The sequence below is a fragment of the Alosa sapidissima genome, chromosome 3 (genome assembly GCF_018492685.1).
Source record: "Alosa sapidissima isolate fAloSap1 chromosome 3, fAloSap1.pri, whole genome shotgun sequence".
NCBI lineage: Eukaryota > Metazoa > Chordata > Actinopteri > Clupeiformes > Clupeidae > Alosa > Alosa sapidissima.
In genome coordinates, this window is record NC_055959.1 from 22,953,529 (window position 1) to 23,025,617 (window position 72,089).

Sequence of the window (72,089 nt, forward strand, 5' to 3'; positions counted from 1 at the left end):
ATACAGCGACCACTGCCACATCGTCTACCCACTCCGTAGGGCTGAATAGCCTTGGGTAGCGAAGTACAATATTGCAGAAAGAGATTTTGTTCAGGCCATAATAGATATCCTTTGTTTGAAAATAAATCGTTTATTCTTTCCTCTTAATTCCATGTGTTGTAACTCTCGCTGGTAACTTTGTTAACTTATCCAGCAAACTATTAAAAATTCACGACTGTAACAAAACACTGCAACTCTCGCTTGCCCTCGAACTAATCCATCTTCCTGTTTCCGCTTTGTCGCGCTCGTCTGAAAAAAATGAGTGGTGTGCTACCTGGCTAATATCCTGGCGCGCCAGCAAGATCTACGTCGTTTTGACGTCACGTTGTCGCGCTATTGGTCGGGTGCGTCGAGTATGTAGAACGCTTTACTGCTCCACAAAAACTTCACTGTAAAACTCAACATTTTAATTGCAAGGTCTCTGTCACTTGAGTTGATACATTTGTCTTGTGACATTTATCCATTGCTCATTATGTGAGCAGTGTTGGGCAAGTTACTTCAAAATTGTAATGTATTATGTATTACTTATTACTGTCATTTCAAAGTAATTTGTTACATTATAATATTACTGTCTCTGAATTGTAAGGCATTACACTACTATTGCATTACTTACATAATGACTGAGCTAGGCTTAAGGCTAACAACAGTAGAATGCAATAGGCGCAGTGCTCATGATTCAATACAAGGAACAATCATAGTCAGAATTTTGTTAAAAACCGAAAAAAAAAATAAAAAAAGTCTGGTAAATTGTGATAGAAATACTGTAACTTAGGCCTACTCATTAAAATCAATAGAGAGCCTACTATATTGTAAATCAAAGCTTAAAGGAACCGTATGTAAGATTGTGGCTAAAACTGGTACTACAATCACTTACAAATTACTGTAGAGCGGTAGCCTAGAAATCTAGACGCACCCTAGCGGCAGCTGCCAGGGCTAGTCTAGCAACTCTCAGTTGGCTTGTGAGCTGGAAAAATTAAACTTCTATCAGGCCAATCAAATCGTTAGGCGGGCTTAACATAATGATTGATGGCAGAGTTGCAGCGGTTTGGCTTGAATTCCCTGCTACTTGAAAACAAAGATGGATCTTGCTGTTGGTGAACAGCTTGACACGAGTTAAGCTTTTTTTAAGTTGGCAAAAGTTAGAACTAGCCAACTAGCTCCGCTGGTGGGAAAACGCATGGGACTCGTTCTAGCACTGTCCTATTGCGTGCAGAGGGAATTTTAAAGACAACCGATTATCCCGCCCCTCGGACTGAGCACTGCGAACGGTGAGTGCCCAGACCCTACATTTTAATGTGGGTCTGGCTCGTCAGGCTAGTAGAGCAGTGTATCCCCTTCCCCTCCCCACTGACTGGCAGTGTTGGCAACCAGATGCCGAAACACTACTGACTTTGTGATTAGTAAATAGGTGGAGGGTGGCGCATTAGGCCAAAACACAAAATGACAACATCATCAGTTGAGGGCTGCAACTCAGTCAAAAGTATTTGAAATGAACATGATTTCTTAATGTCTAGTGATATATCAGGGCAATTTTAGGATTAATTGAAATACATTTTTTACATACGGTTCCTTTAATAAAGACATGTCAAGATGGTGGCCTGCTGGCCATTTCGGTGCCTTAAGTGAGTGGCTTTGAGTGAGTGACATTTAAATGATAACTCAAACACCTAAAGTAAAATAAAAGGCCTATTATTTACAGACCATTCATTTCTAAAGAAATGCTTTTTTACTTATAAATGGTGCACTGTCACTTTAAGAGCAGTGATCTTTACGTTGTCATAATGCCCTTTTGCCAGCTCTTGTTTACAAGCCTTATTTGTTTGAGTTACATTGACAGCACAATATTAACAATAATATGCACAATGTTAAGTTGTTTTAAGCAGCCTTCATTGCTTTGGAAATGGAAGTATGCAATTATGTTGCTTCATATCAGGTATCAAACTTGCATGTAACATCGTGTTAGTGCATTTTGACATTGTAAACGTTATTGATGAAGAGTGAAACGCAGTTTGCAGTAAAGCTACTATTCATTGGTTACATTTGGGTGCCCCCTCTGTCCTTTGGTGCCCAACGCAAAGTGTGTGATGCGCGTGCGGTGGGAGCGGTGGCACTGCCAGGCTACACAATCTTTTTCTGCATTTCTGTCCCTTTATTCTCTTTAATTCAAGTTCACAGCACAAAGCTGACATGCACAACAGCATAGTTTGTGTTTTATCAAGAATCAAAAAGATTAGCGTGGCACTACTTTAGATGTTTCATTAATTTACTTGTGCTATTTCGCGAGGCATAGAAAGATCTTTCGGTTTCGCACACAAAGTGCACTAACTATTATGTTCTTCATAGCCTTGTCTCTGACAAGCTGAAAATAATGAGCGTAGGCTTATGTCCATCCCGCAAATAGAGTCCGCCTGCGAGTCTGCTGCAGCCACAGTCATCTTCAATCAGTATCAGATAACATTCTACTATTTTGCGCGGATTTTTTCTCCTCTGTTATACTTCTCGCGTGGTGTTTGCAAATATGTATCAAAACAAAACACCACTTAATTTCGGGTTAAATGCATTGTAACGCGCGTTACTGAAGTTTGTACCAAGTAAAATATTACCCAATTTTTTTTTGTAATGCCTTACATTACCACGTTACCGCAAACAGCAATATATTACAGTAATTACATTACTTTTGTAACGCGTTACACCCAACACTGTATGTGAGCAATAGAATTACATTATATGATCAGCATGTGTCAAAAAAGGTTCCTTGTATACCTGATATTGATGATCTACAATACATGTAAAAATCCCACAAATACTTATAAGTTGTAGAAATGTGAGGGGAAAATGGTGTACAAGAATATCACAAATATAAGGATGCCATAAATAGTGTTTAGAGATGGTGGCTTATTTTTTGTATGTGGGATGTCACATGCATTGTTTATATTATCTTATTTACATGGGGTGTACATGGAACCTCTGTGAGACTTTGATTATGAGGCCATTTTATTGTTTGAACGAGATGGTATGGATGACAAAATAGGTCAAAGCAGTCAACTTCCCTGATCAAGACCTTGTGATCAACATCATGTATGCATTACACAGAAAGATTCTGGTGTAGTATTAAGCTGTTTTTCTCCTATCATATAGCTCCATTTGACCAGCACCTACATACACTACTGTGCAAAATTGACTAATTTCACCATTGGTTCATCTTGACCAGCTTCATGAAAGTCACCTGACATGCTTTTGGTCAATATGACTGAACAAAAAACAGTCAGCAAGTGCACAGCATTTTTGAGAACTATTTTAGGACTGTTAGAAAACCACTCTCAGTATCTAACTTAAAGGAGAATTCCGGTGTGATATTGACCTAAAGTGTGTTGAAACATGATACCGAGTGTGAACGTATGTCTCATAGCTCACCTCGGCTTGTCCCCTGCACTCAGAAATCTGGCGCTAGTTAGCCAATGCTACCAACACAGTGTTTCGTTGTGGTGCCTCGGGAATCCGCCTAGCCATGCAAATAAATCACTGTTTTACACCATTTACGAGGCTCAAAGTAGCTCCATACTTCATTGGACGCCATCGACGCCATCTTGAATTTACCATTCGACGATAAGTTGAGCGACGAGTACGAACGAACAGGTATGATAAGGGATCAGATTCCAAAAATAATTCAGTGAAAATGCATGGATTCAGTTGCTTCCAGTAGCAGCAACTGGAATCCATGCATTTTCACGGAATTATTTTTGGAATCTTAGTTACTTAAAAAGTTACTTAAATTATCCTTTAAGTAGACTCTGGGAATGTTATTCCAACAGTCTTAAGGGATCTGCATACTTAGCACTTGTTAGCTGATTATCCGTCGCAGATTGTAATCTTAATGCATTTCAGGTAACTATTTCATGAAGTTGGTTGTAATGTAGCCCAATGGTGAAAGGAGTCATCCTAAACTGTTGCATGGTAGAGTAGATGTGTGTAACCTCTGTGAATTAGGTGACTTAATAATGTCTTTCTGATGACCTGTCTTTTTTTTGCAGACCACAGATCTAACTACTTATAGAAGGTCTGCTGTTCTTCGTGGTCTTCCCCTGTACTTGAGAGAGCCAGCTTCAATTTCAAAGACTATTAAAGGTAATTAATTTGAAAACTTTATGGTATTACTGTTTGAGATGCAGTAATGATTGCATAAGACACTATGCTTTCAGTCTGACACTGTCATGACAAGTGTCATTTATTGTGTTTCACAGGATACTGAGGCACTGGGGCCACACACAAAGGCCATGAACATGGGGATCCTGGAAGTAACTGACAGTTCTACCAACTCAGCCCGTCGCCCCACACCAGTTTATTTCTGAGTAATTTGAATTTCAGAGAATATCTAAGTTTTTTTTTAACCATATCTGAGTTTATGCTGATATTTGATTTCTAAAGCAGTCATCCCTGAGAAATATCAGAATAAAAGCAGACATGTTTTTCCAATGGAACTGTTTTGATTTAAATAGTGACCATTGTAACCTGAAAGTACAGTGGGTCCCCGTTAAGTTTGGACGGGTTCCTTCAGGAATCACGATCCCCATTTTCTCAGCAGAAATGGCACAAACGGCAGTTGACACAAACAACCACAAGGTGTCACTTTGGAGTTCTGCCACTACTATTTTTGATGCGACTTGACTTACTGCTTCCATGATGCAGTTTCCAAGTCAGTAGAACAATCAGAGAAAGCTGAGCCATTACCAAACATATATGATAATACAATAGCGTGAGTTTATATATCTTATACCCTATTTGTCACGGTTACTTATAGATTTGATAGTGTAACGATAAGAGCATAAGAGACTTTCAGCGGGGGCACGGAAACTTAATTTGATCACGGTAGTTTAAGCTTACACTTGACAAAACATTCTAATATGAAAATGTAGATGCAATTGTTGTAAGATGGTGCAGCTCCTTTAAGAAAGCACCGTGCAAAAAAGTAGACGTGCTGGAGCGAGTCATATTCAAAATGCAAAAAATAACACCGCAGATAAAACCAATTATCCTCATTCATTGCAACCGCAGCATGCCTGCTTGCCGACGTTTAAACAAAATATATCAAAGCACCTTTTGCGTTTGAATGTAACACGAAAAAATTTTTAAACAGCTGGACAAATGATTTAGCTAATTGATTATAGCCTGTACACCAGCAATTGTTGAACATTTGGAAAAAGATCGCTCAGCTGTTGTCACAGTCATAGGCAATGTAGAAACAACATGAGAGCAGTACACACTTCCCCGAATGTGGATGTTACACTGTCATAATCTACCACCAGCCTTTTGGCAAGTTGAAAAATAGATGACTTCTGTGAAATCTCTGCTTTAAAGCAAAACCTAAATGAGAGGAGTTGTGTTGGGAATGTCGGTGCAATGTCCATGCTATAATGGTCTGACAAACGTACTGCCTTTTCAAGCAGTTCATCATCACCGGCGAGTTGAAGGATCATAGGACGTAAAGACTCAAACACATAACAAGTTTCCCGCATGCTTGCACATCTTTGGGAGAGCTGACTGATTATGATGTCCAGAGTTGCATTAAATACCTGCACTTTTAAGTATCTCTCTGCATCGGTTAAGCGTTTATCTTCCGATAGTTCGTCAAAGTGACGCTTCACTCTTCACATTTTCAAATGTACTCTGAACCCCCATTTATTTGCGAGTGTCTGCGCTGTAGCCTTGGCCTGGTCAGAAAGGACCGGTATAGAATTTTCTAGCAATTGCATTGCGGGGGTAGCGACGGAGGTCATAGGCCCTGGTGCGACTGCACTTGCTGCACCTACTAGGCCTAGTTACGCCACTGCGTGGAGCGCTAATGTGTCTACTGTGAATCATTCATGTGTGAAAGTCATTAGGCTGGAAGCGCTAATGTGTCTAAGCTCATTAGTCTACTTTCAATAGGCCTACTGTACAGCCTGAGAGGGGGAACATAACCTATAGCCTAGGCTACTGTAGAGTAGGCCTACAGTAGGCTACTGTAGGCTAAACAATCAGTTGTGAAAGTCTGCAACGAAAGTTTCCTAATGGAAGCGCTAACGTGTCTATTGAGCTCATTAGCCTACTTTCAATAGGCCTACTGTACAGCCTGAGAGGGGGAACATAGCCTACTGTAGAGTAAACAATCAGTTTACTTAGTTACATTTGTTTAGTTAAATCCAGTTTTCTACTCTATCTCCATTATATGCTTAGCCTATAGAAAGACATTCAAAATGTGTGAAAGTCATTAGGCTGGAAGCGTGTCTACTGTCAGTGACTAATGCGAGAAGCGGGTTCTGTGTTGTAGGCTATGCATTTTTCCGACACTTGGCTGCAAGCTCCCCTCCCCCACCCCCTTCTTTCACAAGCAGTGCAGCTTTCTGAAGCGGTGCCTTTTGAAGCTAATGTAACAAATACCACCAATATTGTTGTGTGGCAATAAAAGTATCCAGGGTTTGCGCAAGTAGCCTAAATATATAAATAAATTAAGGACATACAATCCTTAACGTGAAAAAGCTTAACGTAGCTTAATGTCCCAAACAACAAGTCGTTTTATGCGCTCATTATAAAGAAAGTTTAACGTGTCCCAAAACAGCTGTCAATTAATCACCAAACGTCAAGAGGGTTGAGTCTGAATGACACCGAGTTTTAGACACTGAGTTTTTGAAGTTAAGAAATATTTTCTGCAGTACCCAGAAGTTCGCATCATATTGCGGGTGACTTTGTAGTTCTTTAGAGCCCTATTTCTACTAGCCCTGCTGTCTGTACCACATCCATTACGGACACTATTATCACGATTACCACTGCAACCTCCAAGCTATGTTGGGCAGAGGGTCGAAACAAGCATGGTATGCTTAGTGGACACCGTTGTATACACGCACCTCCATTCAGAGACGCACCGCGACTATCACTGTCATAGACGATCGATCATAATCTCCAAAAGGATATTCTTCTTCAGAATTAGAATAGGTGAATAACATAGCTTACCTAAGACTTCATCACACGTGAACGTTTTTCAACATTTGGTGTAGGCCTATTTCTGCTTAATTTCTGCTTCAATTTCTGCAACACTATGGCCTGCATCGCTTCCGCGTCATTACATATGCACGTCTTTGTGTTTCTCGCGTGTAATACAAGTATTTCCTGAAAACTTTGCGCAGCGATTTTGGGTTTGAAGAGTAGAGTAGGCCTACAAATGAGATTTGTCACCGTACCTGGATCTATCGTCTATTTTAAGCAGTATCGTTGTTTGTCGCAATTAATAGCCTCAAGGGCCGGATTACATTATTATTTTGTCATACGTCGCGGGCCGGAATTGGGCAGGACGCGGGCCGGATTTGGCCCGTGGGCCGGGTGTTTGAGACCCCTGCTGTAAATCATTCAAAATGTGTGAAAGTCATTAGGCTGGAAGCGTGTCTACTGTCAGTGACTAATGCGAGAAGCGGGTTCTGTGTTGTAGGCTATGCATTTTTCCGACACTTGGCTGCAAGCTCCCCTCCCCCACCCCCTTCTTTCACAAGCAGTGCAGCTTTCTGAAGCGGTGCCTTTTGAAGCGAATGTAACAAATACCACCAATATTGTTGTGTGGCAATAAAAGTATCCAGGGTTTGCGCAAGTAGCCTAAATAGGCCTATATAAATAAATTAAGGACATACAATCCTTAAAGCTTAACGTAGCCTACATGTAGATTAATGTCCCAAAACGTCAACAAGTCGTTTTATGCGCTCATTATATATGGATTTCTATGAAACGCCACGAAAACATGCGTGCGCAACCAAGAGGCAGAAAGCACCATAGAACAGCATAGAGCAATGCAAAAGAGCAAAAGAATAAAATGAGTTTTTGTGCTGACAACTGCACCAATTCGAAATCACGATGGTTAGAGAATGTTAAATATGTTCAATATCCCTAACGGAATGCATGACAAAATACGATGTTATGTTAATAATGCAAATGAACGGCACACTTTGAAATAGGCTATAGTCGGAAATGAGATGTTATCATCATTGAGACAACAGGGGTATACAATAAAATCCGATTGTAGCTTACAGCAGCCGACTATTTAGGTTAAGTTTATAACGTTGTGGACGGCCACCAAGCGTCTTCTGCCCCACGGCTGCGGCACAGTCTTGAGTGACCGGATTCGTTTTCCTTTGTCATATGAATGCTGTCATTTTGTTAACTTTACTGTTAAGGAGATGCTGTAGGCAAAGGCTATATTTCAACCTCGTTAGTGTCAGAACTATTCACAAGGTTTCTGGGCAGCATTTTTATGTTCTGTTAGCAAGCGAACTTCTCATGACTACCGACAAAGTAGCCTACTGCCAGCTGACGAAGCTCTCATTTTAAAACATTACTGAGAGACAGGCACTATACAATCAAGAAATCTTGCACTGAATCCAAAACTATGTTTAACATTATGTACAAAGCTTAGGCTACAGTGGATTAGCATGTTGCAGGGGCTGCTAAAAACAGAGAAACGCACTGAAAACTCGGCCAATCACAGCCCTTGCTGTCGAATGCGCCGTCCAGTTCGACCGTTGAACGCCACAGCGGACTATGCTGCCCCCAAGCGGCTGCAGTTGTACTTACATGTCACCCAGCTGCGTGAATCACCATTATCGTGAATGAAGTGTCAATTTTTAACGGGGACCCTCTGTAAAGGGCATTAATGTATATTTTTTATATGTAATGTTACTTTGCACTTAGTCTTTAACAGACTAAAATGTTCAGATGTTCACAGGCAAAGCTGTCATGTTTTACTGAGTTTCATTTTTGTAAAGCAGATATTTGTTTTTCCAGTACAACTATTGAGTGACATGCCATGCTTTCTTGAACTCTCAGATCTTGTTTCTAGGACACTGGTTGAATACTTGTGTAATATTGCACTTGAGCCTAACAGGCGAGTTAATATGGATTTAAATAAATAAATAAAATGTACTTTATCAGAACATAGTGTGTAATTTATTTGAAATAATGAAAAATAGACTTTTTGGCCAACATGAAATATTTAATTAATTCATATTTAATTAATACAACATTTTATTTCAAGTTCAGTCTGCTTGTTGGCCCAACAAGCTGTTAAGTCAACAAAGAATATTTAATTGACACAACGTTGTATTTTAAGTTCAGTCTACATGCAGGGGTAGTCAGCACAACAAAAAAAAGTTGGTTTGCGCAACTTAAATTGGGCTAACTAAAAATTTTTATAGTGAAGGACAAAAATAAACACAGCGACAAACAAAATACAACGCAAGAATATAACATATAACAACCAAGACATCATACAACAAGCAATACAAAAAGCCACAGACAGTAAAACAAGAGACAAGAACAGTAGCCTATATGCAATCACACTTATAGCTGAAGGTCTCTGAGACATATAATTAAAACTCATTAAGTGAGATAAAAGTGCCTAGCTTCAACTGTTTCTGCAGAGCATTCCAGGTTGAAGGGGCATTGCAATGGAAGGCAATTTTACCAAATTCAGACCGTACGGCAGGTGTAGTAAAAAGAATGCTATTATTAGACCTAAGATTGTACCTATTGTTTTCTATAAAACTGATAAATAAGAGGGCAACAATCTTATCACTGCCTTATAAAGAAAGACAAGCCAGTGATGCTGTCTACGAACTGAGAGTGGAGGCCAACCTGATAAACTGTATAAGCTGCAGTGGTGTGTAGAGTACTCGGCCTTAATGACAAAGCGCAAGGCAGATTGGTAAACAGTCTAGTGAACGTAATACAGACTTTGCTGCATGCATATAAAGAGTGTCTCCATAGTCCACAACAGACAAAAAGGTAGCAGCTACAAGTTCCTTCCTTATTTTTAAATTAAAACAAGCCTTATTTCTATAATAAAGACTTAACTAACTCTCAGCTTCTTTACCAAGTCTTCTACATGGGTTTAAATGCAAGCTTTTCATCTAGCAAAAGACCCTGATATTTATAATGTGCCACTTTTTAAACTTTTTGGCCATGTAGAGTGACAATTTGAGGCAAATCCTGTACAAGAGTGAGTGAACAACATTTAGTCTTTTTAGAATTTAGCACCAGTTTTAATTTAAGTAGATTCTTTTGTAAAATTGTGAAAGCATTCTGCATTTTCTTTAATGCCTCATATGGAGATCTGGCAGTACTGTATGATAGTATCATCTACATAATAATGTAAAAGCAAAGTTAGTTGATCATTAAGGGCTACCTACAAAGATGACATGTTTTTCATTATCTCTCTGTAAATGAGTAAATGAGAAGGACATCTCAATACTATTGAGATATTTCAAATATATCTCACAAGCAAAATAAACTTTTACATTCACCTCCAACCACATGTAGGCCTAAGATATATGCATACTATGATCTGGAAAGTCCTTTAATCTGCTTGTAAATAGTGCTTGATCAGTTTTGTATGATCACTACTTTTGTAATGAATGCAGTTTCATTGAAGCTCAGTGTACATTATTGGATATACCACATGGCATCTGGCGCAATGTTAGTCATAGAATGACAATGGCCTTCCATTATGTTATTTTCATCTTCATGGTCTATGTTATTGTTTTGCTTGTTTTGACAGTGTTGTTTGCAAATGACCTCAGTGGACATGGGTGTACCTCGTGTAAGTCTGAGGATGTAAGTGAGTAAAATCCTGACGTCAGACCAAACACCCGTGACAGTTTGACACCAACAGCATTTAGCTAGTGGGGCACGTTTCCAAGCTATTTAACCAGTGCAACAAGCGTGGTCTTTGTGGCAAGACTTTGTCCTCAGGAAACTCCTCTCTCCCTGCTCACATGGCTCCTTCACTTCCACCCTCATATTCAACAGAAACGCCATTGTCTGACTCAATAAGCTGTTATATGCAGCATAACCAACACAGCTGACATAACAATTGCATCAATGAATAACTGAGGTCAGCCAAAGACCTAAAATGAGCTTTCTTCGTACTGGTGGTTTAACCAGATTAAAAGATCTCCACAGTTTCTAGGAACCCTGCTTTTTTTCCAGAAACACTTTAAGCAAGTACAATCAATATTGTGAAGCAGAACCATAAACACAGTGGACATACTATACAATTCCTCAACATACTTCATATGCTGAGACAATTGTGGACCTACTACCCTACTGTCCTGTGCCATCCCTGCTATGTCTTCAAAGATCAAAGAAAATCTGCATTGTCTGGTGCTGGAGATAACATTGCTTAACAGAGCTGGATTTTATCACAAGCCATTTTACTTGGAAAAAGTGAATCGCATGTGGAAATATTACTCAGTAAGAGTTCCTGGCACTCAGTGGAAGATAGGGGCTATGGGTGGGTGGAAAAGTTATGCTAAAGAGTGGGGGTTGGGGTGGGGGGCGGTGCCTTGGTGAGATGTGGGCAGAGTGACATGATGTAAGTTCATGTCAGTATGCTGAGAGCAACAGGATCATTCTGGGACAGAGCCCACTCGCAGCCAATCAGTGTGCGCTCTGTGATTTGGCGCAGAACCGTGGCATCTGGTTGGCTGGTTGGAATGGCTCCAGGAGTCACTTTAGGTTAAACTCTAACAGTGGTTTCCTGTTCTGAACCTCCCTTTGCATACACACAACACTGAGCAACGCAGGGGGAGGCTAGGCATATGTGTGAGGATATTACACAAGAATAGCTCATAGTGTGTGACAAACAAACTTTTTAAAATGTATTCTATCTATAAATGTATACAATCTATACAGATTACAGAATACATGAGCCAAAATGTATTTTGTAACATATTCAGCAGAAATGGCAGAAGTACTCACTTCCCGTACTCAAGTAGAAGTACAAATACTTGTGTTAAAAATACTCTAGTAAAAGTAGAAGTACTGATTTAACTTCTTTACTCAAGTAAAAGTAACAAAATACAGGCTTGGAAATGTACTTAAAGTATAAAAGTAAAAGTAGTCTTGTGAATGACAACCATTTTTTATGCCAGTGGTTTTCAAAATGGGGGCCGGGACCCCCTGGGGGGCCGCGAGGGGGTGCCAGGGGGGCCTCAGCAAGTTGGAGGGGACTAATAAAAGCAAGAAATAAATACATTTGAAACATTTAAAATATACTATGAGGGTTGTTATACAATGCCATTATAATAATGTGACGCATATCTGAACATATTTCCCATGATAATGTATGGGAATAATAGTAGAGTGATGGCTCATATAGCAGAAAGCCCCAAATAAAATTTTTACACACTGTATGCTCCATCGTGATTTGGTTGTGGCTAAAATAATTATTAGATTAGCTTAATGTATTTTTATATTTGCCATAGTATTGTCAATGGGTTTAATTAATAAAACATCAAGGGGGTCCTTGGCCAGAACCTAGTGGTATTTGGGGAGCCTTGTCATGGAAAAGTTTGGGAACCCCTGTTTTATGCAACGGTTCCTGGACCACATAAATGTTATTAGAGTGCAAGTGTGCCAGTCTCTCTTTTTAAATCTTCCCATAACCTGTTGGGCCATTTCTAGGCTTTCCCCCCCAACATTGCACTACCTACTTCAGAGGGCAGTGTGTTCTTTTGGCCTACCATCAAATGCTTTAGAAAGCTAAGAAGCACTGGCACAGAGTTACAGAGCCTAGAATATTGTTTTTTCTTTCTGCCGGATAATAAGCATCTCTGAACTGACCACATTTCAGCCCTCTAGGTCACTTGATATGATTTTAGAAACACAACTGAGCCCTAGCACCAGGTCTGGTGGAGAATGAAATATGAGTACTTTAGACCAGTGTTCTTTAGAGTACTTTAGACCATTATTTGCCAAGGTATGCTCATGCGTTTTGTAATGCCTTAAGGAAGCTCCACATAGGACTTTTGGTTACCCAAAATGCATACTGACAATAAAAGTATGCATTTCTGAGGTTTCTTGTAGACTATTTGGATTGTATGTCAGGTTCTGATATAGAATGACTACATAAAATGGAATAATTACACAAAAGTCTCTATTTTTGCATTTTTTGTTGGCTTCATGGGTGTGTATAAGGTATACATCTGCACAACTAATACTGGATAAAACAACATGAATATTTAATTCCTATGGATTCCTGTGAATATTTCAAGACCAGGAATGTAGTGGTAAAATAAGAGGTAATCTATGAATTCTGTGATCACAGTAAGGTGGACTGTGCCATGCGGTATCAGGTATTTTTAGAAAAGGCATTCAGAACATGTTTGATGATGGTGGAGGTTATTGTACAATGCTTATAACAATACAAGTGGCATTAAGTGGTTCATAGAGTGTTGATGTGTACATATTGTTATTGTGGATAATACAGTTATTTTCTTTAAAATGTTAACAGTTGTAATTGGTGAATAAACTCTTTTGAGAGGTGGATAAACTCTAATAAGAGGTGTATAAACTATTTCTAGGTGGATATACTGCGTTTACTTGCGTTTAGCCTCCACTACATCCCTGTTCAAGACCGAATGCTGCATATTGCTAAGGATAGGCTTATAGGCTACACTGCAGCTAGAAGATAGGGAAGCACCAAAGGCGATGAGAGGAGGAGGGCATTTTTGACAAAATTTAATTGAGACTAAGATTTACCGACTGTTTCCCGAAACCATCGTATAAGTGCGTTGTGAAAACACTCGTAGATCTACGAGTGCTCCAGAGTTCTCGTTACTGGCACTTCTCACTGAGGTCACCAACAGGACATACAGAATTACAACTTAGAATACATTAACCAACTTACGTTCCCATTCTTTATTGTGTTTACTTGTGATGAATCAGATTTTAGCATGCAAAACAGTATACATTTAATGGTAGGCCTAATAATAATAATGTCATTAAAAGCGGATTAAAATGCAATCAAGGTATGAAATGAGACGTTGCCAAAATAGTTTGCCATTATCTTTGTGTAGGCCTAAGTGTAGGCTATCTTTTATTAGGCCTATTAGGTAAAAGCAGAGAAAGGAACATGTGGTTTAGTCTGTGCTGCGTCAAAATCTAAGCCTAGACTTATGTTATTTAAGCTTTCAGATTTCCTTCCCCACTTTCTTACCTCTTTCTTATCTTCAAATGTCTTCTTAAAGGAGAATTCCGGTGTGATATTGACCTAAAGTGTGTTGAAACATGATACCGAGTGTGAACGTGTCAATGTCTCGTTTTAAATGTCAGGGCCCTCGGAAGTCTTCCAATGAAGTGTGGAGCTACTTTGAGCCTCATAAATGGTGTAAAACAGTGATTTATTTGCATGGCTAGGCCGATGCCCGAGGTACCCCCTTTAAAAAGCTGTTGGTAGCATCGGCTAACTAGTGCCAGATTTTGGAGATAGGCTACCATGAATCCTCAAATTATGCCCGGGATTGATTCTATTTATAGCCGGACAAATAAAGGCCGGTCCCCAAATACAAGACGGGGTCTCCAACACTCGCTCTCTTTGCTTGCCGCCCCCTTAGGCTGAAGCATAGGCTACTATTTAAACACAATTGTTGCCGGGACTCAAGGCATTTCAGCCTACGAATTTAATAAAAAGTAAATCATGCATAATTAAACAATAACTCAATGTAGGCTACTTGGCTACGCAAAAAGGTTTCCATTAAAACACAGCCCCTGTTCAATGAACGGCTGCCTTGTCTCGCAATAAACAGCAGTGGAAATCCAGACACTTTTTCAACTGCATGACACGTAATAGTGAACCATCAACTACCCCCCAGGTTTCAGTGCCCATCAGTCCCAACATTTAGCAATATAATCAAACAGTCCAAAAGTAAATTAAATCCCAAATCAAACCGAAAGCATATAAGTATATATACTCCAGGGCTCTACAGTGCGCCCATTTCACTCGCACATGCGAGTAAAAATAATTGTGTGCGAGTGCAAAAAAATATTTAGGCGCACTGGTGCGAATGACTTCTAGCCAAGTCAATGTTGGTCTACATTGTCGAGTACTCAAATACACCGCAACATCGCGAAACATTACTGGTGCGAACCATAAAATCACGTCGCCAATATAGCATAAAAACTACACCTCCCTTCAACGTTAGCAGTTTCGCGTTGTGACTCGCTAGTTGCTTCTATCAAATTTAAGGGTGCGTTGAAAAAGCGGAAAGTTAGACTAGCCAGCCAAGATGCAAAGTATAACTAATTTCTTCAATCCACCGAATTCATCGGATATATGAGGAACAGGATGAGATTCTAAGAATGCAGTGAGAGAAGGAAAAGGTAACATGCCTTTTAGCCCAGTTGACATTGGCTGCAATATGCAAAATATAGCTGTAGCGAACAGGCACAAAAGTAGCCTCCTGTAATACTCCCGTTTTATTCAAAAGTAGAACGCTACAGACAACTCCAGGCTTCCATGCATGCTTGTTTGTTTTACACCGAATACAAGCTGAAGTGCAAAACGAAAGTAAGCATAGGCCTACCATCTGCCTACTGCCTCCATCAGTGCAGATATTTCAAATAAATATAAATATCATTGATTAGACTATGTTGGGTTTTGTTGAAAAGAAAATTCACGGTTTTAGTAGTAGGCTAGTATTGGGCAGTATGCAGTCAGATAGGTCACATGGGGATATTTGGATTAGCTATAGGTGGATTCACAAATAAATAAATTGGCCTAAGGACCTACATTTGGCAGGATAGCGTACTTCATACAGGCTATATGCAAATATGGCAATGCATTATATTATTTTACATTAACAAAATGTAGAAAAATAGGACGGACTGAAAATAAAGTAGGCACTGATGTTCTTTAAAATCTTGTTTCCTGTAAATGTTGTCAGTCATTCTTAATCTTCGTAATTGGTGCATTGGCATGTTTAACTGTTAGCTGCAGTGTAAAGTTACATTATGTGTAAGTTAAGTACAGAACTGACTGTGCCCCCAGATTTTTGTCTGTGCTCCTAAATTTTTTAACTTGGGCGCAACAAGTGCTCCTGGAAAAAAATGTTAGTGTAGAGCCCTGATATACTCTTTGATCCCGTGAGGGAAATTTGGTCTCTGCATTTATCCCAATCCGTGAATTAGTGAAACACACTCAGCACACAGTGAGGTGAAGAACACACTAATCCCGGCGCAGTGAGCTGCCTGCAACAACAGCGGCGCTCAGGGAGCAGTGAGGAATTAGGTGCCTTGCTCAAGGGCACTTCAGCCGTGCCTACTGGTCGGGGTTCAAACCGGCAACCCCCGGTTGTGCTTTGTTTAGCCTAAGGAAATAAAATGTATAATAATTTGAGGATTTACACTAAGCAAGTAGCCTGGATTATTTTATTAGACAAACTGGCTTCAGATATCCAACCAAGTGAATACGAAATTGTCTTAGATGGCTGTGGATAGTGATGTGATGCTGTTAATGGGGAGTTTTAGGCCTACAGCTAGCATAAACCTAAAGGTTATTATTTATTTAGCATACCTATGGCTTTTTTTCCTTATCAAAAGTGAGGGGAACGACGGCCGTCTCTTCAGCACTGCGGGGGACATATCCCCCACGTCCCCCGTGCTGCCGGCACGCCTGAGGCAAACAGACCTGTGACCACCCAGCCATGCATGAAATAGTGGACATGGGTACACAAAGCAACAATTACAGAGAAAGCATATAATATAATATAATATTAGATGTACCGCAGAGTGGTACAAAATATGACCGCCGCCCAGTCCAGCACATGTTTTCCACAAAAATAAGTCACGCTGAAAGGTAGGGGTGGGCGATATGGACAAAAAATAATATCTCAATATTTTTTGTGATTTTGACGATAACGATAATTAGTCGATATCCTTTAAAAAAATTGTAGAAGTCTGAATTACTTTACAGCTCATTATTTATGAATAGAATCAATACAATAATAACCAATAACCTATCCTGTGACTTTTTAACCAAATCAACCAATGCATTGTCACTCTATGACACATTTCCAATTTTGCCCACTTGTGTGTGTGGCAATGACATGGTCTAGCCAGCTACATTAAAGAAGATGACTAGGCCTAACAGTTTTCCAAGAGAAAGTCTGAAGCTGAAGTTCCTTTCAAAAACCTTTACTTAGGATTCACTGTAAAACTAAGCTGACCAACAGAGTACATCTAGTTATTTCCTTCGATGTTATGTTTAAGAGAAATCATGTAGGCTAGCATTCCAAGTTACAGAATAGAAACTAATGGGTTAGCTTATGGCTAATGTATATGAGAAATCCCATAGAGATGCTAACGGTTAGCATAATCGATACACGTAGATATTTAGAGCGAACTTCAGTCCATTTACAAAAGGGTTACATGAGAAGAGTTCTTTGTTTACAACTGACTATTAAAATACTCAAAGGCAAATGTTTTCTCTCCATATAATACCATGTAGGAAAAAATGTGACTGTCTCATTAATGCTACGTGAACAGAAGTAGCTGCACAAAATCCCAAGTAGGCTACGTCTGGATCTCGCTACACAAAATAAACATTAGGCCTGCGTGTGACAATGTGGACCCACTAGCGATCATGTGACACTTGCTCTGCTGCAACGGGGCTTCTCTTGCATACACCTCCTGGATTTAGTGAATGTATGCGGTTTCAATGCGTGATTTTGAGTGTTTTTTCCCCATAAGTAATTTAAATACTCGATAATGTAAATTTGCACATCGTTAAAACAACAATCACGATATTATCGCAGACGATATATATCGCCCACCCCTACTGAAAGGCATATATGATTCTAACTGTCTCACTGAATTGCATTATGCACACTCAATTCTCACTGGTATCTGCAACAATACCAAAACATGACAACAAGTACCAAAACATGATTAGTTCATAGATTTCACATGTAATATACATTTTATACAACCCCACCTCCATCTTGCCTGTTCATAATTCTGAGAAATTCTTGAATTGTGTGCATGTGTCCATGTACATGTTTATGTGTGTGTGGGTGTGAGTGCGTGCATGTGTGTATTTGCCTGTTTATTTGCCTGTGTGTGTGCATGTGCATGCATGCGTATATATGTCTACTGTGTGAGTATGTGTCATAGGTAGGATTACTGTGAATGTATGTGTGCGTGTGTATCTGTTTATGCACATGTGTGCATATGGAATGGGTTTACATGACCCCTGGAGGCAAAAATACGCAAAAAATTGGTAATCCTAGGCCCTACGGTTCTCAAGATATTCACAGAAAACTGTGTCTGCCCTACCCTCCTTTCGGGGGGTCCAGTCCAGCGGGGGGGCTACAGATCAAAACGAAAAGCGATGGTTCCATGCTATCCATGTGGGGTTACATGCCCACCAAGTTTCGTGTACCTCGGTCTTTCAGTGTCCCGGGAATTCTTGTTGGTGTACGGTCACTAAATGTACACATAAATTATTTTATTGTAAGGCCCCCCATGAACGAAAGTCCACGAAACTTGGCATGCATTCGGAGGGTGTCATAATGATCCTACACTTTCAATTTCGTGCAGTTTTGACCATGTCAGCCAGAGATATTGTGATGAAAACACCTAACATTTTGCTTTTTAATTTTTAACTAGGTGGCGCTATACATGAAATAAGTGGTAATGGGATAGGTTGACATGCCCCCTTAAGACCAACATACAAAAAAAAGGTGGACCTCCTAGGCCCTACGGTTCTCGAGATATTCACAGAAAACTGTCTCCGGCCACCTACAGGCCAGTTGGTGTATAGTAACATAAATTAATTTATTGTGTGGCCCCCCATGAACGGAATTTCACGAAACTTGGCGTGCATTCAGAGGGTGTCATAATGATCCTACACTTCCAATTTCGTGAAGTTTTGACTATGTTAGGTCACAGATACCTGCGATTACAACACCTCATTTTTACTTTTCTGTGTTTAACTAGGTGGTGCTATACATGAAATGAGTGGTTATGGAATGGGTTGACATGGCTCTTTGAGATCAACACACAAAAAAAAATGGTCCTCCTAAACCCTACGGTTCTCGAGATATTCACAGAAACTGTGTCTGCCCTACCCTCCTTTCGGGGGGTCCAGTCCAGCGGGGGGGGCTACAGATCAAAACGAAAACAGGAGGTTCCATGCTATCCATGTGGGGTTACATGCCCACCAAGTTTCGTGTACCCCGGTCTTACAGTGTCCCGGGAATCCTTGACGGATATTTGGACATGCGATAAAGAAAAGAAAAACATCTGACTAAACCTATACGCTGCGCGGCGGTCATAATAATGTTATATTATCATATTATATCATATAATATAATACAGAAACTTGACACTGAGACACCAGACAGACCTTCATTGTAAAATCAAGTTGTGTGGTTCTGAAAATTCCAGAAATTATTTATGACAGTTGGATGAGGATTTTGCTGTAGTAGAAGAAGCCTTTTATGTAACTCCCAGGGCGAAAAAAAATCATTTGCACCTTTCACTGAAATGTTCTGGAAATCTTTCCCCCAGCCCCCCCTTGTTTTTCAGAAGGACGTGGTTGGATTTACTTTGTTTGTGGGATTATGGTGTCAACGTTGGTGGTAGAGGTCGGGATCTGAATAGACCCACTTAGACCCCCATGTACTGTACCAACCCCACTCTAAAGACTCTGGAGGGTGAGATAGTAAAGGTCTGGACTCAAGAAAATGACTCTCTCGTTAATGGCTCAAACCAATGGGAAAAGATTATCAGATGCAAAGCTTCAGTCCACATACCATGCACACACTCTGCTGCGCTAAAGCTGATTCTCTAGCAGCAGGATTGTGATAATAATGTGAACCATCACACGACTGCAGGGAGAATTTGAGGGATGGTATGTAACTGCGTGTTTTTGTTACAAAGTCACTGGAGTGGAATGAAATATGAAAACACACCAATGCATGCACGCACGTGCACACACACACACACACACACACACACACACATAGACACACAGACACACAGACACACAAAGCACCCCTCCACTCTCATCTCCCTGACCCAATCTAAATGCAGGAGAGGTCTACAGAAGTAACCCAGTTACATCAGGAAATGGTGCGTGTTGCACAGAATGTTCAGGACACAGAATCGTCAGCATGCACCAGCCGGAAACTAGGCCAGCTATATTTGTCCTTGGGACTGATTATGAATGTATTATGCAAGAGGATGGTACTGTTGCATAACCCGTATAGTGCTCGCTCTTTCTCTCTCTCTCTCTCTCTCTCTCTGTTTGTGGCTCACCTCATGTCCCCTCTGCCCAGTGCAAGATAGAGTAACATTACCCTCTTTTCAATCATGTAATGCTAACCCAGAGCCAAACATTGACAGTTTTTTTTTCTTACGCTGTTGAATGGTGGACTGAGCCAAGCAATCTGTGGGGACAAAGCAGTCAGCTTCACACTGCGTAAAAACATCAAACTGTAATTTAGAACACAGGGAGATCCAATAACACTGTGTGTTTGTCTCTCTCTCTCTCGTGTTGTGTACTGCAGTTATTAATGCATTATGAAACATTAAGTAAGTATTGTCATGATGCATTTCTGCTGATGCAAAAAGACCTTAAAAGATGACAGGATTTTGACCAACAGTTGCTTTGAGCAGACTGATAAGGCCTTACTGTATGGAGATGATAAACATTGCTCAACAGTCTCCCAGGGCTGTTTTAAAGAGAGCAAAAGTGCTATTGAGGTTATGTGCACTCTGTGACTTGCAAGCCATCTGGCAGCAAGGAGGGCTTAACCCCGGTAAGTACGCAGATTTATGGAGTGTCTTGTTACCACTGCGGCAATCAATTGACCTTTACGTAGAGACCAATGATTCATGCAAAGACAAGAAAATCAAATGCAGAAATGAATATCTTGCATAACAAGATTAACTTTATTTAGTAATGATTATTATTATTATTATCTTTTTTATTATTATTTTATAACTCTCCACCTCTGTCTTTGCAACTGCCAGGGGTTGCCATGCCAACGTTCTGACGTATGTAGGATTCCAGAAATAGAAATGTGAGGAATGCTGTGGTGTCCCACTGGGCTTTTATTACTCCCAGATCAGAGGATATTCTGTCCATGTATGTACGTGAAACTTGTATGTGTGTGTGTGTGTCAGGGGGAGGAGGTTGTACTGTATCTGTGTGTGTATGGATTACCAAAATCTATAGATTCACAGCTCTTTTAGAGGTGCTGGGGTAAAAGATGGGATGCTGAATAGCGATTATGGTCCTGGTTAAACCACCCACACACCACTTACACATGATCTGTTTTTAAACATACAGGACCTTCATCAAAGGTGGGATAATCTAGGCTCTTATACATATATAATGTCATGGATGGACTAGAGTGTTATGTAAGTATGATGTTTTATCGAAGCGTTGCCTACGCTTGGAGCAGCTGTGCATCAGAAGCGGACCATGAAAATGTCACCCATTAAGCAGCAGCCAGTTCTGAGGACAGTGACCTAAACTGCCCCACAGCCTCACTGAACTGTGAGTGTTTGAATCCAAGTTGATAAAGAGAGCATAGAAGATCACTTATCCTTGGGCCTTTTCAAGTATCTATGTCTCCACCAAGTTAGAACAGCATGTTTGGTTTTTGTTTTATGTTTGCCTGTGTTTTGGTGTACAGTGTACAACTCAACTGTTATGTTATATTGTGTTATATTGTATTATGTTCTATTATATTGTATTATTTCATATCATATTATGTCACAAGGGAGGAAATGTCTTAATGACTGGGTGTATGGGAATGAACTGAACAATACAGTCCTGAGAGGGTTAAACACAGTGTAATCACATTAAATAGGCAGGCATTGCGAATACATTCTGGTCACTGGGGACTAGTTCACTGTTACATAGAGGAAGTGTCTCTGATTAAGCAGTTCAGGAAGTCGGACAGCTTTAGAAGAGCCGGGCAGAAGTGCTGTCACAGGTAAAGTAGCACAGTGGGTCAGGGCTCCGCAGAGCAGACATCATGTGCAGACTTGTCCCTCCATTGGTGACATGCCACAGTGTCATGGAGGCACCTATTAGAGCAAGCCACTAGGGAGTTCCTGCAAGAGAAAAGCGGGTTAGATAACAGGATACACACCCTTCTCGTCTCTGTCTGATGCAATGCCCCACACACAAGGTCCTCTGATCTAGCTCTGGGGTAAATAAGCTAATTTACCTAAAAGTTGGTGTGTTCCTTTGATGGCCTAGTTCTCAGTGGCAGCTGGCCGATCTCAGAATACAGAATACATGAGCAAAGGTCCACCATGGAGCAGATGACAGGTTTGACATTTTGACCTTCACACACAATATGAATCCATGTTTATAGTTTTCTTATGATGTTACACGTGGCCTGAGTTTCCATAGCTCTCAGAGGAGCCTGTCAGGAGTACAGGGACTGGCATTAGCCCTGGCAGCCCAGCAGTGTCATCAAGTTAGCATTTAGATGGGCAGAAATATTTACTGTATAACCTGGAACCAACTGACCCACGGCCAGGCATGGTAGCTGTCAGCTCTGGCTTTGAGTGATACACAAATACCAGCAAGCATTTGGCGCTGGAGAATCTGAATTGCCTTTACCATACAATGAAGAAACTCTCAGGGCTAAATACAGCCACACTGCTTTGAGCTTTTGAATTTGCATTTAGCCTTGAGCTTTCCTCTTGAACACACATTACTGTAGTATTCACATACTTGTATAAGCCTTTTCTGTTGATAAATGAGCATTTGGCTTACAGAATAGCAGTACACTTGTTTGTTTAGCATGACGCACATTTATGTTCACAAAGTGTAAAACATGTTTTTTAATTCAATATAGGCTACACATTCTTACAACTGGACAATGTTTTTCTTACAACTGGACAATGACTTTAGGCCTACAACAATCATAGGAAAATATAGCCACTGGGAGGGGGCAAAAGGGCTGTGAAGGCCGTGGGTTGCCGACCCCTGGTTTAAAGGAAAGTTAGATGATGATAGAGTGCCAAGATTGCTTATTGTGGCTTTACATTACCATTTGAAAAACAGACATGTCATGTTTTTTTTTAAAAAGGTTTATCTGCAGATGGTTACAGAATTCACACATCACACACCATCTCACACATTTTTGCTCGTGCAGTTTCATATGAGTCAATACAGCCATTTTAGAGACATTTGTTGTTCAGGCATAACTGCCTCACTACTACAAGATGCTTGCTGATTTTCAATGTTTTCTTAATTCCCAAGCATAAACACTGCACATCATGATGTCAAATAAATAACTAGATGTACCGCATAGCGGTACAAAATATGACCGCCGCTCAGTCCTGTACATCCGCTCCGCGAAAATAAATCACACTTCAATTTATCTCCATATTTTACTCCATCCCCCACTTTTGAAACTTTTGTGTATGCTTGTTTGGCATGCCTGAGTGTGTGTGTGCGGCTGCACAGAAAGTAGCCTACTGGTGCTGAAAAGGTGAATAGATTGTAGAATAGCCAAAGAAGTAGCATTGTTATAAAACCTTTAAAATCTCTAAACGATCACAAGTAGGGCAGTTCATCACAGTTCATCCATTGCAACTGGATTGATGAAAGGTCACTTACACCTGTAGACTACATTGTATTTGGGAAAAGGAAAAGGTATCAGCATAATGTGATTTATTTATTTATTTATGTATGTATGTATTTATTTATTTATTCAATTATTTATTTATTTATAAACAAAAACATCTCTGTCAGTTCCATGCCGTTTTCAACAGCTATCAAAAACAAAGGTCATTTTTGGATGGATGGATTTTTTGTGAATGTTTCTTCTTCTACATAATATTTTAGTCATCTTTAGTTCATGTAATACTTTATTGTCCATGTAGTCTGTAACAGTAGTCTGAAACGAAATGCTGTTTTACATCTAACCAGTGGTGCAAATAACTGACATGTCCAAATGGGCCTTGATGAAATGCGTCGCTAGACTGTTCATACACATTTTAACGGGCCAAAGTTGAAGAACTGTTGTCCGTTATTGTTCGTGCAAATATAGGCTGATTCATGTTCCCTTGCATTGTGTAACTGAGGTCCATGGCTAGTCTGGCTTTCACCAGACCAAGCTCAATCTTTTAAGAAATCAAAAAATAAATAGCGGGCAGATCAGGCTGGGTTCACCCAGCCTAGTCCATAGGTCCGATATTGTTTAATTTTCCGATTGAGATATCCACGCTCTGGCTATTCTAAATGCAAAAATGCATCAGGGAGTTATGACAAAACTGTAACTAACAAACTAGATCCTAATAGAAAGCTGTTAGCTTCCCTAAGCTACAGGTAGGCCTATTTACAACATAAATTGTCAATAGGCTATGCTGGCGACACAAATAAAATCTCCTTTGGAAACCAATGGCTTACGCCTTACAGTATCAAGCGAACTTAAACTGCCATATTGTGGCGAAAAGTTGTAATAAAATTCACGCAGCTCCATGAGTCAAGGAAAGCGCCACTTCTAAATGGGACCCACTACACAGTAGCTAAAGGTGTGTTGCTAAAGCAACCATAATGAAATGAAGGTGTCATTGTTTGGATACTTCACACACACGTGCTTTTTAATTTCACAGACTACAACATCGATTCCCCTCTCACACCCTGCACGCACTTAAAACAAAATAAACAGGCGTCTTTTTTTTAGACCCCCCCATGGATGAAATTCTACAAAACTTGGCATACCCCCAGAGAATGCCAGGTCAATCATACACATAACATTTGGTGCAGTTCTGAACAGCTTAACTGAAGATAGGGGCGATTAAAGCAGAATAATATTGCATTTTCATTTTTTTCCCGGGGGGTTACAAATCACAAATGAGTGATTATGGGCCAGGTTGATGTGGGCCCTTGAGACCAACATACCATAAAAGATTCTTCATCCTCAGTGCCACGGTTCAGGTAGTTATTTAGGAAAAACTGCTTTTTTTGCGGTTCGGGAGGCCTAGAAGGGGGGGGGGGGGGGGGTTGTGGCCCTGGGGACGAAACAAAATTTTTCCGTAAAAGTCTAGTGGGGCTACATACCCACCAAATTCCATGTGCCCCGGTGGTTCGGTGTTCCGGGTATCGTTGACCAAAAATTCAGGAAGTAGATGACGGGAAAAAAAAAACAAATCCCTATTTGACCGCTTCGCTAGCTTCGCTAGTGGCGGTCATAAAAATAGCGTGTAAACAACCTGTGTCTGGAGTAGACAGTTTGGACATAGCAAGGGACCAATACAGATTGCATCATGAAATGCCCTGGTTCCTATACGTTCACAAAATAAGACTTCTTCTCTTGAGGTCTATCTGGGGAGATGGCATGGGCGGACTGGCCATCTGGCATACCGGGCATTTTCCCGGTGGGCCGACGCACCTTTTGGGCTGATAGAATAGGCTATATAATTATTTTGCCCAACGATCGGCCCACAAGAAGGACAATCAGCGGCCCATTGGTTACATTTTCATATTGACACTGGAGTGATCCAATAACAGCTCACGTCAGACCCCACCCCTTCAATTTTGGCTCAGAGCCAGGATTCTGTGAGCGCATCAAAAGTTAATCGAAGTTGCCTACACGAAATTGCGGCGGTTGCCGGTAGGCCTAGTGACAATTGTGCAAAATTAACACCAATGTAGAAGCTTCAAAAATACAATATTGCAAGTAGGCTAGGATGTCAGCAACATGTTGAAGTTCGTTGAGTTTTAACGAGGATGTAAGCAAGCTTACAGAGCAGAGGGACAGTGCAGGTGGTGGAGAGTGCGAGCGAGCCTAGTTAAGGCTACATGATAAGAACTCAGTGGTGGAGCAGGTAGGCTATGTATGCCATTTGAGCATTCAATTGAGCATTGTATAGTTTAAATGTAGCCTATTGGATAATTTGAAATGATACTTTGAATTCAAGCAGAAACTCTTTAATAATTGCTTGTATAGCCTACTTGAATATGGAGATCATGTGCTCCATGGCTACCTCTGATCAGTCAGAGTGATAACCAATGAGGCCTACATCACTTTCAGTGCTCCATGACAGTGTATTTAAGGGTAATACAAAGATTTTGTATTTAATTAGGCGTGCCCGAGTGATTTGAGGGCCGCTTGGGCCAAATATGCTAGGGCCGATTATGCCAGATTAGCAACTTCAGTGAACAAAGGGGGCAAAAGAGAGCTTTTCACATGTCCGTGAGACAAAAGCTGTGTAGGCACTGCACCGTATCCTATGTGAACATAACACAGCCACTCATTGTCTTCAGTGCCAATGGCCTTAAATACAGGTGTCAAAGTAATAAGGGTATTAGAGATTAGAAATAATAAGGGTATTAGAGATTGCATGTAACACTCCATGAGTTACCTGCAATTAGGTAAAATGGCTTAATCTGCTCAACAGTTACACAAACTGGTACAATATTAATGGGTTTCATCAGATCCCTTTCCACGGGTGTGTAAAATCAAGCACCTAGATTATGAATGCAGACTGCATGGTGCTTGATTACAGTATTACACCTGTGGAAAGGGACCTGATGAAACACCATGAATAAGCAACTCTGATAGAAAGTTGCGCAACCAATGTGTAGCCCTAAACTGTTCAAACATGCCAAATAACATGCCTCTGAGCTTGTCTGTTGTAAAGCTGACAACATGGCCAAATCTAGCTTTCTGTTTTTGTGTCCAGAGACTGAACATTTTGCCAAAATGTCCTCAAGAAAAACAGTTTTACCTTGTTTTATAGCTTAGATATAATAGGCTATGATGCTGAAACCAATCCTAGTTGATCAATGGCAAATACACAGTAGGCTACTTGTGTAAGTAGACTATAACCTATAGCAAATAGGCTAGGTCTATAATGTTTTTTTTCCGTAGCATCAGCATATCCCTCCATCATCAAACTAGCCTCTCAGTAATTTGTAATCATCAGTCAGGTCTCTGCTAGGCTACTGAAACGTCTGTCAATATTTGATACCAAACTTCTTTAGATAAATGTTGCTTTAAAAATGTCATGATTAATTACATACCACACAATAGACTGAAAGGTAGACCTACAGATTTTAATGACACAACCTACACCTAAACCTACCTCACCATTCAAAAGAATGGAAATTCTGCCTGTCATAGTACTTCATTAGAAATAAGTAAGACGGGTTCGCAAATTATTCTATCCTCCAGTGTTCTATTCTATTACTGCAGCTGGGCTAGGTGGTGTAGTAGAACTAGATGAACCGCAGAGCAGTACAAAATATGACCGGTGCCACCCAGTCCTGCACATTCTCTCCGCAAAAATAAATCACGCTGGTCAATTTGTCTCCATCTCCTACTTCATCCCCTATTTATGTGTATGTAAATGAGCGTGTGCATAGTGTGTGTTTGTTTTTGTGTATGTGTGTGCTTCTGTGTGTGTGTGTGTGTGTGCGTGTGCATGTGTGTGGATGTGTTTCTGTGTGTGTGCGTGTGAGTGTGTGCATGCCTGTGTGTGTGCATGTGCGGGAGTGCGTGTGTGTGTTTACGTGTGTATGTGCGTGCATGTGTGCGTGCCTGTGTGTGTGTGTGTGCTTATGTGTGAGTGTGTGATTGCCAGTTTGTGTGCATGCGTGTTTGAGCGAACATGTGTGCTGTGTGTGTGTTTATGTATATGTGTGTGTGTGTGTGTGTGTGTGTGTGCGTGCGTGTGCATGCATGTGTGTGTTTATGTGTGTGTGTGTGTGTGTGTATGTGTGTGTGTGTGTGTGTAGCTGACATGGCCCCCCATGAATGGAATTCCACGAAACTTGACATGCATTCAGCTAAACATACTGTATAGCTTTACATCAAAGCTTTAGGCGTATGCCATTTCGATCAGCTACAGAGAACGAGTGGCAGACAGAGTGTGATGTCACTTATAGGCTACCAGAGATTGTTGAGTCACATCGTTGCAAATTTCATAAAATGATCATTCCACAAAATTCCACTAATCAGGAAGTTATTCAATAAGATTATTAACAAGAAACATATAGCCTCAAAACAGCTATTATGTCTTATGTCATCTTGATCTGTAAATCTGTAAAAAAAACATGCAGCCATGCCTTAATATTGCTTACTGCACATTAATTATAGGCTAATATTATTATCATTTAATATTCAGTATTCATTATTGAATGCTTAACTGTAGGCCTAATGATGTTTTTCCCAATCATCCTATTTTATAAAGCAGGCATAGGCCAACCTGCGGGCATGTAATTGGGCTATGGGTTTTCTACAGGAATGGCCTGTTTGAACGGGGACTGCTAGTTTTCTGAAATAGTCGTAGGATTCCTGAACTATTCTGTGAGGACAAGAGAGGGGGTGTTCGAGTAATATTAACCAATGGTTTTAGAAAATGTATGTGTTATTCCAGAATAGGCGGGTCTTCTGCAAGCGGGGTGGGCTGCGGAACCAAAGAGGCGGTCCCTGCGAATTAGCAAGAGAAGCCACGCGGTTCATACAGGGATAGCGGTCGTCCTCGCCTGAACTTCACATAGAAGGACACAAATAGGAGCTGCGGCATCACGGACGAATCAGAACGGACCAATGAAGGGTTGCAGCAGCGAAAACAACATGTAACATTCGCCACTGGATATTGTAGAGTGGAATTTGTTGTAGTGCTGTCACTGAATCCATTGCTGCAGGCGCCTTGTTCAGGATTTCTTTTTAAAAAGTAGACCTTTTGTTAATCATCGTGAACTGGATGGTTACTCGCTCATATAAGGTAGGTTTATTGTGTACACTTTTAGCCTTTAATGATAATGCCAATCTGCGTTTGTTTGTTAAGAAAGACAACTTGAGTTAAATGTATTGCCAGTCGAGACTACGTTTTGTATTTTTACATCGGCATCAAATCCTTTCATACTTTGGTAGTTAACAGTTTTACATCTATTCTGTCGCTTATGTATTCGTGCCACCATGTTTTGCATAACGCCTATAACTTTAGTCATAGGCCATCTGCGGTCATAAGTGTAGCGAATGGTATTCAGCCTAATAAGAGATAAGCGTAGCCTAACGCATCGTAAGAATAGACTAGCGTATAGGCTGCTCAAGTTCAACGAAGTGAATGGACACGACAAATCTGTTTAACACTGTAACAGTTTAATTTCCAGAATAGTCTATACGTAGCCAATCTGGATCGTCGTGTCGTACAATAATTGAGTGTTATGGTCTATCGGTCAACACAGATCCACGTTGGGCTTTGTTGGTTTTACTGGGGAATGGGGCTAATATACAAGTAGGCTAGTTATATTTTATATTAGGTTTGGTTAGGATACATTTCAATACGCATCATTAAACAGATTCGCCTACAAACAAGCGTTTTAATCAATAATATTCAACTGAATATTGGTCAACTAATATTCAACTAAACCCTGCATTCATGACCATACGATAAACTGGGATATGACAGCGCGTTCTCTCTCTCTCACACACACCTTGACAAATCCTTTGAAAGTAGGCTTAACAACAGGTGGTGATTTCAAAAAGACAATGGCCTGTAGACAGGACCTTACTCTTACATCCGCCAAGTCGTCCATGTGAAATCCTCGACAGTTTGTCATTACTAAAAGAAAGCATACAATTATTAGCTAAACCCACTAAGCAACTTCAGGGCAGATACGAGTAATTCTTGAAAAACAGTTAATGGTTAGCATAATTGGTCAGCTCGCAAATAGATCTGATTCGTTGATTTTGGATTAGGTCATTTCGCGTAATGTGCTTCTCAGTGTAGCTCCAGTAACTTGAAGGGCAGAGTTACATAATGTTGTAACCGATCTTACGCAACTGCCTGACTCTTTTGTTGTATTTCTCGCTGTTTCCCCACAAGGTGGCACTATTGTGAAACGCAAGTGAGGTTTGCTGAGCTGCAACAACCTGATCAATGAGTTTCACTGCACCAGGGGTGTTTCCCGAAGAATCCCAAGACATGAGAGAGCACGGCAGTTTGGGGATGCAGGTCCTGGACACCCCCATGGCACCTGGGGTCCGCGGGCTAGAAATGGCTTCTCCGAACGGGGCGCGCACGTTCACAGATGAGGCCGTGTCCATCCTGACTTCCAGCAGCCTCCTGGCACGTTCCTTGCTGGGGCGCAACACAGCACTCAAGCGCAAGGAGCAAGAGGAGACGGAGAGCCAGGCGGCGGCCAGACGCAAGCGGGAGTTCATCCCGCAGGACAAGAAGGACGACAGCTACTGGGACAAGCGCAAGAAGAACAACGAAGCGGCCAAGCGCTCGCGCGAGAAGCGCCGCGTCAACGACATGGTACTGGAGAGCCGCGTGCTCGCCCTGCTGGAGGAGAACGCTCGGCTGCGGGCCGAACTGCTCGCGCTCAAGTTCCGCTTCGGCCTCGTCAAGGACCCGTCCAGCACACCCATCCTGCCCCTCACTGCCCAGTCACCCCCCCCAGCCCAGCACTGCTACCTGCCTTCTCTCCACCCATCTCAGCCCTCAGGCCTGCAGCTGGGGCCTCGGAGCCTGGGTGGCGCTGGGGGTGGCGTCACCAGCAGAGGTGACATTGCCATGGGCGACGCGGGCAGCATGTCGTCCGAGGACTCGGGCTTCTCCACTCCAGGCGGCTCCAGCGTGGGCAGCCCCGTGTTCTTCGAGGAGCGTCTCGCTGGAGAGCGCGACATCAAGCTGTCCCCTCGGCCCAGTGCCGAAGACCAGGCCTGCGAGGCCCACCTACACCACCTCCACCACTCCGCCACCGCTGGCGGCAGTGACGGCCTGCTGCACCACGCGGCCGGCCCGGCAGGCTCCCCCATGGCGCTGCACCTGTCTGGGGAGCTCTCCCAAGTCGTGGGGAAGCTGGAGGGCAGCGAGAGCATGAAGTGCCTCCCCCACAAGCTGCGCTTCAAGTCTCCCGGCTGCTCTGACACGCCAGTAGGAGACAGCCGCGGCAGTCCACACCCGACCACCATAACCAGGGGCTCCTTGCAGCCACACATTGATGGAGGGGAAGGCACCGTGGCAGGGTTCTGGTCCCAGGAAGGAGAGCATGCAGCCCCCAGCGCTGGTGGTGGTGGACAGGGGCTGAGTGATCCTTCGAGTCAGGCCGAGACCCACATGCTCAAGTCCCAGCTGTCGTCTCTCTGTGAAGAGGTGGCGCAGCTGAAGAGGCTCTTCTCCTCACAGTTGGTGTCCAAAACCAACTAATGTGCACCCCTTACCAACACATCGCACCCCCAACCCCAACTCAGAGACACCTTTGGTCAACATCTGACATCACCTCACAAAAAACAGACCTGGCCTTCTTCATCTCCTCAACATGCACACAGGGACTGGGTGAAGAGAATAAATGGTAGGAAAACAGTGGACAAAAAGAAGAGAGCAAAAATGGACTGGACCTGTCACAACACTACCTCTGCTGAATCTGAGATAAGAAAGACAGGGAAAAAACAAGAGATCACAAAATTATCAACTGCCTAACACACTCCTCACTGTATAAGTTCTTATGTGAAATATTTTGTGTAACACTGTTGTTTCTCACTGCCCTAGTCACTAACTTGTGTCACACTCGACTGACCGTGTATGTACTGAATACTGTATGTCCCAGTGCAAATGGCAGCACAGTGCCAGCTACGTACGTTGTTCACTCTCGCCTCCAACACTGAAAAGACTGGCCCCTTGTAGTACTTGATTACAAACATATACGTATCTGAGTGACATGCCGGTGTTCCAGGGCCATCTTGAAGATAAGAGAGGAGCACTATTTGAACTGAAAATGTAAACTCTACTTTTTTAAAAGACAAGGGAGACTCTAGTGGACTTTCCATTAAAAAGCACAGCTTTGAAGCTAAGAGGAATGATGTTGGAGGCAGTGTAGCAGGGGGTCTAAGATGCCCTCAAACACTGTGTGTGAGTGTGTGTGTGTGTGTCAGGAAATCTGAAAATTACCTGAGTTTACAGCACACACACTGTAAACTTTACATTTGATGATGGTAATTGTCATGTCTTGTGTCTTGTAAGCTTATGTAGTGAGTTTTGTACATGTGAATAAATACATATTAAAATACTCTTGACCTTGACATTTGTCTTTTTCAATGAATACAAATGACTCCACATTAAACCTAGAGCCTACAATGTTTTAAATTAATCAGTTGTGACTTAATGAAGAAGTCTTGACACATAGTTAGAGGAAAATGGCAACAGAGTAGCTTGTGCCTTTAAGAGTGCCGTGCTCTCTGGCATACTGTGCAGGGAACAGTAGTTTGGTGGTGAAACAATCATTTCAAAATCACATTACAAAATCAGATTTTTGTAATTATGGTGAACGCCCTCAGTCTGGCGAACAGCTGCACTATTTTCAGTACACCTTATAAGAACTCGCTTTCTCTCTCTCGTATGTGTGTGAGTGTGAGTCACTCACCCTGGGGTGGGTAATGTTATCTGTGGGTCATTTAATCGGTAAATGAGACAGGCAACCAAACAGTCAGTCACGACGGTCAGCTTCAATACCAGCCAGTCAGAGAGACAAGTTCTGTAATCTGTGCTGATAGAAATAACGATGAGAATGCTGAGGTTTCTAAAAACAGCCAGATGATGATGGCAAAAGTGTGGATACTAGATTAAATTAAATGATTAAACAATTTATTCAAATTGTAAGGTGTTAAATTCCCTGTGCTACAGGTGGGGTATTTATCACAGTGGCCAATCAACAGCTGAGCCTTAACATTAAACAATATGACATGGGATACTACTAACAACAATAACAACAACAGCAACATACCAAAGCAGCAAACACAAAATCATCAACACAGCAGCCTACAGTGCAACATGTAGGAACAGGAACAAACATCACCCCCAGAACAGCCTTCAAGAGCATTTCACTGGGGTTTTCAAGTGGGCACCCATCTTCTTTGGTCTTTCGTTGAATTAAGCCCACGACACCTCCAGAGGGCTCAAAGGTGATGTCTGCCATCTATCTCTCTACCACCAAATGCCAACAATGCTCCGCAACATAATCAGCCGAAACGCAAGCCCTTGATACAGGCACCAACAACCAACACACCCAAAATCAGCGATTCCACACATCGCAGAGTCAACTCAGGTGGTCTGTGAATGCCTCAGTCATACCAATTGGCTTGTCTTTTCAGCAGCCTCCTTTCAGTGATTGTCTAAATGAAACTGTTTGGTTGCAGTGTGTTGCAGTGTTGTGGCTGACTTTGCTACGAAACCTTAAATACCTACTGGTCTTCTGTGTGCGTGCCAGCCACGTTCCTTTATTGGCCACCTGTATGCCACCTGATCTGCATACTTTAACTTCTTCCTCCATTGCATCTTCAAAGGGAATAGTTAGCTCAATAAAGTAGACAATGCGCTCACACTCTGAATACACCATGTCTGGTCTCAAAGCAGCAATACATTGTGGAATTTGCAGTTGCCTTCTGATGTCCGCCAGGAGTTTCCAATCCCGCACGTTGCCCCATCTTCCTGTGTTGCTTGTATTTGCCTGATTGTCGCCTCTCTGTCCTTCTCCCACCAACAAAATTCTACTGTCCCTATCAATCGCCGGCAAAAAGGTAGCCTCAACTCTCTTGTTCCCAAGCAAAAATGCCAGTGATTTTGAAACCTGATTATGTCTCCAGGTGTAGCGGCCCTGGGTCAGGCTAGTTATACAGAATGAATGTGCTTCAGAAAGCCATGACTCATAAAGAGCTTCCAGCTTCCATCTTCACAAACCCATTGACTGAGATTCTGTGGAGTTGGAAGAATGTCTTAAGTGGCTCCTACCATAAATGTAATGCAGTTAGCATCCATGGCCCATAGCTCTCTTCAGCTGATCTTCCTCTTCTCAACACCATGCCAATTCATCCATTGCCCTTGTTCTGCTGGAGACACCGCTGTAAGGTAGGTATACTTTAATGTCCCCAAAGAGAAATTTGTCTTGGGCTCCAGCCACTGCATCACATAATAACTTGCATACATTACACACAACATAAATTATACATTCATACATGTACTTTACTCCCAGACACTGGATCACACATTTCCCAACATACTCAACGGCAATATAAACATCTGCTAGAAGTAGCAGCTCAAACCAGCAGTGCCACACATGAGTAGTTCATTGTTGAACGCAGCTCGCTGTCCTTGATTGCGAACAAAGCAGGTCACCATCTGTCTCTTCTCCTGTGCTGTAGACTTACCCCATGCTTTCCAACTGGAACCAAGACCAAACCCTGCTCTGAGATTCCTTATGCTGCAGTGTACCTGAAGTATTCTTAACTGCTTCTTTTGGATTCCACTTCCTCCCAGGTTTCACTATTGGGGCAGTATTCTTGATGACTGAATCCTTGGACTGTGACAGTCAGTCATCTCCAGATAGGTCTTTGAACTCCTCCGCCAAGCTGGTCATTGGCAACTCCAAGATTCTCTTTCCATACAATGCTACGGTAGACAATGTGCCCTAAGCCATTTCCTGACTAAACTGTTAACAATTCTCTCTCATTTTTCAGCCTATGAAACAGCAATTTCATACACAAAGGCCAGCTGATAATTGGCAAAAGTCCAAACTGTAGGCACCTTAACTTAAGTTTCTATTGATGGAATGAATAGCCTCAACAATGAATTCTCTAAGCTCCAAGACTTGTCCTGGGTCACTCAGTGTGGAATTATACCACCTACCTCAACTCTTGATATTTCCACAATAGACAAAATCACCTCGCCATTAGTATATAACTTGTCTTCCACATTTTTCCTTTCCTAATAGGTACATATATCCAGCTATGATGCCAACCTCCAAGTGCAGCTAGGATACAAGCATGAAACAGATGCACTTACTTGGTGGTGAAGCTCAACTGAATGTCCTCAAAATTTGCCCTAACTAAAGCTGGGATGTAAAGTAGGTGGCAAGGTAGTAAGAACAAAAACCTGGTCAACAGGATGAAAAATACAAACTCAAACATATTTATATTATATATTTATTTTTTTCCTACCCTATTTTTTTCACCTCCTTATTGACACAAAATAACACCCTGAATTTTCACTAAGAGTTTGCATCCACTCAGTAGAGGGCAGCAGATAGTCAGTTTTTAGCTCAACAAAAAACATCCTGAGCCATGTGGTACTCTTTGCAAATAATCAAAACAGACCCTTGAATACACATTCACATCCAATAGAGGTTGCAACCTGGTTTCATTAGCGAAACCACAAAACTGTATATCTCTAATGTTGTCATGCTATGTTGACAAATTATTAGGAAATATAAAGGTCTGGAGATGCATAAGACAAAATTAATTGCAAAATGTGTAGGGTTAGTTAAAACTGGATACCTCCTGGTGAAGCTATGGTTGCACAAAGGAATGCAATGTGCACACATGTCTTCTGCTAGCTTGAAAGGCTCCGTGCAATTGTGTGGCTCTCTGCCCTGGTGGGCTAGCCCTGGTCGAGGATAATAAAGAGATGGTTGACAGAAGGAGTGTGTTGATGATGGGTAGGGGGCCACAAGATCTGAGAGGCATGCTTTAATCAAGTCATCTCTTTGACTTCCTCTTTCCCTCCCCCTACCACAAATATGCACATCCACACCCACCCATGCATACACAGACATTCAGAAAGACATACACACATACACACACACACACACACACACACACACACACACACACACACACACACACTCAGACGCACGCACACAGCCCACACCCACCATTTTCTGCCCATCCCCATTTTTGCGGAAGATAAAGCCTGTTGCTAGGCAGGCAGTAAAACTGTTGCCATGGGAACACTCTCCCAGACGCAGCTGAGTGGAATAGGGGTGGGGTTGGGGTGCATTTGTAGGGTTTGGGAATGGGGAGGGGGGAGGGGAGAGAAGAAAGAGGCGCCAAGTTCAAGGCAACTGCTTTGGCTCCAAGCTGGCAGTTGGCATCCTTTGTACACCTCCTCTCCTAAATTAGGGCATGAGGGTGCACTGAAGGAGGGCAGAGATATCTATGGTCTGCTGTTTAAAGAGTGGCTCCATTCTTTCTTTACATCACAGGGAGAAGCAGGAAGTAAGTAGCCTACCTAATGGGAAAGTGGTATTTCGCCAGACATAAATATATTCATGCAATAATATGCAATAATAGGTAGCCTACTACTTCTATACAATAATCACACAAGTATTTTCATGGTAGAATGAGCCACAAACATACAGAGCTGCGCTCACAGGAAAGCGGAATTGCAAAAGAAACCAGGTTATGGGGTTAGGTTACCAGTCTGAATATATCTCAATGTGATACTAATAATAACAAATGATCAGGGAATTTAAGGATAATGGCATATCCCATTTAAGGCCATATGTGTTAGAAACAAGGTAGTCTTAACCCTGGGCTGACACAGCATCTGTTTTTGGGCCTGTCCAATTAAGAGACAATGAACTTGACATTTGAGACATATCCAAAACGACAGCTGTTTGGAGGAAAGATGTTACTTTTTATATAATCTACCACAGGCTTGTTTCTCAAAATGACCTCTCTACATTCCATTTTCTGTCCTCCCTCTTTCTCTCTAGTAACCTTATTATGTGTATCTCGCCCTACATCTGAGCTAGTCTGGCTCTGAGCCGAGTCTCTCTCTCTATCTCTCTCTCTACTGCAACGGGATTCTGAGGAAAAGATAGGGGAGGGCTGTACGAGAGCGAGAGAAACAAAACGTGACTAGGCACCCAAAGCGTCCTGTTATGCAACTACTGACCTACTAACATACATTTGGAGACGGAGCGAGAGAGAGGGAGGAAATAGGAGCAACTCAACAACATAACACGAGGAACCACTGCAAAATAATCTAAACGCTACCCGACGACACACTCGGACACCCAGGACTTTTGCGTAGAGTGCAGACCCCTTTGCATTTCTGCTCTAATTCTTCACGACACAGATAAAGGAATTCATACCGAACGCGCTGCAGCGAATATAGTGGAATTTTGTTCATCAAAGAGGTAGGCTTTATTTACGACATTCAGCCTTTCTTTGTAATGTAAGCGTGCCTGTCCGTTCTTTTAAGAGTGTTGTAGCGTGTAACTGAAATAGACAAGCACAACATATTGACTGACACAAAATTGGCAGGTCATACTATGCTAGGTTCATTCGTGGTGCTGTAATATGGTTTCGGTGCAAATTACCACTTCCTGATGTGAGACCTCCTTTGTATAGCCTATTTTTGTATTGTGCTACCTGTGTTTACTTGCCTTGTTTTGAGTGAGGTGATGCATTGCATCGAGCGGTCTACACGTTCTCTTGTCATGTCAAGGCGAGGCATTTCACCCACGATTCCGAAGTGGGTTTATAGGTGACGCGCTAATGTTATTATCCCTGGCTACAATGTAGCCCATATAATTCCTCCCTAAAAGTGCAAATGTTTGCTTAGTAGGAAGAACAGTCCCATATGCTAAATCACAAAAATGGTTGTTTCGAAATGTCAGCCAAATGGCAGTTCAGTAGGCTATGTAATTGTATAACAAATAGTTCGATACTTAAACTTTATTCTATGTGTGTGTTTATATTGTTATTATATATTTTATATTTCGTCGCGGCCTGCTTAGGTTATGTCGTTAACAGCTTACACAGAGGATACCCTACATTTCTCCAGCAGGTTACGGAGTCCACGCGGGCGCAGGACTGCGAACACACTTTTCGCTGTCACGTGTAGCAGTCCCCGTAAAGGTTACCGCGGGTGTTTATGTTAGCGGAGTAGCTGATTAACCCTTTCCTGGACACGACTAAAGTAGGCACAAAGCATAGTCGGTTGCTGTATTGGTTAGGCTTCCTGAAGCTCAGGTAGAACGTTTGGCAAAGTGCGTTTAAACATTTGAACATAAATAAATTCCCTTGTCAAAGATCAAAGACTGTAATTTTACGTCAGACATAACTGCAAATAGGCTATTGCAAAGATCCCTTGTAGGCTACTACGGTAACCTAACAGATGCATCCAAGAAGATGGAGCAGTCTGGTGGCTTAACCTGTTCAGTCCCATCGTAGGCTACAATTAATGCATTAATGCGGGGAGAAGGATAACACCACTAATTAACCTTAAACGCGTGCCTTAGTTTTCGACAGGTTTGACCAATGTGTCGTTGGGCACGAAGATGAGAAAGGCACTCTTCCATCAAACAAAATCTTAATGCCTCAACATTTTTTGTCGTTTTTACACTAGAGATTGATTGCATTGATGATCTCAAACATGTTGCATGCAGGCCAGATACAAATATGCAGACCATGATGTTTGTATTATGTTTTGATTTTCTAAATTCAGTTAAGCTAACCAACAAATTGATCAGATAAAATAACATTATGCAATATTATCTCATTAAAGCAGAAGTCATTTCACGATTAACAACCCCCCCCCCCCCCCCCCCACCTAATGTTCATTAAGGGCCTTTGTTGTTGCATAATATATAAATGAAATTATTAAAAAGGGCCGGGAGAAAGGTGATGCAATCAGCGGAAACCCATAGCCTGTAACGCGCCTGGTAGAGCGGGAATGCCAAGAGGTTGGCGTTTACCCCAGGTTCGCTGTGCCAGTGCTGAATGTAGGTCACTCAGTCACTGAGGGAGGGGGATACGGTGCGGAGGAATCCATCATGTAACCCCGCCAGCGTAAATCCTCTACCATCAGCCATAACACAAAAAATACAGACAGGGTTGTCGGCCGGAGATAAATATTTCATTTATTACATTTGGTTAGGCTATTTAGTGCATTTTATGTATGGCCGCGCTTAGTCGAATGCTATTGCGTCACACGGAGTAACCCATGTGCTGTGCTGTAGTCTTTGTTCTTGTATTTTCATATCCATTGTCTGGGCATTTTACTGGCAAAGAGGAGGTAGCATGTTATCAATTTGCATGTTACAATCTGCTAACCTCAGACTTTACTTAACAACACTGGCACCGTCAACAATGATTTTGTGGTAGTAAATATAAAAAAACATCTGAAAATCTGGAATGGCTTCTGTCTGGTTCTCTATTTTCTCAGGTTTTTCTTGGCACAGGAGTGTTAAAAGATTGGAGGGGGCGGTAGAGCTTTGTTGTTTGGATGTGGGTGAGGGAGGGAGAGGCCAATTACAGCTTTTAGTAGGCCAAGGGAGCGCATGTGACTGGGAAAACACATGGCCAGGGTCACTTTTTTTCCCCCTCGCTCCCTTCTTTTCCCTGTACGAGAGAGTGATATGAGTGTGTTCATAGAATAAGGAGTTTGCCCCCAGTGCTCTGACCTACAGTCCTGAGATTCCTTGTCTTCTTTCTTGGAAAAAAGATTAGGCTGTGAATTCTCAGCGGGAGGACCAGTGACCCTCGCCACCCACCCCACCTCTCCACGCGCTGTACATTGCCCTGTTCCTACTGGAGATGGGAGCCCCACCATCTAGGGCAGAGACAACTGCCCCACTTTCTCTCCCCTCTGGATCCGCAGAGGTATCACGTGCAGCAAGGCATCGGGGCTTAGCTGGAGTTTCCAGGACTCACCCAAGTCTGACTCCTGTTGCCTCAGAGTGTGTTGGTGGTGCATCTCAGATTCTTTCCCCTTTGACAAACCACAGCTTTTGGGTAACCCAAGCCTACTGACATTTACACAGGCACACTTGTCTCTCAGACAAACATACACACTTAGAGAGAACCAAATGTGGCAACACTTAGGCTATGCTTCATACATACGTACATAACTATACAGGTAAACGAGTACAGGAATGAGTAAGAAAACTAAAAAAAAAAAAGTTTGAAAAACATATGAGCTAGGGGAAAACGTTTATGATGTATGCCGTGTGTTCAGTCTAAAAACATATAATAACAACCAATTGGAACATTGCAGTGGCCTGGCTGCACAAGTCAGCACTAGGGTAACTGGATATGCACCAGATGCTGGAATGTAGGGGGGTATGAGTCCCATTGTACTGATAACTTTGGCTCGCCTAGTCTTTCCTATCTGTTGCTCCTTTGTGCATAGCACAATTCACACTCCTCTCTTCCTCTTTGTCTGTCTCGTCTTGCACCGTCTCTTTTTTCTGTGCGTGGCAAGAGATGAGTTGGCATGGCCATTGACGTCAGCTTGTACTTCCCTCTGGTTTCTGTGGTTAATCCCCCTCTGGTTCCAGAGCTTTTTTTGCACACGGACCTGTCATTGAGGCCCTGTGTGTCATGGTTCGGTGATTTTTACGTTGGTAGTGCTTGGTGTCTGTGTGAGCTGTGTGTCACATTGGAACACTAATTTCCTGTGTTAAGCCCCAGCCTATAAAGGACCCTCTCCCCTTCCTAATTAGTTCAGTTTTGGTTTATTTTATTTTGCTCGCTTTTAGTCATCCTATTTGTCGAGCACTTCTTTTGTCCTCTTTCTTTTCCTCATCTCTTACTTACTATATTTAGAGTAGCCTCCCATGATCAACCCCCCCCATCCTCGTTCATGTGCGCAGCTTACTCGTCGCTACCCTGACCTATATTCTGTCGAGTGCGAGCAGCACGTGGACTGTTTGCCGTACGGTTCCTCGGTTTCTGGGTCAGTGGGGCATTGTGAGAGATCTTTGTCTCTCCAATGCATGTAGCCCCTTAAACGCTTGCGTTATATAAACACACAATTTTCATTTTTCACAGTACCAGAGCCTCATGGGCCAGAGACGTATATTTGCCTTTCAGGCATCAGGTCCAATTTCACCTCAATTCAAGATATAAACTGGATGCAGTTTGAGCTTGCCCTTTTTTGTCCTTTTTTGAAAACGAGGTTTCCTCATTCACAAAAAGCTGAAGTGAAACCTGCGACAGTGGCGTCAGTCAATCTTGTTTGTTGTGTAAGGCTGGCCCAGACGGCCGGGGCCGGGACACAGATGGAACGTAAGCCAGGATGTGTACAGGACAGGAGAGGAAAGCCAGCCAGGTCATGAGATTACACGCACGTCAGTGGCAGCAAATACACCACCGAACCCTCATACAGGGTTACCTGTGGAGCAGCTGTGGCCTACTGGTTAGCGCTTCGGACTTGTAACCGGAGGGTTGCCGGTTCGAACCCCGACCAGTAGGCACGGCTGAAGTGCCCTTGAGCAAGGCAACTTACCCCTCACTGCTCCCTGAGCGCCGCTGTTGTTGCAGGCAACTCACTGCGCCGGGATTAGTGTGTGCTTCACCTCACTGTGTGTTCACTGTGTGTGTGTTTCACGGATAGGGATTAATTCAGAGACCAAATTTTCCTCACGGGATCAAAAGAGTATATATACATATACTTTACTTATACTTATTATACGGCTCTTCACAATGCAAGTAGAATGCTCCATTGACTTGAATGGGATTTCCGAAAGTTCTAGCGGTCATTATTTCTTGGGAAAGCACCTCTGAAAACAAGAATGACCGCTGTGTTGCGAACTATTTGTTTCTCAGCAAAAGCCACGACGAAACGGTAACAAATAAGTGTAAAGAGACATATCATGGAGTTTATTTTTTCGTTTTGGCAAGTAGCCGTATAATAAGCGGGATAATGTATAGAACGCCGGTCATCATGGGAAAATAAGTCCCGGCAGGGCGAACATTATCCCTTACATACTTTACTTATACATAAAAATGCAGACCCATGTGGCAACCTCTGTGTCACTAGCTCAAGGTCAAGTGCAGCAGAACTCACCGAGACAGGTGCAGGTTTTATGGAACTGCTAGGCTCTTGTCAACACTAAGGGCAGCTGAGGGGTTGTGCTGGATGTGCTGGCCAGGTAGTTGGGAAACATGGTCTGCAAAAGCAGGAAATAGACGAGCATGACACACAGGCAGCAGCGTGACAGACATCCGAGACAGACCGAGTTGATCAGAAGTGCGTGTCTGTGGGGTGTCCATTAAAAAGAGTGCTGGAATGCTGTGAGGATTTGCTCTTAGTTTTATGATCATTAGACTTAATACTTTATAGTTAATAGTTTAAAAGGAGCATTAAACAAAAACAGGGATATTTGGGGAGTTTGGTATTAACTAGCACATCTGTCACAGAACATGGATAAGCCATCTGTGACTACATGGAGGGAATTCACTGGAACAACCACTGGCTGGTTTTGAACACCAGACATCCTGCCATAAGAACCCCACTCCAAATACACACACATACACACATAAATCAAAGCCACGTGTTTTCATGAACTAGGCTAGATACTGCTTACTCTGCTTGGTCTGCAACTGCAGACGCACCTGTTTTGCCTATTACCAAATGGGTGGGCTGTCTATTCCATTATCACCGGCCATTACAGATTCCCCCCTACAGTATTGCAGCCCACCGAAAACTATGCAGCCCCCACTCCCCTCAAATTCATGTCTTCAATTAAATGTCTCGCAAAACCTTGTGCCAGCAATGGCCTCAGGGTGGGGTGTGTTACCCTGCCCTGCCCCCACCTTTCAAAAGCACTTGACCTATATAGCCAGAGCTCCCAGCCCCCACCCTCTCATGCCAGACTCCCTTGTGACCTTCCTCGGCTGTTAGGTTGACCTCTATTTGTCTGCGTCCGTCAGTCATCATCAGGAATTCCTGTCCTTTTAACCCTCACGCCGTTTTTGCATACCTCCTTTTCCCTCTTCAACGGAGTGTTACAGCTTAGTAATAAGGAAAAGAAAGAGCTGTCAATTACTCCATCATTTGTGGCTGTTATTTCCTCCTCTTAGCTAACTGCTTTGAAGGTAGTTGTCAGCCTGCCATCTTTATGTAGAGGAAGTAAAAAACCAGACAAGCGAGCACTGGGGAGATGATGTGAGATATGATCGGATGTCTTCATCTTAGGCAGTTATGGCTGCTCCACTCTGAGTCATAGCCACAGATGGTTTTAAAAGCAGACTGGAGGGCCTACAACCACTCCCCTCAGTCACGGTGATGTAATACTGGCTAATGATTCACAATATGAAAACAAATGAACTGCACTATGCTCACATTTGCCAGATGCACATTTCTGAAGAAGGCTCACTGCACTGTTTGTTTAATACAGAATATCTACCGACAAGGGTAATACACATGAAATGGATGTTTGACTTCTGGTCGCGTCAAAACCAGACGACAGATGCTTTCCCTCCAAAAAGTAAACCCAATCCTATCCCATTGTGGGCCATTACAGCATAGAGCCCAACCTCAGTGTCTGGCCTGGGAGCCAGAGGTGAAAGGTCATAGACTTAGGAAATCAATAGGGAGGGCAGAAGGTCAGACGGTGCCTTCCATGACTGAGACACCATTCAGCAGTTGCCAAGGGCAACTGTCCCATGAAAGGAAGGCAGGCAAAGCCATGCATAAAGAACGGATATTAATACCCAGCAAACCCCCCCCCCCCCAAATCTCTTGATCAGTCAGCCAGCCTGCCAGCAAACAAAGCGAGTCTTCTTTTAAACGAGGCTAAAAATAAAGGTGTGTCTTTTATAAGTCTGCAGTGTTGAGCTCTGTGTGCTGGACTGCAGGGAAATTAACCGACGTGCATTTTCTTCTTTGTTTCCAGGATCTTTTCATCTTCCTAGCAGCTGGAGGTAGAGTGAGGGAGAGGCTGTTCCCCTCCCTGAGAGACTCCCAGGCAGAGGTAGACCGAGTGACCTACATCCGGCAGCACGCTTGGGGCACTTGGACACATCTCCGTCTGGCTCCCAACGGCTCCTTTACTGAAAGCAAACAAACAAACAAAGAAGGAATTTTGATCCTCGAGGCTGACGTTGAACATTGAGCATAGCCCCTAGGAAAAAGGTGCCAACTAATCCACTTGGAGGAGTTTCTTAAGCTTGTAAATGTGGGGTGTTGACTCCGATTTCTACCTCTTTTTGATTTTCCTTGGCTATTTGGACACGTGAAAAGTTATTTGAAGGGCAACTCCCATTTAACCAATGAGTTTCCTTCTTTCTGAAGCTCAAACACCTCCCAGGTTTTTCAGAGATCCAGAAACCTAGATTGTATTTGCTCAAGCAACACAGAAGAAGACACTGTACCTTCACATCTGCGCTGTCACAACCACCACCCCCTTCATCTTGACCCTTCCCTCTTCCTCGATTTCTTCCCATCGAGTTGGAATGGAAAGCCTGAATTCCCCCATGATGGCCTCTCCAGCCGACATGAAGAACCTGGACCACCTGGAGACCTACTCCAGCTACAGTGAGTCCCTGCCATCTCCATCCCCGCAGCAGGACGGTGGGTCGCGCCAGGGCCGCAGCGGCAAGTCCAAGCCCAACATGTCCTGCCGGCGCAAGCGGGAGTTCATCTCCGAGGAGAAGAAGGACGCCTCCTACTGGGAGAAGCGCCGCAAGAACAACGAGGCGGCCAAGCGCTCACGTGAGAAGCGCCGGCTCAACGACATGGTGCTGGAGAACCGCGTCATCGCGCTCAACGAGGAGAATGTGCGCCTCAAGACGGAGCTGCTGCAGCTCAAGCTCCGCTTTGGACTCATCACCACTGCCTCGTATGTGGAGAAGAGCCAGCAGATAGGCGCCAATGGCGCTGGAGCAAACGGCAGCTCTTCGTCCTCTTCTTCCTCTGCCCATTACTACACCAGCGGTTACTCCAGTGGCTCTCAGGTGATGATGAACTCAGACTCTTCGGAGACCGAGCAGCAGGAGGGGCACATGCAGCACATCAAGTACTCCCCACGGGGGTCCCTCTCGGACATGTCTGATGGTTCGTCCAGGGACAGCCCAGAGCCCATGGCCTATAACATCAAGCAGGAGGGAGCAGGGATGGACATGGACTTGGGTGGTGTACCCACCACCCCCACCACCAATGCACAGCTGATGTTCAGCCTCCAGCGCAGCTTGAGCGCTAGCCGCCACCTTGAGATGGAGGCCTCCTACCAACACCACCAGCAGCAGCAGCAGCAGCAGCAGCAGCGTCACCCCAACCACCAGCAGCAGGAATCGGTCATTAGCTCCCCGAACCCCAGAGCCACACCTCAGCGGAGTGTCATCCTCTTCCGCTCCAGTAGCACCTCCTACACGGTGGAGAGCCAGAAGGCTTCAGACACCAACCAGCAGAAGCCGCAGTCGCTTGCCGCGGTCCCTCAGCTCTCCCAGGCCTTTCAGGGAGGCTTGGAGATCCTGGCCGAAGTGACCAAGCAAATGGAGAGGAGGACATTAGACTCCCCTCCTTACGAGTATGCCAGTGGGTATGGAGCCCAGCTGCATGAGAGGCTTGAGGCCACGAGGCAGGGCGGCTCTGCCCCAGAGCTACTCCCCAAGCAGGAGGAGAGGGCTGAGCCCCACATGTACCACCAGGGCTACCCGGGTGCCCGTGACGAGGAGCCTCCCGTCCTGACCTATGAGGGCGGCTCCCAGGGCGACGCCTACTACACAAGCCAATCGACCTCGGCCAAGGACACGTCGTCGAGTGACGGCGACCTACGCAGCTCCGACAAGGACGCGTCCACCGACGACGAGTCCCCGCATTCCTCCTGCTCTGAGGCGGGCAGCTACCAGCAGCACCTGTCCTCGGCGACGTCCCCGGTGCCCTTCACCCCAGGCACCTCCCCTCCCAGCCAGGACGTCAAGGGCACCGCGCTGCCCCACAAACTGAGGCTCAAGCACCGGGCCATGAGCAGCGGCGGCTCCTCGGGTCAGGAGTCCCCCACCACGCCACCCATCCTGTCCAGCCCTCTGCCCCAGCACCCGTACCTGGCGCTGCCCCACAACGGCCAGCCAGAGCTCAGCAAGGAGCCAGAGGCGGAAGACCTGGACTATTGCAAGCCGGCCTCCTCCTCTTCCTCCATAGCGGGGGCGAGGGCAGAGTTCAGCAAGAAGGAGTCCGGCAGCCGGACCAGCCGGAACAAGAGGCATGACTGAGAGTGAGAGGGAGCTCTTTAGGGCAGCATGGACCCCCCCCCCCCCCCCCCGTGTGAGACTTATGGGGGAACTCTTGCTGCCCTCTGGCACTTAATGTTATCCCTCCTCTCTCCCCCAAACCCACCCCTTACCCCTCCACACACTCTTCCAAGTCTATCTCCTAAGGACAAGAGATGTTGACTCTCGAACATGATATCCCAAGCTGGACTCAGCCTGTGGGTGCACTGTATGATAGATTGTACAGACTTTGGGAACTCCTTATTACCCATTTTCAAACAATACAAGCACTTTTGTATATGGACAAGAGAATGGAACCCTTCATGTCACATGGTTTGATTTGTACCATTACTGTCTCAACCACAAAGTTAATTCAACATTATGCAAGAGAGGCTTGCTTGGCTGTAAATAGCACACATAGGATTGCCCCTGTATCATGGATTGAATGCCCTGATACACATACACACTCAGAAATATGCAGGCAACAGCTATTTACCATCAGTACCAAACGTAACATTCTGGGAGGAGCTCCCATTGACCAAAGATGCAATGCTTTAAGTTCCATCCTCCGTCTCCTTCCCTACCTCTTCAAGGTCCTTGTATTTCTTTATACATCATCAACCCCTGACACTTTGTATATTTCTGTGCTATAAGTATGAAATTAATATTGAATAACTTTATATTTTGAAGAAACAAACAAAAAAAAACGTTACGTAAAAAGAAAGAATTGTAAATTAATGTGAGGAAGGACTGAGTGGGTTTGAGGAATATCCAATGGCATAATCAGATCAGTTGTACAGTATCATGGTGTTTCTATACCACTTCAGAAAAAACATTTTATTTTTTTATTTTTTCTTCTTTGAAGATTTAATTTGTCTATAAATTAGTTTTATATGAACACATGTTTCCATTTTATTTTCAAAAGAATGTTTGGCCTTTAAAAGCTATGAACAAAAATAGCTCTAAAATCCATCAGTCCCTTCTCATTTGTTTACACAATGCAGTCAAATGTTTTGACCTCTGTTATGTATTTATTTTCCTTTCGTTCATATGCAAGCCACAAACAGGTGTTTTAAATGTATGGTACACCTTAGCCTAGTCTTTCAGTCCGAGTCAGTCTGAGACATTAAATCATTGAGATGCATATTATTTATTTTTTATTAAGAGTAAGCGTGACCTGCGTGTTTCTTAGCTCTGCTGTATCAGTTTTATATCACACCACTCTTCATTTGATTGTCATAAAATGGCCACACGGCCGGCCCTCAGCCAGTGTCTGTGAGGCGTTTCATCAGCTTCACTCCAGATTGGTCTTTAGTGAGGTGCAGGTCTGCATCTTAATGTACCACGTTAATCATGATAAACGATTGAAGTGCCCTGCTTTTCAACTAGAAGCCTGTAATCGACTGTGATCTTTAGTCTGTCATTTGTAAACGTGCTGACGCACAGTCACACACTCACAGGGTGTCACACACCTTCTATGGCCTTTTCCCCCGTGTAACAAGATGTCATTATTTGCTTTGTTGCGCACTTGTGTATAAATGTAAAATGCCCCCCCCCCAGGACAACACTGTAATGATTTTATAAGGATTTTTTGCTTTCTTTCTATTGTTATATATATATTATTTTTAAAAAAAGCTCTGGGTGTTGTCTTGTCTTCATTCCTATGGCTCTCCTCTTCTCCACCTCTTTGTTTTTTTCCTCTGTGTCCCTTTTGCTATCGTGTTATCTATCCCCCCCAAATACGCCTCACTCAGCCCAGCCCAACCCTGCCCAGCCCAGCCCCCACTCCCTCTCCCTCAATCCCTCCTCCCCTGCACCTTCACTAGCCCCGCCTTTACCTCTCAGTGTGTGTTACGATCAGTGATGTTGGTGTTTTTTTCACTGATGGTTTTGACAAAAAATTATTAAAAATGATTAAAAAAAAAAAAAAAAAAAAGAGAATACTGATGGGAGTTGTGTGTCATGAATAACTGCACATGCTTCTGTTTTTGATGTTGATGTGTTTGTGAGGGGGAAAAAAACAACACTAATGTTCATGTTGGAAAGATTTCAGATGGGCAAAAATGAGATGAAATAAAAATGTCACATTTCTCAACATCAACCACCTGTGATAGCGTGTTCTTTCATTCAGCCTCTCAACAAACATGTTCTACTTTATTTTGTGTGAGCCTGCTTGCCTCATAGCAGTTTGGAAATTTCCTGAAGTGCAGATAACAGCAGTCAGTTATCAAATCTGGAACACTGACAGAGATGTCAGTCTCTAACACCAACAGCAGAACTTGATGATTAATTGGAAACATGTATTTGACATATTTGTGGTGTTGGTTTGGTAAAGTTCCATTAATATATTTGCTACAAGTTTCCTATGCACATTAATAACCAGTATCCACCCACACAAAAGTAACTTATTTTTGACGCTAATGGTTTACAAACCTGATAACACAAAAGATAACAGCCGAGCATTCCATTCATAGTGTGAAAATAGTTTGTCTGGCCTAATTGTTTCAAATGTGTGCACCACTATCATGTCTGGTGTAGCCAGTTCCATTGACTATAGTGGAAGGTAAGTGTTACAGCATACGTTCCATGAACGGACCGCTTCAGTTGTGCGCTTTTAATGTAGGCCCCGCTGTAACAGTTCTTGCTTTAAAAAACACATTTGTCTGACAGTGTGCCATGTGTGGCACTGCTAGCTTTTTGAGTACATGCATATGGACAGGTCAGGTCATGGCTCCCCTGGAGACCATCTCTCCCCTGCGTGACACGGAGGAAGCAGAGGGACAAAGGCCTAATCTGCCACGCATGTTATCATGAAATGGAGGTGGGGGGGGGGGGGGGGCAAAACATGCAAGAGAACTGTGTAAAAAATCACCTAGAGGTCTGTGTGTTTTACAATGCTTCTCCTGCCTCAGTGGTGGTGCATGTCAGAATGCGAGAATCGTCCGTAACTGCGACACATCCACACAGAGAGCACGGAGAGGGAGAGAGAACCAGAGAGAGAGGCTGTCTCATCACTCTGATGTAACACTGACCCAGTTAGCAGCCGCGCGCCGTCTGGGGCAACCACAGGTGTGCCAGCTAAGGCACACAGATTAAATTTATGAAGCAGAGTGCACACACACACACCCTCACACACACTTTACTTTGAGTTTAATCTAAACATACGGAATTACACACATTTGGGACACAAATAGTGGTAGTAGCAATTTATCGTCTTAACCACACCAGTTTTATTAACCACACGTAGCTTTTTTGAGTTACTTACTTACCATTACAAACTACACCTAGCATACCTTTGTGATGTAATCCTATGCATCACACATGATATAAGGAACAAAAATTGAGTCTTCATGTGCCTCTTGACAAAGTCCTTTGGGGGCTTCTCTGTGGTTTAACACCGCGCTTACACCGTATGTGTAATCTACCCGAGTTCATTTCACCAGTGACACACAAAAGTGACACACAAATCACAATCAGTACACCGAGGAATAATGCATTATTCTGGTGTTTCCCAGTTTCCAGTTTCAGTTCACTGCCACTATTCTCCCAGCCAGGACAGGCACGGGCACAGGGCCAGGGCCTCTCTCCCGGCTCTGACCCACTTCTGCTGCCCGCTTGCCTGCGTCTCAGTGTTGTACATGGAGCCAAGAGGAGCTGGACGGCCCTGAGGGAAGCCGCGACCTGGACAGTCTACTCCGTATGCATGAGCTCGCCAAACCTGCAGTGTAACATTACTTGTGGTTGGCCTAAGGACCAGAGAGCTCGGTTACGAAATCAGATTTTAGTGCTTTGTCCTTTGGACAGGCACTGCCGAAAAAGCAAAACAGTTACTTGAGCCAAAGTGAATGCTCTACCATCATCCTTGTACATGGATGACATACTTGTTAACTCTTGTTTAGCTTTCCTTCCATTCTCTTCCTTTTATGAGTCATTTTTGTATATGGTTAGGACACACACCTGCATGCAGTGAGGGTTTACACTAAAATGAAAAGGGAGAAAGCTGAGACAGAAATCAAACGCTATTAAGTGGTATGCTGGAGGGAGAGGTTCTGTGAGATCAGCGATTTTTTAATCTTCGGCTGTGGTGCTCTCCTGCATGTGAAATGGGCCCTTGTTCAAAACAACCTCAGAGAGGGCGGTTGGGAGGGGGGGGGGGGGGGGGGGGGAGTTAGCTGTAGGTCATCCATCTTTGTGCAGCAACCTGAGCTAAACCTGCAAACAAAGCAACCCTTCAAGGCTGACGCACCAACCGCCCTCACACATATTTACTAGAGTGTGTGTAGTGCACACACACACACACACACACTCTTTCTCTCTCTCCTTTCTAATTTTCACATGTTCACTTACAAAAACACAAGCAGAAACAACACACACACAAACACACACACACACACACACACACACACACACACACACACACACACACACACACACACACACACAAACTGCAGCACCAGTCAGACAACAGCAAGGTGACATTTTTCTGACAAGAGCAGGGCAGTGTGTCTGCTCTGCTGTGCCACACCCCCCAACCTCGACTCAATGGACGTGCTCAGGAGCTTGCATAAACATAGCAGGCCAGAGAAAGTAGGTCAATGTGAAGCGGAGGATAGAGAGGGGAGAGGAGAAGAGCGGAAGAAAGAACGAGAGAACATCAGAGGGAGAGAGGATGAGAGAGGTAAGCTGGGGTAGAAAAAAGAGAGATAGAGTGTTATGCATGTGTATGTGTGTGTGTGTGTGTGTGTGGGGGGGGGTGTGATAAGAGAGGAGAAGAGTGGAAGAAAGAATGAGAGACTAGCAGAGGGAGAGAGGATGAGAGAGGTAAGCTGGGCTAGAGAAAGAGAGAGAGAGAAAGAGAGAGAGAGAGGTTGTGTGGTAAGAGCTGGAAGGTTATGGTTGTAGGATAAGCCAGAGTATGTCATAACATGGCCGTGACAATCTCTTGGCAAAGAGAAGGGCACAGAACACATGAGTTACCTGGCTCCCTCTCCATAGCCTGGGGGAAACGGTTAGTGGGCCAAAACCACAAGAGAAGACAGAGGGAGTTAAGGAGAGTTGGGATAGAAAGAGAGGGAAGATGGAAAATAAAATAAAAAAGACAACGCAATTTGTGAGGAGTCTCGGAGGACACGAGAGGGCTGAACAGAGAGGGCGATTGGAACCACCAGAGAGGTTGAGTGACAGCTCCCCTGCATAAGTGAACCCACTTCACTCCCTGGTGTCCCTCATGCACCATGCATGGCACTGTCACCTGCCTGTCCTACATACTGACCTCCTGCAGGTGAGGTTTCACTCATATGTCCATCGCCACCACCATATGTCTATTACTCACCATTGTGAGTACAATCAGTGACCCTAATCTCTGGTAACTGTTTGGTTTAGTGTTTATAACAAAAGGGTATGTATGATGTCACAGGCATCCATTTCCTTGTGTGAGTGAGGGCCAATAATGTGGAGGTTGTTTGTGGTGCCTTTGTTTCCACCACGTAGTGAAACCTCAAAGCCTGCTGTTGTTTTATGAGGCATGCACATGTTTGCATACACACATGTTTGTATGCAAAACATACACATACACAAACACACACACACACACACACACACACACACGCACACACACGCACACACACGCACACACACACACACACACACGCACACACACGCACACACACACACACACACACACACACACACACACACACACAAACACATATACACTGCAGTGAAAGTTGCCCCTCCCCTCCCCCCCCCCTCCCCCCCAGTGTTGTTGACATTCAGTTCTGACAATCAGTGACCCAAAAATGAAACCCTTCCCCATTTCCCACTATTATCTAGGTCTGCAGTTTAATAATTATCCATGATGCTGAGCTTAGATTGTAGCTGCTATGGGGGTCAGCATAAATATTTTCAGCAACAATTTACTCAAGCCCAGTGTTGAAAAAAGAAGAGAAAAAGAATGAGAGGAAAACATGGTGCTTGACCTCAGTGCTAATATGCTGCCAATGTCAGCAGTACGGAGCCAAATTTACAACTTAATAAAGCAGGACTATCAAACATGCCAGCCTAGTTACACACACACACACACACACACATACATACACACTCACACGCATACACACACACACTCACACGCATACACACACACACACACACACACACACATACATACACACTCACACGCATACACACACACGCACACACACGCATACATACACACACACACACACGCATACATACACACTCACACACACGCATACATACACACACACACACACGCATACATACACACTCACACACACAAACAACCAGAGGCCAGATTGTAGTGGGTCCATAGGGTTCCACACCCCAGGAAGAGGGGGCCAAAGAGGGGAAAATATGTTTTCAGCAGCCAACACATTCCCTCATACGCTGTTGTGATTGCGCAATCTACCGTAGCCAATAGACAGGACCAAAACAAGCTTCCTGCCCTCAAGGGCCCGCTTCCCCTACAGAGGCCACAAACAGGAAAGATCATCTTTCACTGACCAAAATATTGTTCATTAAAAGCCGCTAAAAACAAATCATCATTTTTTATTAAAGGTGCTCTAAGCGATGCTAGGTAACGTCACTTTTTTTTTTGCTCATGTTGACTTTCAAACAAAACAGAGAGCTAGCTCGCTACTCCCTCCCGTACTCTTCCCATGCAATTGAAACTCTCCTAAACACGCATCTCGTCTGTGAAATGCTAGAAAAGTTTGTTATGTTTTTATGGGCTAGGTTTGCCCAGGTTGTTTTTGTTGCCGTTTTTGGAGCCTGGGCTGTCCACAGAGATTTTTTTACAGTGTATTCAGGACACAGACAGCTAGCGGTTGGTTAGGTGATGTTTGCAGTAAGTGACATAAAATGTTTTAGCCTAAAACACACGTAGCATCGCTTAGAGCACCTTTAAATAATCACATTTAAAATGTGGCTTAAAAAATTTAGATTGATTAAATTAATATTTCCATTTCCCATGCTATCATCAAAACAACATGAGAGTTATCAATATTATATAGACCTTGCAAGTCTTTATTATTGACAATTGCCTCTACATTTAGGGATTTCTTTATAAATTAATTATTTATTTTTAATGATGAGTATTTTTAGCCGAGAATGACAGAAGGAAAAAAAACAGGAGACCACTTTCAGGCCTCATAAAGCATTTAAGCCTCAAAAAGTCCTGTATATTTCAAAGTGTGCTTCAAAGTGGGAATGAGAAATAAAGTCATATAATACTGATGGCAAATGGCCATTCATCAATTTGCTGTATTTGACTATTCAGCTGGTTGGCACTCTTATATGACTTGTCCGATCTGTTCCGTGTTAATTCCTCTGTAAAACCACAGTGATTGATGCAGTGGCTTTTCTTCAGAAATATATGGTCGGATGTAAAAGTTACAAAAACACTTCAACTTGTTATGCAACAAGAAGTTATTAAGTAGGTCAGGAGGAGAGGCATGGTAAAAGGGTGCAGAAGAGAGCGACGAGAGGGAGGGAACGGCAACGTGAGAGGGAGGTAGAGAGAGAGAGAGAGAGAGAGAGAGAGAGAGAGAGAAAGAAAGAGAGTGAAAAATTGTGTGGGTGGGTGCAGTCTGGAGGGAAAAAAATGGAATAGGTGGGGTAAAACTCAGCCTTACTCAGAAAGGAAAAAAATAGTGTAGGATTAAAAGAAAACAAAGAACTCGCTTGTATCTCTTCCTCCTTGGCTTCCTTCCTGTTATGGGGTGGGAGATTCTTTCCAGTGCAGCAGGCCCAGCCGCTGACCTGCCCGACCGCACCACTGCTTGGGCGTTGGCCTGCCAACAAGCACTGCACGCAGTCCACTGAACCCTCACACAGACCAGTGGGCTGCAGCTCGGCTACAGAGACCCCCTGCACCACTACTTAGACGTAGTCAACAAGTGTTTAAAGCACAATAACCAATCCAATTACACCCTTCCCTCCCATGCATCTGAAGCAACATGTTGACTACTTGAAATGGTTTGTTTTCCATTTTAACACTTTTCTCTTAGAGCACAAACTGAATGAATAGCTGGAGGACTGTGGGGAGCATTTTGTTGAAGTGTGTTGGATAGGAACTACAGACTACACTTTGAAGAGACTATACTTCTTTGCATCTCTGCTGTGGTACTCAATAATGATCATGACCTGTTATTAGAAAAGAGGTAGTGAGAGATCAGAGCCCAATACAGCACCACACATGAACTAAAGTCTCACTTCAGGCTCATTATGGCCGACACATTGACTATTTTGACTGATTTCACATGACTTTGCATATGCAAAAAAAAGATTTTAGCTTTATTTTCAGTGGTTACTTGCAAAAGGTACACTGTCTCAGTTCCAGATCACTTCAGGGGGTCTTTTTAATGCATTTATACGTATAGTGCCATAATGTAAGAATACATTTCACAGGCGATTGCCGGAGCCTAGCTTGAACATAAATTTTAATCTTCTATAGTTTTTAGGTTTAAGATGAAAGGGATTTCCATCATCACTCACAGGGCAGAGGAACCCTCAGTGACACATAGTGCCATGTGCTCTCTGAAGGTGCAGACAGAGCACTACCCCACACAGACATTGCTCCTGTCTTAAGGTGATGATACATGGAGCATCTTTTTGAATAATGGTGCTGGGGGACCACATGACCAGTTTCATGTATTCTGATTGCATGATCATTTGTATGCAAGAAAATGTTGCCCAATATCAGTGGGAACATGCCAGAACCACAAACATTACCCACCAACATTGCTCAAAAATGTCGGTATACCTCACCGTGCTGACAGCAAAGGTGCTGGGCTGCCTGCAGCGGGTGCAGAACAACACCGGCAGGGATTACACAACATGCTACTTTGTGTTGACACACAGTTTGTTTGTTTGTGTGTGTGTGTGTGTGTGTGTGTGTGTGTGTGTGTGTGTGTGTGTCTGTGTCTGTGTCTGTGTGTGTGTGTTTTGATCATTCATTCCTGGGAAGGATTTGTTTTGATTTCCACTGGAGAGGCGTTGCGATGGAGCGAGCCTTGCGATGTGATGGAGAATGGCTCCAAACAGAGTCTGGCTGGACGTGCGCCCGCAAACACATTCTCCCACAGCTGAGCTGCGGTGCACAGGGTGAGGGAGCGCTGGTCACAGTCAGGGTCCTGTTTTTGTTTTCATTTCCTCATTCGTGGCAGAGAGGAATTAGGTCACTCATACCATATGAGGAAAGCAGGAGAGAGAGAAAGAGAGAGTGAGAGAGAGAACAAGAGAGAGAGAGAGAGGGAGAGAAAGGAGGGGAAAATGAAATCAATTGGGGATCTGTGCGATAACTCATATTCCCCCATAAATGTGTGGACTGTGCCACTTTATGACCTAATAACCTTTCCTGTGCGCACACGGAAACCCTCTCTCTCCCCTTTTCTTTCTCTCTCTCTCTCACACACACACACACACACACACACACACACACAGAGATTACACCAAACACAAAACGGCAGTTGACTGACCTCCTTTGCTATTGACTTTGGAACTCTTCCAGCCTGGCTTGGCTTTCAACAGAGCAACAGGTGCTGTCTTGCCCTTAATGGAGAATGCTTAGACTAAAGCGAGTGTGTATTTACGGATGAAATGCTACTGGGTCAGACCAGAAGACACAGCAGGAGTGGAGAGAGAGAGATAAAGAGAGAAAAAGAGAGATAGATTAATAAAGAACTAATCATATAATCCTGGCGCTTAAAAAAATCACATGCAGCCCTGGGAGTTAGGTTTGGGTTGGTGGGTTAGGGAGGAAAGTGTTTGTTTATGGGCTCTCTCACTCTGGCTGCCTGGTTATCTTAACACGTGTGTGTGTGTGTGTGTGTGTGTGTGTGTGTGTGCTGCGGAGCCGGAGTTGGCTAGCCCATTCCGGAGCGCTAGAGGCGGAGAGAGGGCTGAATGTAGGTCAGCACCGCCCCCTTTGGCTCCCTCCCTCTCGGCCCTAAACCCCGCCCCCCTCCCCTCGCAACTCACAGTCACAAACTGGCTCTCGCCCACAGCACCTCGAGTGAACCCGCGCCATGGCAACGCAGGCGGAGACCTCCGCCAGAGACGAGGGCAAGAGGGGCCGACAAGATCCCAGTCAAAAGAGCTCTCACTTCATGTGCTCTCCCCAAAACATATCTTTAATGGAATCACCCCATGCCACCTCCTTTCCTCTCCTCTTGGCTCCTCTCGAGTCTCGACTCCTCTCCTCTTCTATCAACAGGGCTTAGACAAAGTTCCCGTGTGACTGACTGACATTTTTTAAAGAACATGTCAGAGTGGAATTCGCCTATCCAACTGTAGAAGGTGTAGGAACCATCACTGATAGGCTAAAAAATAAAATAACTTTTCAATTCACTAGCCATTTATCTTTATTTTTATGACTTAATGCTTTAACATGAAGCAGTGTAGGTCCTTCAATACTATACCTATGATTCATTTTGGCTCACTTAAGTCTGTGGATGTAAATATGATAACTAATTTAGTAATATGATTAATTATTGACTATATGAATATGATATAACTATAATTCATAAAGTAGCTTTTGGTCTAGTCTCTTGAAGTGGTCTAAAATGCAAATGCAAATGGAGGTTATTTCTCCAGGATGAGTTGGGTTCTGCAGACACAAGCAGGAATAATAATGCACCCTACAGAGTCCTGATGAAAAACACTATGCTCTTATATTGCAGTTAAAGGTGCCATGTGTAATAATTGAGGTAAAAATATCCAAAAAATGAGCTACACGCATCAAAAGAATGAGAAGAAATTAGGGCGATGATGTCATTTAAAACATGACAAGGTATAGTGCTGCAGAGATATAAACCTGAATTAGCATGCTAAATTACTAGCCACAGCCCGACAGGTGTTATAATACCAGTTTCGGCCATGGGAGGCGGTATGCGGGCAACATAACCACCAGCCAAACTGCAATACACGTGTCTCGGTTGTTACTCTAGGGTAGACCAACTCACTTTCTGGAGGTATACTGCCCCCATATTTTATGGAATGTGGAGTATGAATTGATTTTTTGGCGGACATTACACATGGCACTTTTAAGCCCCAAATTCCTCCGATTGTTCCCCCCTTGTCATCACACTAAGGCATTACTGCCATCAGTCGCCAGCACTCAACAGAAGGTTTCCGCCATATGAACTTGATGGTATTTATAGGATGTCTTGGAAAACATTTGTGAGCCCTAAGGTCAGACAGCTAGCTTGTAAACCATGAGTGGTCCAGAGCCTCGTCCAGCCTCTCCCATCATCCTCAGCCATGAAGTTAAGCCAGGTGTCAGGTCAGACAACAGGCCCAAACTGTTTGAGGATGTCAGGAAGGATGTCAGTGTTGTCCTAAAAACCATGATGCAATGGAGGGTCTCATAGTCAGCTAAAGCTTTTTAACGTTTTCTTTGGATGATCGGTATCTAAATATCTTGTGTCAAAATGTTCTTTTGACACTAATCCCTGTTCTTAACCATTGAACTGCACATAGATACCATGGTATGGTCTGTATTAATGAAGAAGAAAAAAGGGTTTTTCACCTACCTACATACCTCAACCAACTATGACTAAGTTGACATTTGATCCCTTATTATGAATTTACTCTCAAGCATCTCTCTCTATGCTATCTGAGAGTCGAAAATCAGCTAGATTCCAGGAGCATTTCATCAAATAGAGTCTTGCCCCCTGCTTTGGCGCATACCTGCACAAAGCCTTTCAAACGTCAACCCGACACCAGAGCTATGCTACGCACAACACTCCAGGGAGCCAGGTTGTATTCCTGGCTGATGAGAGCTTTTGCGCGTCGTCTTGGCAACCTAAGGCTGCGGTGGCTTACTGTTGGCGATAGGATCAGAGAGCTGTGGGGAGAGTGGAGAGGCTTTGTTCTGGGTTCTGTGAACTATGTGTTGCCAGATCAGGCTGATACCGAGCAGCTCTTTCATGATCAATGTTATGCAACAGAACATCTCCCCCACAGTTGACACAAGTCATGGGGGTCACGTTGTGTTGTGCAATGTGGTTATCGCACCGCACTTTGTACACTGCTCTGTTATACATTCACAGGTTTGACAGCGATGTCTGTGTGATGCATGGAGATGTGGCCATGGAAATGTGGCTATTCTGGTCATCTCCATCCCCCAATGATGCCACTACATGTGAGGTATAGAACAATACGTGGGAGGAATGTTTTGACTTTTCATATGACTTTTCAAGCAGCTTCCAAAATGAGTATTCACCATTGCCAGATTTTTCTCTTCCTTCACAAACATGTCAGTAAATCTATGGTAAACTCTGGCGTGTCTGTCCCTTGCGTAATATATTTATAAACCAGATTTCAGCACAAGCAGCTACATCGTATCAGGGCTTGAGCAAATGTTTGGCAGGGGGTCCTTCCCTAACATAGAGGTTAAAACTGACGTACAGTCCATGCTTAGATGGACTACAAAGCCCCTTTGCTGACAAGAGATGAAAGCTGTGTGGTCACAGCACGACACCAGAGGCCCCCCGCAGGAGAATGTTGTAACCTTGTCCCTTCTGACCCCTCATAGTAGTCAGGCGCATAAAACAGGAATGTCACAGTCTTTACGGGGGAAGTTTGGGATGCCTCAGAAGACATGCCTTATGGTCTAATGTCATGTGAGCAAGCATCCTAGTTACTCTGTGAAACAACCTCAATGCTGGAGCCATCACAGGCTTGCTTGAGGCTTGAGCTGGGAAGAAAATTCCTAAATACCACCAACAAGAACAACAAAGGTCTACTGTATGTGCCTATGTGTGTTTGCCTATGTGCTTTCTAGGATGATTCAAAAGTACATTTAGCAACCCATCACACGCACACACGCACACACACTCCTCCGATATCCCAGGTGCAAAGCAACACCCCTAGGTCAAAGCAGGTAAAGTGGGTCACATTGGGCCGTTGGGGTTGATGCCCTGGGCCCTTTCCCTCAGGTGGCGGATGAGGTGTGACAGGGACCCAAGTGTCACAGAGGAGGCTACACACATGGATGTGTGTGTGTGTGTGTGTGTGTGTCTATGTCGGAATCCTGAGCTCTCACCTAAGCTCTCAAAACGTACAGTACAGCCTCCAGGTTCTCTCAGAATGTTTCACTCTCTCCCTCATTGCCCCCCCCCCCCCCCTCTCTTTCTGGCCTACATCCACTCCACTGACTTCAGTAAGACTCACAACAAATAGCCTGTGGCTTTTGATTAGGAGCATGAGAGAGGAGGAAATGGAGGGGGGAAGAAGAAAGGCAGAGGAAGCATGAATGGAGCACTCATTCAAAAGACAAGACCACAAAACCAGCTCTCAAGCTAGGTCACAGTTTGTTGTTGTATAGCTGCACCTCAATTTTGTGCAAAGGACACCGACAGCACGACTAGACAGCCACTGTTGAATGCACTGGCAGCAAATGGTTTATAAGTCATTTACTCGTGCTACACATGAGTACACATGAGCTACACATGTTTCTGAAGGCATTGCTTTTTCTCTGCATTTTACTCAGAGATGGTTAGAGAGTAGAAATGACGTGAAACAATGATCAAGTCTATTTACACAAGATTTAATTAATTCTGGCTATACATAGACAAGAGATGCGGCCATGTTCTAACAGACTCACGTGTCCTCGTCAACAGTGCAACTGAAATAATTAAAGCTGCAGTTGGCAAGTCTGACAGATTTTTTTTTTTTAAGTATATTTTTTTGGGCTTTTTTATGCCTTTAATTATAGGACAGTGGAGAGTGACAGGAAGCGAGTGGGAGAGAGAGCAGGGGTGGGACCCGGAAAGGACCACGGGGCGGGAATCGTACCCGGGTCACCGGCATACGGTGCAGGTGCCCCAGCCAGCTGCGCCACAGCAGGGGCCATGTCTGACAGATTGAGGGGACTTTTGAATGTTTTGAAATTCAGTAGGCACCAGTAGACCTTGTTGATGTAACTGCGACACTGGCAGCCATTGTGGTTAGTGACCTACTCAGGTTCCACTGCGGTTTGTCACTTTGGTTAGTCAATCATTCACCTGCCGACCTGTAACCGGAGGGTTGCCGGTTCGAACCCCGACCAGTAGGCACGGCTGAAGTGCCCTTGAGCAAGGCACCTAACCCCTCCTAACCCCACCTAACCCCTGCTCCCCGAGCGCCGCTGTTGTTGCAGGCAGCTCACTGCGCTGGGATTAGTGTGTGCTTCACCTCACTGTGTGCTGAGTGTGTTTCACTAATTCACGGATTGGGATAAATGCAGAGACCAAATTTCCCTCACAGGATCAAAAGAGTATATATACTTATACATATACTTATATAGATCTCACATATTGTATATAGATGCTCTGATTGGACCAGAAGAACCGGGAGCTGTGGAATTTTGCAAAACAAATAACAGGCTCTAGGTGGAGGTAGAAGTGCAGGTTTTTTCTAAAACCGGCTGATTTATGTTGTTCTGTCGGAGCATAGTGTCGGTTTCAGTGAATATGATCTTGCCAACTGCAGCTTTAATTAGAGGGGAGACTGCCTTTTGTGGACTCTGGAAACCTTTTCTCATTTGATCATGCTAACAAAATAATAACTCAGAGTAAGGGCTGTAATAGAAGAGGGCTGTAATAGAAGAGCTGTATGGCTTCATTCTCCTAACAAAACAATGCCATAGGGCTCTTGTTGTAGGAGGTTTACAACTTACTCTGAGTTAACTGACCCAGGTTTGTCACTAAACCATGTATTTGGAATACCCCCCTGATATGAAGGACAGATTCCAACTCTTTAATGCAGTTCTTTTTTTCCTGGGAAAACTCCAGTGATGTTTGCACAGCCAGCAAATGGGCAGTGTTAGCAAAGGGCAGATCTGAACTGAGGTCATAATGGACGTGTCGTCCGTACTTCTCCCCTTGACCTTGTTGATGTAACTGCGACACAGGCGGCCATTGTGGTTGGTGACCTACTCAGGTTCCACTGCGGTTTGTCACTTTGTTTAGTCAATCATTCACCTGCCGTGTTATTGTTTTGTATTGGTTTGACCTGACCTGACCTGGGATTCAGTAGAAAAACACACACAGGTTTCGGGAAAAGACAAACAAAAAAAAGTTCTATTTACACTTGCTTTTTTTGTGTGATTTACAATGAGTGAGCCAACAACCGTCTAATGTTTGCACACACACAAACAGACGCACACAGGCTATTGTCTGTGGCCACGTGCATGTGTCAAACACACCCATCCCATTTTGTAGACTACCGGTAATTGATGCTTTGAATAGTAAACTAGTAAACACCTCCTTAAACATTATGACTGAGATCTTTGAAGCGTAACAAATTTCCTTGTTGAGAGGTTCAAAGTAAAGATGAAAGTAAAATGGCATGTATGCGGTTAAAGCAGAGGTTAAGATAACTAAGGGAAGGTTATAGCAGTATATGATATAGTACCTCACTGAAAAGTTTCCTTCAAACAGACAAAAAAAAGCTCTCTTGACTGTAAGGGATTTTTGTTAAAATGACAGTTTCTATTGTCGTTGTTTGTCATTATTTCAAAAACTAGGTATTACAGATAACAAAATATAATAAAAAGGACACAATTCAGCAAAATATCACTGCTGGTTGAACTGATGTATGTGATGTCCTGAAATCTTATTCTGTACTAGGCTTTGTTTATAAGTCACAGATCAATATGTTATGGAGAAAGGCCAAATGGCAAATAAACACAGAGCCTTATGTAACACCAGTAGATCAACTAGATGTGCCGTTTCATCCACGTCAACACAATCCTTTGTGCATTTGTGTCTGTTCATGTATCATATCTGATACCATACAGTACATGCATATTATCACACCCCACAAGCACACTGGCATCAAATTTCACTGTACACTATAAATGTCATAAGGGAAAATGGTATGGAGTACAACAGGTCAGTGTATTCCCACAACAGGATACTCTAGCAGTCTGTACACACACACACACTTGGCTCGCTTTACATGACTCTGGGAGAGAGAGGGATGTGAGCTGCGAGCGCTTCCTGTTTGGGGTGAGTCAACCTGAGTGCGTAGGGGGTGGGTGTGAGGGAGGTGGGGTGGGGGGGAGGGGGGGGGGGGGGGTGAGATGACAACAAAAGCCTAGTTTTCTCCCGCAGCCGTGTGGATGTGCATGTCAGTCAACAGTTAGCTGTCGGCCCACTGGCTCGGCTCAAGAGATGAGGCAACGTGGGTGTCAGACAGACACATGGACACAGAGGATGAAGGGTTAGAGAAATAATAATAAAATGAGTCAGATCGATAAACTCAGAATGTTGGGGATCCCCATAAATCAATATGAGTTTAACACTTTTATTTTGCACATGGATAGGTATTAGTTCCAAATGTACCAAAGAACCTAAATGAAAAGATTTAATAGGACTTTGGATATAACATAGTTTCATAATAAATGTGTGTTAAGACTTGCCAAAGTTCTGTCCATTAACTTTCACATATTTATGCACAACCACACTGTGCTGTAAAGCACTCTGTAGTCTTCATCATCCATCACTGACAGTGTGACAGCCTGGAGATAAATGTGGCTTTTGTACACAGCAACCTGACACCAGCACCCCTCAGGCCTCGACCCAGGGGGCTGGGGGTACCTTCAGCGAAGAAGGCTGGTATGCCAAAGCTCTCCTTACAGGGGAGTGGAATAAGGATATTGGGCCTCCCTCCCTCCCTCCCTCCTTCCCTCCCTTTCTCTCTCCCCCAATGGCCTGAACTTCCTCCTGTAATCTAAACACCTGAGTGGATGGGGTGGTGGAGTTGAGGGTGGTGTTTGGTGGTGGTGGTGGTGGGGGGGGTTGTCTGGCCCCATGTGACTGCGAGCTCACATGTGGCAGTAGGGCAACGTGTTACCATAACACCTTGTCTGGGGCCAGGCTGGCCAGGCGGTTACGTAAAGCTCTCTCACCGGGAAAAACACACTGGCAAGGGCACAGGGCTGGGTGCGGCCGAGGGCAGGAGCGGAGGACAGATTGCGGAAATGTGTGTTGCTGTTTGCGGTTGTTTGATGCGGGTCATATATTCTCTGCGCATGTGTTTTGATTAGTGAGTGTTTGTTTACATTTGTGCTTGGGCCTCAAGGTCATAGTTGGTTTAATCAGATAAAATGCAGCTTCAGTTGTGAAAATGAAACCGAAAGGCTCTGTATGACGGAGGTGATTGCTGACATGAATAATGTTCCTGAATATCTTTTTTTTTTTAAATGTACCAATGTAAAAGGTTTTTTGTCATAAACAGTGTAATAGACATAGACATAGTCACAGACATAGAGTGTGTGCGTGTGTGTGTGTGTGTGAGACAGAGGTTGCTCATCACCCAGGATTTGAAGTGAGAGAAAGCTAGGTTAATCTGGGATTTGGGGAAGAGAATGGGTCAGGCAACCTGTCCTGTCAGGTTCGCACAGCCATTGTGGTTCACACACTATAAAGGCTTTTCTGTTTCTACCATGTGGAGTAATACTGAGAGAGCCAGAGCAGCCAGTGTCCTCTGGTTTGCATCGGAAAGCACATCAATTACCTAACAACAAATATTCTGGATTACAAAAACAGTAATTTACACCCCTTCCACACAAGATCAAGTGACTATCCATCTAGCCATCTATTACTTGCATATTTCAGTCAAATAAAGTCCAGTCAAATCAAGTCAAGTCAAAACAAGCAGATTGAATTTGCGTTGATTCAAATTTGCATATAGGTCGACATGTTCCCGTTCATCTAGTGGTGCATAGTAATCATTGCACAAATGCCAGAACAGCAAAACACCTTACCATACCATCTCTGTTACACATAGCTGATCTCCTCTTTCAACTTAAAGTATAGCGATGTCCCTCTGCACTAATCTATTGTACTATACTCCATATACTAATTTCAACAGTTAGTCAGTGCAGTCTCTCTGTTGATGAATGGCTAAAGCATATGATGGATTTGATGGATTTCTTTCTAGGAAAACAAATGCAACAGGTTTCTGTGTTACAGTGCAGAGAGAAAACCAGAACCCTGGCAAAGAAGCAGATGATGGAAAGGCTCAGAAGTATGAGCAAACCCTTGGGTGTTTGTCAAGGGAAACTGGGTTATGACCTCCACGGCAGAAAGCAAGAAAAAAAGGTGCTATTGTTCAAGCAGAGGCAGACAGAGAGGAGGAGAGCAGGAGGACGAGAAGGAGGAAGAGGGGGAGGAGGGAGGGAGGGGGGGGGGGGGGGCGAGGGAAAGGCTACCACGTGAAGTCAGATTGTGTGTTGTCTGCGAGCCATGTGCCGGAGCCAAACATGTGAGCAGCATTGGGGCGGGGAGTGGCATTCGTCAGCGCGTGAGTCATACATAAGGAGCCTCCATACCTCGCCCTCTCCCTCTCTTTCTCTCCCTCTCTCCACACACACACACACACACACACACACACACACACACACACACACACACACACACACACACACACACACACACACACACACAAAAATAGAGAATGGAAAACACAACTAAATGAGAGAATGATGAATGAGAGCAGGGAAATCAACAAAAAGCTCTGGTTTTAGCAACGCAGAAACACACATACACACTCTCTCTCTCGCTACGCCGTGATCGCCCAGTTTCACCTCCGCATGCTCACGTTCAGCAAAAGCGAACGGACGCCAGCATTCGGGGCACTGGGCCAAAGGTCACAAGGCCTGTGGATCAAGCAGCTCAGCTCAGCCCCATTGGGCAAAACACTGCAGCGTTCACTGCAGATGAGGACAGACAACGGGAGACCTGAAGTAAATCGTATAAGCTAGGATTCATCTCATCACCAAAGTGCATGTTGTGAGTCATAAAATGGATGGGTGTCTCCTACGAACGCACACAAGTGTGTCTTCAACAAGTGCTGCAGGGTGATTCATATATAGCAAATATAGCAAATAGAACTATATCTGGGGAGATGGTTGGTTGAGAGACAGATGTTATGGTCATGATGTGTATTTTTAGTTTAGTAGTAGTTCAGCTAAACTAAAATGTGAAGGAAGATGAAGCTAAAAATTCTAACAGAGGTATCCACTTTATAGTATATACTATTATCCAACACCAGCACATAACATTATACTGTAAGCAGGTCTAGCACTACCCACTCAGTCACAAAATTATGATTTTGAAAGGTGTCAGTTTAATTGCATATGGTTCTGTGGTTCCATAAAGGACTGAGCAGGGTGCATCGATTGTGTTGGGCAGCGGCGACCGCATTGTGCAAATGTTTACTAATCCTCAGCCATGTACACACGTGAGACGGATGCTGCTGCTTCCTCTGAGCTGAGTGGGGAAGTGCACTCATTTGCAGTCTTTAACGCGAGTTACAGATTTTGTCGCTCCCTGGACGCCAGCAGGTTGATGACTTTATTTATATGTTGAAGTAAACAGCTCTGACAGGAAACCTAACAATGACACCACCACCACCACCAGCAGCAGCATCACCACTCTAACACTCTCAAGACTATACTCGAGTACAGCATCAGAAAGAACCTTTAAGGTCTGGCCTACTTTGCACAAATTGTGTTGTTGAAAATTAACTTCATAAACATCCCTTACAAAATGTAACTATGGCATGCAAATAGAACAATGGTTGGATATAACTGGTTACCATGGAATAGTTGAGTAAGTAGCCCAACGTTGTTTTCTGTTGAGGTGCCTGTAATAGGCCTGAACATGGTTGCACAAATCATTTTTTTGTGTGGATGAAATGTATTGCACACACAGCGAACATTATGAAAGACAATTCTGTATACAACAATCCTCTAGTCCTGTAAAGCAACCAGTGTGAAACACAGATGACATGCATATGCACGACCCTGCAGCACCCCAACCAATATGCTTTGACTGGTGCAAACTGATACTCAAAAAATAGAGATCCAAGAGTTTTCAAGTCGGGTGTTTTTATAAGTTAGTGTGTGTGTGTGTGTGTGTGTGACGGCTGGTGGTAATAAATTTGCAGTTAAATAGTCACCAGAGACAACACAACTGACAGATAGATTACAATTAGCTTTGTTACATCAACTAATGCTATAAAGCAAGGCAACCATAAAGCTACAATAACTCTAAACACATTGGCATTAGACTAGATTAGATTCAACGTTATTGGCATACACACAGCCACAATAAAAAAACATTGATATTGAAGCCAGATAGGCCACCATCATGCCGATTACGTACATCAACAATACAAATCACTTGACATGAAGCAACCTCTCCAGCTGCACCATGGAGATAGTCTAGCCCAAATAAACTATGGCACCAGACATTTGCTGCTAAGCTTTCCCATGGTTCACTGGCCTGGGTGACCTTACTCTCTACTGCAGGCTATCCAGGCTATTCTGTCTAATAGACTACAAGCCTTCCACATTTGACGAATGATGGCCTGTAAAAATAGCAAGAGTATCAATTCATTCTCCAGAATAGATAGCCTATCCGGTTACATGATTACAGCTTTAAGGTCATTTGTATATATATGGTTAACATTTAAAAAGATATTTCAAAGCTATAAACTAAACTCATGATAGGCTACTTAGTCAGCCCACATATTTCAGTCTCCTAAACATTTGTTTCATTTATTCACTTTAAACAACTAACTGGACCTAAAGAGCCTGCCCCGCCATCCCCCACAACAGAAAGTCCTACACACGTCTTTATGTGGTTCTGTCAGATATTAGTGACAAACAGCCTTCATTGAGTGGATCAATAACGTATGGAGCTCACAGAAGCTTACACAGTTCTCTCTGGAGCCTACAAAGTACATGACATGACTGTTTCACCTCCAAATATGCTGAAGTGGGCATTTACACATGGTGTTTCCAGGATCCATTGAGACAAACTGTGGTGTTGCTTTGAATCCTGGTCTCTAGCTGATCCTATGTCTGATTTTGACTGCACCTTGGTGTATTTATTGGTGTCATAGACCCCAAGTAAAATTACAATAAGCAATCATCAGTATGGGGACTGACTAACTTCTGACATTTGATCCAGCTAAAAAAAAACATAAAGTAAGTTAGCAAGTGATTCAACATCAGACATCAAATCAAGGGATTTGACATCTGTCGGTCTTAACTTGCTCTTGATTCATTCTCACAATGAATCATTTGGCGCCACCTCCTGGATACTTTCAACACACTGTGATACACTGTACACAGAGGCACCTAGACATACTGTAGAGTACATGTAGAAATAGAAATGGAAGACCATCAGACAGATTCCATTAACATAGGAATGAATTATGACCTGCTGTAGGTCAGACAGCTGAGCCTCCTTCATTACCAGTGCCTGATATGATATCACAGTAGGTTACAGTGTGTGTGACATTTTTAATCTTTACAAAATCTACAACCAGCTCTAAGGCCACTTTGGCTACAAATACAAGGAATGGCTACTTAATAATGATACTGTATTTATGAGTTTATGAGTAAAACAAGTTTTTTTTATTTCAATTGAATTACAGCATCAGCGTCATCATTTAATTGTCACACCTTATATTGCAATTGCTACATAATCTACACAAAACTGGTATCAGTTATTAGCCTACTTCAAACTGGATTATTATTTAAAAATCTCTCAAGCCTGGAGTCTATCAGCTCTAAGACTAATTGTGATTGAAATTTTAAGGACACCTAAAATTAGACAAAAAGTTAGCTGTTAAAACAAATTAAAAAAATAAATGATGTAGTGAAATGAATAAATAAATGAAGCACATCTCTCCACTGCCTTTCTATAGTAATTAACTGAAAAAATGTCAATGCCTTAGATATTGAAAAAATCATCAATTATGTAATTATGGTCATTAAAGTGTAACTCCAGAGTAAACAACCTAGGGTTTGGTACAGATGTTTGGTACAGTTGTTAACAACTTCAAACTTTTGACTGAGATCAAAATTACGTTAATTGGTGGCGTTTTGAGCAAGACTGTTTATTTGCATTATCACTGAATGGGCTTACATTGATGCTAACAGGGCAAGGTGCCACGCCGCTATTTTATACCACTAAACAATGCTTAAAATATAATTAAACTTCTGTGGTAGTGTGGTGAGGGTTCCTACAGACAAACCGAAGTATTGTAAACTTTGAAAGTGTACAGAGTTTATAACAAGACCTGTATTTGTAGGAAGAAAATTCGATGGCTTCCTGGTCTGGTATCATCAAATCAGCGGGTGCGTTTGATCGAATTAACGCTGCCTAGATTTGGCTAAACGTAAGGCATGTTTGTATTGAACGATTCAGCCAGATCTGCGCAGTGCTGCAAAACTGAACATGCCCACTGATTTGAGGATACCAGACCAGGAAGCCATGGAATTTTCTTCCTACAGATACAGGTCTCTGTACACTTTCAAAGTTTACAATAATGCAAATAAACGGTCTTGCTCAAAATGCCACCAATTAACATAATTTTGTTCTCAATCAAAAGATTGAAGGTGTTAACTACCGTAAATAGACCCTAGGTTGTTTTTACTCCGGAGTCATTATACACTTTGTCATTATGGTCTTCCAAAAGATTATAACGCAACTGTGTGACCCTGTAGGCTATTCAAACTACAAGCAGTATTAGTCTGAACAGAATATCTATGTATCCTGTCCAATTTCTTGTTTATACGAATATCAGAATATGCCAATCTGAAAAATTCTCCATGTTATGCTAGCACTGGTCCAGGTTTTCAACAATAAATGAGACCTTGACCTTATTTCTTACATTTATAGGCCCTAATTGTAATGACGGGCAAATAGCAGAGTCACTCAACAAGCAAAGTGTCTCCTGCACAAACTAAAGCCATCACATGGTGTGCGGGAGCGTTGAGCTGATCCACCAATGGATCTTAAAACCTTGCTCATTGTATTAGATTAGTAAATAGATTTTGCCTCATTATAAAATTAGCTTTAGTTATCTCTTTGAACTTTGGTGGAACCTTGCGCACTTTCTTGGAGCAGCCGTGGCCCACTGGTTAGCACTCTGGACTGGTTAGCACAACTGGAGGGTTGCCGGTTCGAGCCCCGACCAATGGGCCGCGGCTGAAGTGCCCTTGAGCAAGGCACCTAACCCCTCACTGCTCCCCGAGCGCTGCCGTTGAAGCAGGCAGCTCACTGCGCCGGGATTAGTGTGTGGTTCACCTCACTGTGTGCTGTTTGTGTTTCACTAATTCACCGATTGGGTTAAATGCAGAGACCAAATTTCCCTCACGGGATCAAAAAAGTATTTATACTTAGTCTTTTAAATTAGAGACCAATATGTTTTTAAACCCAATACAATCAGATTATAAGTTGTCACTGTCACTGCAAGGCCTCCAGCTAACAATGTCACACTTGACATTTGAGGCACATCTGTAACATACAGGCCAGGGTGACATTTTAGGGTCATAAACAGCAGGTCTCCAGTATTGCCCAAATCAAGGCTTCATGAGACTGAGGACCTCAAGAGCTCATGATCAAAAAGTTAAGAAAGGAAATAAAACATTTATGGAATAAGATATTCCAAAAGTCAGATGCAACAAAAGTGCAAAAAAAAAAAAACCATGCTGTGTGCTTAAATGGAGTCCAGGGACTGACCACCGACGTGGGGCCAAGAGAAGGACGCTGTGCTGGGCAGGAGCCCAAGCGAGGCGTGGGAGGGCATGGCGCTGGCCGTCTGAGCGGGCGAGTGAGTCAGCCGGTGCTTCTTCAGCTGGCCCAGCTCGCGGAAGCAGCACCCGCACTGGGCACAGCGGTAGGGCCTCTCGCCAGTGTGGATGCGCTGGTGCTTGTGCAGGCTGTCCAGGTGGCGAAAGCGCTTCTCGCAGTAGCGGCATGGGTATGGCCGCTCGCCCGTGTGGATGCGCTGGTGCGTCTTCAGGCAGTAGAAGCGCCGGAAGCCACGGCCGCACACGTTGCAGCGGTAGATCTTCTCTGAGCTGTCCCGGGACGTCTGGACAGTGCTCTGGAGCGGGACGCTGCCCTCACCTAGCCCCATCGGAGGAGGGCCTGACACCTGGGATGAAGTCATCAAGGAAGACGTGGACACATTGACCGTAAGAGCAGCTGATGCTGCGGACACTGCAGTCAGATCAGGGCCAGAAGCAGCCGTATTCTGAGGCTCAGAGTCGTCTTCGATCTTGATCATTGCGTCCTTGACTTCCTCATGGTCCTCCAGTACCTGAATGAGGCCCAGCTCATTCACATTACCCGCAGCACCACCCACCTCAAACTCAAATTTGCTCAGGTCCGATGTGTCCTCTGACTGCATTGGCGCCTCTTGTTCATCAGGAATTCTGTTGCCATCCTCTGTGGAGATCAAGGTGCCTTTGTATTCTGTTAGAAATTTTACAATTAACATGACAATATTGCACACTTCAGCTGTATATATATCCAATTCTGGCCAAATTCTGAATACTTTTAAATGGGACAAAACTGTTAAGGCCTTACCCTTATTGGTGACTCCATCGTCTGCGATGAAAAACTGACCATCTGCTCCTTCCTCGGTTCCAGTTAACATCTGGTTTGGTTCTGTCGGGGCCTGGGGGGCCTGGTTGTGGCTCATGAGGGACTGGTTCAGCGACGCTGATGATCTTATTCTGCGGCGATTGGGTACACTCCTGGGCCATTCTGACTGAGGAGTGGGCAAGCACAGTCCTACGCTCGGAAGTGTTCTGGAGAAACTGGTCCTTCCTGGAGAATTCCTAAAAGACCTAACGTTGCGTGAATGCTCTCTAGTCACCTGGCTAACGTTACTTTCAACAGTATTGGATGGGAAGAGAAAGAGATTTTCCTCTGACTGTGGCCGCACTACACTCGATCGAGGCTGGTTTTGGTTATTAAGAAGCAGGCACTGTTTGATATTCTTTTCGGCCGCAGTCATGTAATACCGCACAGCTTTTAACTCACCCTCTGATATCTCCAATCGTTCCCTCAAAGTTTGGTTCTCTCGGTGGGACTCAGCGGCAGCGGTACGAGCAGCAGCTAGTTTGATACCCACAACCCTTGCTGTCTCTTTCAAAACAGTGTCCACTGCAGATCTAACAGCTTGCTCGATCGTTGAGGCCAGTTCATATTTGAGAAAAGAGACACTGACATCTATATTTGATGTCATGTTTACGTTATTAAGAACCAAAAACAGTTAGGTTGGTTCGGGATCCAGGTGCAATTTGTCTGTTGTTTTTGGAAGCGTCACTGTTTTTGCTTAGATGGAGTCGCAGACTATTGACGTCACGAATATCAATCTCACGAAAATTAGACTTTGAAACGTTTTAATTTTATTGGTTACGTGCTTATGACCTGTATGTGAAAGCCATGGTGTGTACAGCATGATTTGATATATAAATATTCAGTAGAAATAGGCCTAATGTCGAACCCTTACTGTCCTTGCAACTAAACAGCAACGGAGAAATACTATTGGTATGCTTGTAGTGCTTACATTATTATCAGAATAATCTGGAATTACATTATATAAACCTTATCTACACGTGTAATGTATTGTGCAAATTATATATATATATATAATATAAATTATATATAAAATCTGACAACAAAGCGAATGACAGATTACTACGTCACCGGAAGTTGTGACTGCATCCGTGAGTCGCACAGCTATTCCTCCGGACGATGATGGTTGCGGGGAGACTGTCATACATGTAGACATGAAGTATTAAAGAAATCTAAGACATCATGTCTCTCAGATATAGCTAACTTAATAAATAGCTGGTTCGACTTACTGCAAGAACGGCATCGACAGTCAGCGTCATATGGCGGGGCTGTCATACTTAGTGTTTCGTTTTTCGGGGTCCGCTGGTCGGACTTATGGGGTGTTTTCCAAAGGACTCACACGGACTTTGTTAATATTTTTTGATCTTGCATGGCGACTTCGAATCAGATTCCCCTACCTCTACCTCATCGCCTCAATGATGTTTAATGTGCGCTTACAGGTAAACGCTTTTAAGATGATTGAATTAACAGTTGTGTGAGGTGAGGTTAGGGCTAGCTTCTAACTAGCTAGCAAGCTGCCACCAACAAATCTATTTCAGGCACACCATGGTATCTGTAGCTAACATTAGAGTAGTCCGCTTTGGGGGAGGCTATGTGTACCAAAACCCTGCAGGGATTGGCAATCTTGCTTGCATGCAACACTATTAGCCTATTGCATTGTTGAGGCCCCCTTTCCAACCTTTATGGGAAATGTAAACATTGCTGGTTTAGCCAGCCAGGTGAGGTGATAGCCTCAGGTATTTACAAACTCCACTTTACCTGATTTTCAGGGCAGTTGAAATGTGAGGTAGTGGAGAGCACAGGTAATGTTACCTTAAACCTCAGACAACATTTCTGTCACTCTTCTGCTATGGACTGATTATAAAAACTAGTTGGTCAGTAAAACAACAAAGCTAAATATGGCTGTTTGTTCTGTTGTACTTCAATCAATCTGTCACTTGCCACACCCACATGTATCCGTAGTACAACCCTTAAAAAAGCCCTTGTCATAACCCTTTGTTGACTGTTTAATATGACAAGGGTAATAGGA

General features: G+C 43.4%; 4 protein-coding genes and 1 long non-coding RNA gene across 5 annotated transcripts in view; 3 read left to right on the forward strand and 2 right to left on the reverse strand.

Moving 5' to 3' along the window:
* Positions 1 to 21,680: 21,680 nt before the first annotated feature.
* On the reverse strand, positions 21,681 to 29,555 carry LOC121704533. Its single transcript, XR_006030582.1, has 2 exons — positions 29,315 to 29,555; positions 21,681 to 21,963 (listed from the first exon to the last, which is right to left on the reverse strand). It is a non-coding gene; the product is annotated as an uncharacterized LOC121704533 (long non-coding RNA).
* nfil3-6 (nuclear factor, interleukin 3 regulated, member 6) lies at positions 28,332 to 31,907 on the forward strand. Its single transcript, XM_042084812.1, has 2 exons — positions 28,332 to 28,602; positions 29,707 to 31,907. Exon 2 carries the CDS (start codon positions 29,761 to 29,763, stop codon positions 31,033 to 31,035), a length of 1,275 nt encoding a protein of 424 aa, XP_041940746.1. The 5' UTR covers positions 28,332 to 28,602; positions 29,707 to 29,760; the 3' UTR covers positions 31,036 to 31,907.
* A 4,567-nt stretch (positions 31,908 to 36,474) lies between these two features.
* Positions 36,475 to 47,703, forward strand: nfil3-2 (nuclear factor, interleukin 3 regulated, member 2). Its single transcript, XM_042084810.1, has 2 exons — positions 36,475 to 36,799; positions 43,289 to 47,703. The coding sequence occupies exon 2, from the start codon at positions 43,848 to 43,850 to the stop codon at positions 45,603 to 45,605; it is 1,758 nt and encodes a 585-aa protein (XP_041940744.1). The 5' UTR covers positions 36,475 to 36,799; positions 43,289 to 43,847; the 3' UTR covers positions 45,606 to 47,703.
* Positions 47,704 to 68,730: 21,027 nt separating this feature from the next.
* LOC121704529 (zinc finger protein with KRAB and SCAN domains 7) lies at positions 68,731 to 70,958 on the reverse strand. The gene is made up of 2 exons (XM_042084811.1): positions 70,004 to 70,958; positions 68,731 to 69,889 (listed from the first exon to the last, which is right to left on the reverse strand). Exons 1-2 carry the CDS (start codon positions 70,665 to 70,667, stop codon positions 69,129 to 69,131), a joined length of 1,425 nt encoding a protein of 474 aa, XP_041940745.1. The 5' UTR covers positions 70,668 to 70,958; the 3' UTR covers positions 68,731 to 69,128.
* A 201-nt stretch (positions 70,959 to 71,159) lies between these two features.
* The window catches only part of LOC121704532 (small integral membrane protein 10-like protein 2A), a 2,444-nt gene continuing 1,514 nt past the window's right edge, over positions 71,160 to 72,089 (forward strand). Inside the window, exon 1 of the mRNA XM_042084816.1 lies at positions 71,160 to 71,499. Within this exon, the coding sequence (XP_041940750.1) occupies positions 71,320 to 71,499 (180 nt within the window). The 5' untranslated portion in view covers positions 71,160 to 71,319. The remainder of the gene's footprint in view (positions 71,500 to 72,089) is intronic.

Bases quoted from the DNA above. Each gene is read 5' to 3' on its own strand.
- LOC121704529 (XM_042084811.1), bottom strand. From the start codon at position 70,667: ATGACATCAAATATAGATGTCAGTGTCTCTTTTCTCAAATATGAACTG. The intron at 69,890-70,003 runs GTAAGGCCTTAA...AATTTCTAACAG, and splicing joins CGATGGAGTCACCAATAAGG to AATACAAAGGCACCTTGATC.
- nfil3-2 (XM_042084810.1), top strand. From the start codon at position 43,848: ATGGAAAGCCTGAATTCCCCCATGATGGCCTCTCCAGCCGACATGAAG.
- nfil3-6 (XM_042084812.1), top strand. From the start codon at position 29,761: ATGAGTTTCACTGCACCAGGGGTGTTTCCCGAAGAATCCCAAGACATG.